The sequence below is a fragment of the Mustela putorius genome, unplaced genomic scaffold (genome assembly GCF_011764305.1).
Source record: "Mustela putorius furo isolate JIRA1106 unplaced genomic scaffold, ASM1176430v1.1 tig00003907_pilon_pilon_pilon:0A:0A:0A:0A, whole genome shotgun sequence".
NCBI classification, from domain to species: domain Eukaryota; kingdom Metazoa; phylum Chordata; class Mammalia; order Carnivora; family Mustelidae; genus Mustela; species Mustela putorius.
Window position 1 is genome coordinate 616,180 of NW_025422055.1, and position 72,089 is coordinate 688,268.

The following is a 72,089-nucleotide window of genomic DNA, read 5'->3' on the forward strand; positions in this document are numbered from 1 at the left end:
ACTGAGACTTGTAAATTTTACTATAAGGTGATGGGGTGTGGGCCTGTTCTTATTTATTTTTAGGGGTGTTCTCTGAACCTCCTGAATTTTGATGCTCGTTCCCTTTGCCATATTTGGGAAATTCTCCCCAATAATTCTCTCCAGTATACCTTCTGCTCCCCTCTCTCTTTCTTCTTCTTTTGGAATCCCAATTATTCTAATGTTGTTTCATCTTATGGTGTCACTTATCTCTCGAAATCTCCCCTCGTTGTCCAGTAGCTGTTTGTCCCTCTTTTGCTCAGCTTCTTTATTCTCTGTCATTTGGTCTTCTATATCACTAATTCTTTCTTCTGCCTCATTTATCCTAGCAGTGAGAGCCTCCATTTTTGATTGCACCTCATTAATAGCTTTTTTGATTTCACCTTGGTTAGATTTTAGTTCTTTTATTTCTCCAGAAAGGGCTTTTATATCTCTCGAGAGGGTTTCTCTAATATCTTCCATGCCTTTTTCGAGCCCGGCTAGAACCTTGAGAATTGTCATTCTGAACTCTCGATCTGACATATTACCAATGTCTGTATTGATTAGGTCCCTAGCCTTCGGTACTGCCTCTTCTTCTTTTTTTTGTGTTGAATTTTTCCGTCTTGTCATTTTTTCCAGATAAGAGTATATGAAGGAGCAAGTAAAATACTAAAAGGGTGGCAACAACCCCAGGAAAATATGCTTTAACCAAATTAGAAGAGATCCTAAATCGTGAGGGGGGAGAAAGGGGATAAAAAGAGGTTCAAAAAGGAAGAAAGATAAAAAAAAGAAAAAAGAAAAAAAAAGAAAAGAAAAGAATTAAAAAAAAGAAAACAAATAAGAAAAATATAAAAAAGAAAAAATATATATTGGATAACCTATTTAAAAAACATTAAAAAAGAAAAAGGTAAAAGTTAAAAAAAAATTTACCAGAAGGCGAGAAAAAAAACAAAAAATGAAAAAGAAAAAAATCAAATTAACTGCAAAACTAAAAAAAATCACAGGGAGAAAGCCATGAGTTCCGTGCTTTGCTTTCTCCTCCTCTGGAATTCTGCTGCTCTCCTTGGTATTGAAACCGCACTCCTTGGTAGGTGCACTTGGTCTAGGCTGGATTTCTTGTTGATCTTCTGGGGGAGGGGCCTGTTGTAGTGATTCTCAAGTGTCTTTGCCCCAGGTGGAATTGCATCGCCCTTAGCAGGGGCGGGGTGAGTAATCTGCTGGGGTTTGCTTTCAGGAGCTTTTGTTCCCTGAGCGCTTTCCATAGATTTCCGGAGGATGGGAATAAAAATGGCGGCCTCCTGGTCTCCGGCCTGGAGGAGCCGAAAGCCCAGGGCCCCACTCCTCAGTGTGCCCTCAGAGTACAGCGCCCAGTTACTCCCGTCTGCCTGACCTCCGGCCGCGCTCCGAGCTCACCGAGCCTGCAACTGGTTCAAGGTAACACCGAGCTGTGAGCTTACTGTCGGCTCTGTCTCTGTAGCCGGCTTTCCCATTCCAAAACCCAAAAGCTCTGCGACACTCAGACACCCCTGGTCCTTCTGTGACCCTGCATGACCTGAGGCCACGCTGACCCCGCATGGGCTTCGCCCCGGTTTAGCCTCTGGAGCGATGTCCCTCAGCGGAACAGACTTTAAAAGTCCTGATTTTGTGGGCTGTTGCTCTGCCACTTGCCAGGAGCCAGCCCCTCCCCCCCGGGGTCTATCTTCCCGTCGCTTTGGATTCACTTCTCCGCCGGTCCTACCTTTCAGAAAGTGGTTGTTTTTCTGTTTCCAGAATTGCTGTTCTTCTCTTCGATCTGCCGATGGATTTTCAGATGTTTGCAATCTTTAGATAAGCTATCTAGTTGATCTCCGGCTAGTTGAAGTAGTCTCAGCCTGCTACTTCTCCACCATATTGACTCCGCCCCCAGATGACTGTAAAATTTAACATAATATAAATATCTAATATAATCACAAAGGAAGAAAAAATTGAATAAAACATAAACACAATATAACTGTAAAGGTAGATAAACTCATTAAGAAATTGTAATAAATAAAACTGTAATATTAGCAAAAACATAGGCATATAGGTCAATAGAACAAAACAGAATGGCCAAAATAACATTACATATTGAAAGCTAAACATTTTTGTTAAAAGTTACAAGACCATTAAACAACAATAAAAATGAAAATCAAACACAACAACAGCAAAAATCTGTTGGAGAAAAAGGATGAGTATGTGAAACATATACCATACTTTCTACATTTTGTTATATACAAAATTGATTCAAGATGGATCATCAAATTAATAATACAACCAAAACTATAAAGATTCTAGAACAAGACTTAAAAAATACTCGTCTGGGTGCCTGGGTGGCTCAGTCATTTTATCATCTGCCTTTGATCAGGTCATGATCCCAGAGTCCCAAGATAGAGTTCAAGGATTGAATCCCAGCATCGAGTCCAGCACCGGTGTCCCCAACCTGCATCAAATCTGCTTCTCCCTCTGACCCTCCCCGTTCTTGAGCTCTCTCTCTCTCAGTCTCTCAAATAAATAAAATCTTTTAAAAAATAAAAGAAAATACTTTTCCAACTTTGGAGTAAGGTTAAAAATTTTTTAGATTTTTTTAGGGAGAACATGAAAAGCACTACCATAAAATAAAGAATATAACAAAATTTATTTTAACTAAAAACTTCTTGTCATCAAAAGACATTAAGTAAAAATATATATAATTTATATTTATATTATAAGAAATATGTATTTGGTCTGTCTCTATTCCTGGCAAAGAGCTGCTAAAATCTTGGAATTTCCTCTGATTAGAGCAATAAAGTTTACTTTTGCTATGTTAATGAGATGACTCCTGGCAATGACTTATGGAGAGGGGAACCAACTGAATAATTAGAATAATTAGATGGGGAACCTGGGTGGTTCAGTTGGTTAAGCATCTGCCTTGGGCTTAGGTCATGATCTTAAAGTCCTAGGATTGAGTCCCACCTCAGGCTCCCTCCTCATTGGGGAGTCGGCTTCTCCCTATCTCTCTGCCCCTCCCTTCTTCTTGTGTGCACTTGTTCTGTCTCAAATAAATAAACAAAATCTTAAAAAATATAGAATAATTACGATATTGGAACTTTAAGGGGCACCTGGGTGGCTCAGTCAGATAGGTGTACAACTCTTGACTTTGGCTCAGATCATGATCAGGGTCCTGGGTCAAGCCATGCATCCACCTCCCCACTCAACAGGGAGTGTGCTTGAGATTCTCCCTCTTCCTCTGCAATAAATAAATAATAAATAATATTTTTATTATTATTTATAATAAATAAATAAATATTTTTATAAACAATTTTTTTTTTCAAAAAGAATATTGAAACCTCCAATCACACATCCAACCTCCTGGGAGGGGAAAGGAGCTAGAATTGAGCACAATTACCAATGGCCAGTGATTTAACCAATCATGCCTATGTAATGAAGTTTCCATCAAAACCTAAGAGGATGATGTCTAGAGGGCTTCCAGGTTAGTGAACATGTGAAAGTTTAGGGTAAGTGGCACAGGCTCAGAGAGCATGGAAGCTCTGCACTCTGTCCCTATATCTTACCCTATGCATCTCTTCCATCTTGCTGTTCCTAAGATTTATCCTTTTGTGATAAACCAGTAATATAGTAAGTAAAGCGTCTCTCTGTATTCTGTGAGCCACTGTCACAAATTAATGGAACACAAGAAGGGGGTCACTGGAACCTCTAATCTATAGTCAGTTGGCCAGAAGCACAGGTGACAACCTGGACTTGCAATTGGGATCTGAAGTTTCAAGGTGGGTTAGTCTTATAGGATTGAAGACTTAACCTATGGGATCTAACACTATATATACACAGGTAGATAATATCAGAATTGAGTTGAATTGTAGGACACCTATCTGGTATCAGAAGACTTATGAATGTGGTAGTAGTGTGAGAGAGTAAAGAAACACATATAGGAGGAGGATCAAGTTTTTCAAAATAATATATAATCAAAATATACAAAAGTTTTACATATTATTTGTATAATAAAAATAGAAGATAATATTTTAAAATGGAAAAAAGTAGATAATTTATGAAAGACTTGATAAATACATATTGAAAGTGATAAATATCATTGATCATTGGGCAAAGGACTACTAAAATTTTAAGTACAAAATCACTCCAACTAGTATGGCTAAAATTAAAAATACTGACATCAGGAGTTGGTGGTAGGCATGTAGAGAAACTGAACTCTTATACACTATATAGAAATATCAAATGGTCCAATCATTTTGGAAAACTGTTAGGTACATTCTCATACAATAAAACTTGAACCTTCCTTATACTCTAGCAATTCTACTCCTATGTTTTTACTCCAGAGAAATGAAAATATATGTCCACAAAAGACTCATAGAAAAATGTTTACAGCAGCTTAATTCCTAACATCCCCAATCTGAAAACAACTCTAATGCTTTTCAACAGGAAAATGGAGAAGTAAATTCTAGTATATTCATATAATGAAATTCTACACAGAATCAAAAGGAATGAACTAATAAATAAAACACAGGGGCAAGTATCAAAAATATTATATTAAATGAAAGAAACTAGACCTAAAGAATACATATTGTAGGGGTGCCTGGGTGACTCAATGGGTTAGGCCTCTGCCTTCAGCTTGGGTCATGATCTCAGGGTCCTGGGATCGAGTCCCGCATCGGGCTCTCTGCTAGGCAGGGAGCCTACTTCCTCCTTCCCCCCCCTCTCTCTCTCCTTCTGCCTGCCTCTCTGCCTACTTATGATCTCTATCTGTCAAATAAAATCTTAAAAAAAAAAAGAATGCATATTGTATTATTTCTATTTATAAAGAATAACAGGTAAAATTATTTGCAGCAATAGAAATCAGACTAATGATTTTCCATGGAAGATGGGGATTGATTAGAAGGGGGTGCAAGCGAGTGATGTAAGTCGATAGACATGTTATACATGTTGACTGGAGTATTGTTTATTCATAGACCCAAACTTACTGAATTATTCACTTAGTATCTGTGCCTTTCATTATATGCAAATTATACCTCAAAAAAACAGGAAAGGGGGGGGAGGAGTCAAGATGGCGGAGAAGTAGCAAGCTGAGACTGCTTCAGCTAGCCGGAGATCAGCTAGATACCTTATCTAAAGATTGCAAACACCTGAAAATCCATCGGCAGATCGAAGAGAAGAAAAACAGCAATTCTGGAAACAGAAAAACAACCACTTTCTGAAAGGTAGGACCGGCGGAGAAGTGAATCCAAAGCGACGGGAAGATAGACCCCGGGGGGAGGGGCCGGCTCCTGGCAAGCGGCGGAGCAACCGTGCAAAAAATCAGGACTTTTAAAAGTCTGTTCCGCTGAGGGACATCGCTCCAGAGGCTAAACCGGGGCAAAGCCCACGCGGGGTCAGCGTGGCCTCAGGTCCCGCAGGGTCACAGAAGGATCGGGGGTGTCTGAGTGTCGCAGAGCTTGCGGGTATTGGAACGGGAAAGCCGGCTACAGAGACAGAGCCGACAGTAAGCTCACAGCTCCGTGTTACCTTGAACCGGTCGCAGGCTCGGTGAGCTCGGAGCGCGGCCGGAGGTCAGGCAGCCGGGAGTAACTGGGCGCGGTTCTCTGAGCGCGCACTGAGGAGTGCGGCCCTGGGCTCTCGGCTCCTCCGGGCCGGACCAGGAGGCCGCCATTTGTATTCCCGTCCTCTGGAACTCTACGGAAAGCGCTCAGGGAACAAAAGCTCCTGAAAGCAAACCCGAGCGGATTACTCACCCCGGCCCCGGGTAAGGGCGGTGTAATTCCGCCTGGGGCAAAGACACTTGAGAATCACTACAACAGGCCCCTCCCCCAGAAGATCAACAAGAAATCCAGCCAAGACCAAGTTCACCTACCAAGGAGTGCGGTTTCAATACCAAGGAGAGCAGCAGAATTCCAGAGGAGGACAAAGCCAAGCACAGAACTCATGGCTTTTTTCCTGTGATTTTTTTTAGTCTTGCAGTTAATTTAATTTTTTCTTTTTCATTTTTTTTTTTTCTTGCCTTCGGGTAAAATTTTTTTTTAACTGTTACCTTTTTCTGGGCGCCTGGGTGGCTCAGTGGGTTAAGCCGCTGCCTTCAGCTCAGGTCATGATCTCAGAGTCCTGGGATCGAGTCCCGCATCGGGCTCTCTGCTCAGCGGAGAGCCTGCTTCCCTCTCTCTCTCTCTCTGCCTGCCTCTCCATCTACTTGTGATTTCTCTCTGTCAAATAAATAAATAAAATCTTTAAAAAAAAAAAAAAAAAACTGTTACCTTTTTCTTTTTTAACGATTTTATACTAGTTTATCTAATATATATATTTTTTCTTTTTTACATTTTTCTTAGGTGTATTCTTTTTTTAAAAAATTCTTTTCTTTTCTTTTCTTTTTTTTTTTTCTTTTCTTTTTGTTTTTTTTTTTTTTCTTTCTTCCTTTTTGAACCTCTTTTTATCCCCTTTCTCCCCACTCACGATTTTGGATCTCTTCTAATTTGGTTAAAGCATATTTTCCTGGGGTTGTTGCCACCCTTTTAGTATTTTACTTGCCCCTTCATTTAGTCTTATCTGGACAAAATGACAAGACGTAAAAATTCAACACAAAAAAAAGAACAAGAGGCAGTACCGAAGGCTAGGGACCTAATCAATACAGACATCAGTAATATGTCAGATCTAGAGTTCAGAATGACAATTCTCAAGGTTCTAGCCGGGCTCGAAAAAGGCATGGAAGATATTAGAGAAACCCTCTCGAGAGATATAAAAGCCCTTTCTGGAGAAATAAAAGAACTAAAATCTAACCAAGGTGAAATCAAAAAAGCTATTAATGAGGTGCAATCAAAAATGGAGGCTCTCACTGCTAGGATAAATGAGGCAGAAGAAAGAATTAGTGATATAGAAGACCAAATGACAGAGAATAAAGAAGCTGAGCAAAAGAGGGACAAACAGCTACTGGACCACGAGGGGAGAATTCGAGAGATAAGTGACACCATAAGACGAAACAACATTAGAATAATTGGGATTCCAGAAGAAGAAGAAAGTGAGAGGGGAGCAGAAGGTATCCTGGAGAGAATTATTGGGGAGAATTTCCCCAATATGGCAAAGGGAACGAGCATCAAAATTCAGGAGGTTCAGAGAATGCCCCTCAAAATCAATAAGAATAGGCCCACACACCCCGTCACCTAATAGTAAAATTTACAAGTCTCAATGACAAAGAGAAAATCCTGAAAGCAGCCCGGGAAAAGAAGTCTGTAACATACAATGGTAAAAATATTAGATTGGCAGCTGACTTATCCACAGAGACCTGGCAGGCCAGAAAGAGCTGGCATGATATTTTCAGAGCACTAAACGAGAAAAACATGCAGCCAAGAATACTATATCCAGCTAGGCTATCATTGAAAATAGAAGGAGAGATTAAAAGCTTCCAGGACAAACAACAACTGAAAGAATTTGCAAATACCAAACCAGCTCTACAGGAAATATTGAAAGGGGTCCTCTAAGCAAAGAGAGAGCCTACAAGTGGTAGATCAGAAAGGAACAGAGACCATATACAGTAACAGTCACCTTACAGGCAATACAATGGCATTAAATTCATATCTCTCAATAGTTACCCTGAATGTGAATGGGCTAAATGCCCCTGTCAAAAGACACAGGGTATCAGAATGGATAAAAAAAACAAAACCCATCTATATGTTGCCTCCAAGAAACACATTTTAAGCCCGAAGACACCTCCAGATTTAAAGTGAGGGGGTGGAAAAGAATTTACCATGCTAATGGACATCAGAAGAAAGCAGGAGTGGCAATCCTTATATCAGATCAATTAGATTTTAAGCCAAAGACTATAATAAGAGATGAGGAAGGACACTATATCATACTCAAAGGGTCTGTCCAACAAGAAGATTTAACAATTTTAAATATCTATGCCCCCAATGTGGGAGCAGCCAACTATATAAACCAATTAATAACAAAATCAAAGAAACACATCAACAATAATACAATGATAGTAGGGGACTTTAACACTCCCCTCACTGAAATGGACAGGTCATCCAAGCAAAAGATCAGCAAGGATATAAAGGCCTTAAATGACACACTGGACCAGATGGACATCACAGATATATTCAGAATATTTCATCCCAAAGCAACAGAATACACATTCTTCTCTAGTGCACATGGAACATTCTCCAGAATAGATCACATCCTCGGTCCTAAATCAGGACTCAACCGGTATCAAAAGATTGGGATCATTCCCTGCATATTTTCAGACCACAATGCTCTAAAGCTAGAACTCAACCACAAAAGGAAGTTTGGAAAGAACCCAAATACATGGAGACTAAACAGTATCCTTCTAAAGAATGAATGGGTCAACCGGGAAATTAAAGAAGAATTGAAAAAAATCATGGAAACAAATGATAATGAAAATACAACGGTTCAAAAACTGTGGGACACAACAAAGGCAGTCCTCAGAGGAAAATATATAGCGCTACAAGCCTTTCTCAAGAAACAAGAAAGGTCTCAGGTACACAACCTAACCCTACACCTAAAGGAGCTGGAGAAAGAACAAGAAAGAAACCCTAAGCCCAGCAGGAGAAGAGAAATCATAAAGATCAGAGCAGAAATCAATGAAATAGAATCCAAAAAAACAATAGAACAAATCAACGAAACTAGGAGCTGGTTCTTTGAAAGAATTAATAAAATTGATAAACCCCTGGCCCGACTTATCAAAAAGAAAAGAGAAAGGACCCAAATAAATAAAATCATGAATGAAAGAGGAGAGATCACAACTAACACCAAAGAAATACAAACTATTATAAGAACATACTATGAGCAACTCTACGGCAATAAATTTGACAATCTGGAAGAAATGGATGTTTTCCTAGAAACATATAAACTACCACAACTGAGCCAGGAAGAAATAGAAAGCCTGAACAGACCCATAACCAGTAAGGAGATTGAAACAGTCATTAAAAATCTCCAAACAAACAAAAGCCCAGGGCCAGACGGCTTCCCGGGGGAATTCTACCAAACATTTAAAGAAGAACTAATTCCTATTCTCCTGAAACTGTTCCAAAAAATAGAAATGGAAGGAAAACTTCCAAACTCATTTTATGAGGCCAGCATCACCTTGATCCCAAAACCAAACAAGGATCCCACCAAAAAAGAGAGCTATAGACCGATATCCTTGATGAACACAGATGCGAAAATACTCAACAAAATACTAGCCAATAGGATTCAACAGTACATTAAAAGGATTATTCACCACGACCAAGTGGGATTTATTCCAGGGCTGCAAGGTTGGTTCAACATCCGCAAATCAGTCAATGTGATACAACACATCAATAAAAGAAAGAACAAGAACCATATGATACTCTCAATAGATGCTGAAAAAGCATTTGACAAAGTACAACATCCCTTCCTGATCAAAACTCTTCAAAGTGTAGGGATAGAGGGCACATACCTCAATATCATCAAAGCCATCTATGAAAAAACCCACCGCAAATATCATTCTCAATGGAGAAAAACTGAAAGCTTTTCCGCTAAGGTCAGGAACACGGCAGGGATGTCCATTATCACCACTGCTATTCAACATCGTACTAGAGGTCCTAACCTCAGCAATCAGACAACAAAAGGAAATTAAAGGCATCCAAATCGGCAAAGAAGAAGTCAAATTATCACTCTTCGCAGATGATATGATACTATATGTGGAAAACCCAAAAGACTCCACTCCAAAACTGCTAGAACTTATACAGGAATTTAGTAAAGTGTCAGGATATAAAATCAATGCACAGAAATCAGTTGCATTTCTCTACACCAACAGCAAGACAGAAGAAAGAGATATTAAGGAGTCAATCCCATTTACAATTGCATCCAAAACCATAAGATACCTAGGAATAAACCTAACCAAAGAGACACAGAATCTATACTCAGAAAACTATAAAGTACTCATGAAAGAAATTGAGGAAGACACAAAGAAATGGAAAAATGTTCCATGCTCCTGGATTGGAAGAATAAATATTGTGAAAATGTCTATGCTACCTAAAGCAATCTACACATTTAATGCAATTCCTATCAAAGTACCATCCATCTTTTTCAAAGAAATGGAACAAATAATGCTAAAATTTATATGGAACCAGAAAAGACCTCGAATAGCCAAAGGGATATTGAAAAAGAAAGCCAACGTTGGTGGCATCACAATTCCGGACTTCAGGCTCTATTACAAAGCTGTCATCATCAAGACAGCATGGTACTGGCACAAAAACAGACACATAGATCAATGGAACAGAATAGAGAGCCCAGAAATAGACCCTCAAATCTATGGTCAACTAATCTTCGACAAAGCAGGAAAGAATGTCCAATGGAAAAAAGACAGCCTTTTCAATAAATGGTGCTGGGAAAATTGGACAGCCACATGCAGAAAAATGAAATTGGACCATTCCCTTACACCACACACAAAAATAGACTCAAAATGGATGAAGGACCTCAATGTACGAAAGGAATCCATCAAAATCCTTGAGGAGAACACGGGCAGCAACCTCTTCGACCTCTGCCGCAGCAACATCTTCCTAGGAACAACGCCAAAGGCAAGGGAAGCAAGGGAAAAAATGAACTACTGGGATTTCATCAAGATCAAAAGCTTTTGCACAGCAAAGGAAACAGTTAACAAAATCAAAAGACAACTGACAGAATGGGAGAAGATATTTGCAAACGACATATCAGATAAAGGACTAGTGTCCAGAATCTATAAAGAACTTAGCAAACTCAACACCCAAAGAACAAATAATCCAATCACGAAATGGGCAGAGGACATGAACAGACATTTCTGCAAAGAAGACATCCAGATGGCGAACAGACACATGAAAAAGTGCTCCATATCACTCGGCATCAGGGAAATACAAATCAAAACCACAATGAGATATCACCTCACACCAGTCAGAATGGCTAAAATCAACAAGTCAGGAAATGACAGATGCTGGTGAGGATGCGGAGAAAGGGGAACCCTTCTACACTGTTGGTGGGAATGCAAGCTGGTGCAGCCACTCTGGAAAACAGCATGGAGGTTCCTCAAAATGTTGAAAATAGAACTGCCCTATGACCCAGCAATTGCACTATTGGGTATTTACCCTAAAGATACAAATGTAGTGATCCAAAGGGGCACATGCACCCGAATGTTTATAGCAGCAATGTCCACAATAGCCAAACTATGGAAAGAACCTAGATGTCCATCAACAGATGAATGGATCAAGAAGATGTGGTATATATACACAATGGAATACTATGCAGCCATCAAAAGAAATGAAATCTTGCCATTTGCAACAACGTGGATGGAACTAGAGCGTATCATGCTTAGCGAAATAAGTCAAGCAGAGAAAGACAACTATCATATGATCTCCCTGATATGAGGAAGTGGTGATACAACATGGAGGCTTAAGTGGGGTAGTAGAAGAAGAATAAATGAAACAAGATGGGATTGGGAGGAGGGAGACAAACCATAAGTGACTCTTAATCTCACAAAACAAACTGAGGGTTGCCGGGGGGAGGGGGTTTGGGAGAAGGGGGTGGGATTATAGACATTGGGGAGGATATGTGATTTGGTGAGTGCTGTGAAGTGTGTAAACCTGTTGATTCACAGACCTGTACCCCTGGGGATAAAAATATATGTTTATCAAAAATAAAAAATTAAAAAAAAAAAAGAAAAAAAAAAAAACAGGAAAGGGGGCAAATACTTGGAGAAAAAGATAGTCAAAATAGATCTCCATGGCTATACATGCTACACTATTATGTAAATTTAATAATTTTATCCTACTACATTGATAAATTGCAATTGATATCCCTTCCTAAGTTTTTAGATAAAAATAGTCCCTTGCATAGACTAAATAGAGAAGATTATTCTATTTAGGTGACATAACTAATTCTAAGGTGCACTTTGACCCTGCTAGTATTTCCTCAAACAGATGATTTTATGCAGAAAATGATCTGTACAATTTTATGCTGTAGCCCTGGACCAAGAAAAAGTCAAGTTCTCATTAGAGATGAGTTTAGGGCCAAGAAAGATTATTGAGCAGAGGTGTAGCCTAACAATATTGTAGAGGAGATGGGCAGCTTGGAATAAGGGAGGTAATTTGGGGACTAAACTAGGGTGTTGGCAGTGGGAAGGGAAAATGAGATACAAATGCATTTGAAAAGTGCTAGAACTTACAGACTGGTGCTACATGGTCAGGGTGGGGATGGGGACAGCATGAACAAACACGACAGGTTAAGGCTTACTCTAGGGCTGTCAGGAAGAGTAGCACTTCTAAGGCATTAGTGAATGTTTAAGCATCACAGGAAATCTGTTCTCTGTCATGATGAGTATCTTCTCTCTGTTGGATGTTCTTTGAAAGTTGGGAAATAAAGAAGATAGCTGGTGCCTGCCTTGAAGTATCAATAGTCTAGTAAAGTGATAATTATATAACTCTCCAAATAAATGTTATTATATAATACAACTTTATAGGAAATTATCTTAGGAGCCCAGATAAAGAGCTGGTTAACATGACTACTAGGAGACAATCATTGACTTCAGTCTTAATACATTAAAGGGAATTCTGCCAGGAAGAATACATTGTAGACCAAAAAAATAAAATAAAATAAAAAATAAAAAAAATAAACACATATAAAATCATGTATACACAAATAAGTATGAGAACAGGAAAGGATCCGGTTTAATTTTAGTGTTGAATATACATGTTAGGGAATGATGCAAGAGGTTTTATAAGTGTAGATCGAAGTTGCAAGAATAAGGCCACTTTATTCTGCATGCTGGATTTTGACAACTGGTTACTTTTGGGCTGAATTTTAACTGCAGATATTTTAATGTATTACAAATTGTGTTTAACAATTTCTGATTTAGTTATCAACAGACATTGAGGAATTTCTCACAAAAACCAAAACACCAATCTTATCTTGAAAAGTCAAAAGATCTAGCAACACTATTATTTTCACAGTTTTGCATCAGGAGCTGAATAATGCTTACTCTTTTAAGGTAAAGTGTGCATCCCTTGCTCTCTATTACATTTATGGCACTAGCTGGGCATTTATCTGTATTTATGTCAGTTTTCCTCTCTGTACCTGATAGGTAGTTAAGCAAGTTAGATAGATTGCTTAGTAAACAGATGCATTAAAGTAGATTAGTGACAATATCATGAGTGCAATAACCTAGTTAAGATCTTATACAGTCTTGTGATAAGGCAATGACAAATGGGATGGATGGAGCAAGGGAACCCCAGAGATATATGTGATGCAGAATAAATAAAACATGGTATCTGATGAGTAAAGAGAGATTGCTGAGCAAGGACTCTTTCACAGTATCTAGAGTAGAAAGCATAACTTTGGTTAGGTTGATGCTACAAATAAACATACCTTCCATGTAAATTAGACATTCTGCCATTAAATATATGCTATAAGTCTTAACAATCCTGGGAGAAGAGAATAGATAGCTTCAGAAAGTAAAGAGGAAACAAAAGTATCACAAAAATGAAAGATGTGAGGTTCTTACCACCAAAAACCTACCTCTTAGGTTCTGTTTTAGGGCACAAACTTGGAAATGGTGATTTTAGAAATGGAAAAATATTTGGGGACTACAAGTCTGCTTCCTCCCCATAGCTAGAAGAGATTACAAAGCCTATGGAGGAGCACTAGTGCTGGCCGTGCTAAAAATTCTGTATTAGATAAACATAAGTATAATATTGATTAAGGTTTTCCATGACCTGTCTGTGATGTGCAGGGTATCTGTAAGATCCAGGTTGCCTTTCTGTGAGGATGTAAAGATGGTGTCTTGTAAATGTCTTGGTGGCCTTGTAAATGTCTGGGACAGAAAGAAGAAGCTTCAATGTGGGGGGCTACTTTGACTAAGGAAGGCATAATTGTCTTCTACCATGGGTGTAACATAGAACCCCAAAGCTACATGGAACAATTTGTATCTAGCAGCTCTTAGTTCAAAGATGGTCACAGACAAAACACCTCTTAAAAGATGACAACACAAATTCCTCTACAATCAGCACAGATGTCTTCCTCTTTCCCTTGTGGTGAGAATAAATACCTCCTATACTCTTTTGACATTTTGGGAATAGGAGAGATGGAAGGGAGATAGTGAGCAAACTGACATTTAAAAGACCCTGAGCTACTTCAGTGAAGTCTATTTATTTATTTTTTAATTTAAAAAATTTTTTAAGATTTTAGTTATTTATTTGAGAAAGCATGTGGTAGGGGGAAAGCAGAGGGAAAGGGAGAAGCAGACTCCCTGCTGAGCAGGGAGTCCATTGTAGGGCTCTATTCCAGGCCCTGGGACCATAATGACCTGAGCCAAAGGCAGACACTAAACCACCTGAGCCACCCAGGTGCCTGTAAGTCAGTCTACTTAAAATAAGAAATGCAAAAGAAAGAATTGACACTTAAAGTTAATTAAAAAGCAACAAATATTTATGTATTATTTTTGTTTTTTCTACAATTACCTAGGTGGGGGATTGGAAGGGTGAAAACATAAGAGAACATAAGAGAAAACATTAGTTGCAGAAGTAAACAAAGCTGTAATTTTTCATACATCTCTGAGATAGAATGTACATCTTTAATCCACAGGCAAATAGGTTGATAATAATGCTACATATTTACGGGATGCTAACTATATTCCAGAAACAGCCTAAGTACATTATATTTATAATCTAATTTACTCCTTTTAGGAGGAAAAAACATTTGAAATACATCTTGTCATTAATGTTGTTTATGAATAAAACAACAAAGCAAAAAGAAAGTGAGTAACTTGTTAACAGAGAGCTATTAAATAGCAGAGCTAAGGTCTTAACTATTAGCAGCTGAAATTGAATGCCTTCCTTATTATTCACTAGTAGTTTATCCCTCTAAGACAGTGAACATAATAGGAATACCAATTTATAAGGTACAAGAAATGGGTCTGGTTTTTACTGATTGTACAAAAGGGAATGTATATCAAACCCTGAAGAAAAAACCATAGAAAATGGATTTGAAAAATATTTTCTTCATTAGACTATAAATGTATCTGAGCAATAAAGATATAAATATAGGAAAGCAGAAGGATTTCCCTTCCTTGCCTCTGTTTTGGATGACAAACAATCCCCTATTAAGAGTTATCAGATCATGTAGAATAATATTCATGAATAACTAACAACAACATTCATGTAAAGCAGTAATATGTTTGCAGGTTTGTTCTGAAAGAAATTACATAAATAAATAATATCCCCTCAAAAAATTAATGAGCAACATTAATGGGCAACAAGTTTTATAGGAAAACACTGATTTAGACATTGGGAAAATATGATATCTTTTATAGTCATATGTATTGTTTTGTTACCCAATAAATAAAGTAATATAAAAACTTGGAATCATGAAATGTTAGTACTAGAATAGATTTTAGAGAGCATGGAGTCCCATTTTACTATTCATTCTAAGACAAGATAAGTTTAGGTCTTAAAAATGAACAAAGTAAACCTGACTCAGAATACTCAGAGGGAATTTGGCCAAGTAATTAAAAACTAAACAAGGAACTGCGAGACATCCAAATGTAGTAAGAAAAATGCATTCTCACTCAGTATGGAGGAAGAGGTAGGTTTTGTTTTGGTTGCTTGGTTTGTTTGTTTTAGGAATGAAATATGAGATCTATTTGCCTTATCTTTTAAGGCAAAACAATGGCCTGATACACTCCCCAATTAGTCAGCATTCTCAATTCACATAACCCAGCATAACCTCAAACATCCCAGACAAAAATATGAGTGAGTTAAAACCTGAAAGTTTCTTTCCTGGTTGTGTATGTGCATGTGTGTGTTCCTATAAAACTGTTAAGTTTTAAATAGGTTTCCAAGACACACAGCACTAAACTGAGAAACCCTTAAGGACCACAAAAAAATATTTCAAAGAGGATTTCGGGACAAAGTACTAAGCATTGTACTCTAATTATTTTTACTTTGACTTTCATAATTCTGCTTTCTTTCCTTTTTTTTTTTTTAAAGATTTTATTTATTTATTGACAGAGAGAGAGCAGCAGAGGGAGAGGGGAAGCAGGCTCCCAGCCTGAGTAGAGAGCTCAATGTGGGACTTGACCCCAGGACCCAGGGATCATGACCCAACCCGAAGGCAGACACTCAACTGAATGAACGACCCAGGCATCCCTCATTCTGCTTTCTTAACTCAGCTTCCTGTCAGTTAAGCATCATGTTTTCTGTTTGCACATGCTTTTTATTGGGGAAAGAGCAGAAAGTGTGAGTAGATGACAGAAAGTTTTGTATCCTCACTGCCATCCCTACCTGAAATCACAGCAGTCTCAAGTTTGTGTAATTTTACGTTTATGCTTTTCTATAATATTTAATTTTAAAAAAAAGATTTCACAGAGTTAAAAATTTCAGAAAAAAATCTAATTGAGATAGTGGCACTTAAACAGCAACTTGGATTTTCATCACTATTTACCCAATGCTTTACATCTGCCTATTTTGTTTTTATAGAACCAAATCTGTCTTACATCTCAAGTAAGTGTCTTAAAAATAAGACACATGGGTGCCTGGTGGCTCAGTTGGTTGAGCGACTGCCTTCAGCTCAGGTCATGATCTTGGAGTCCTAGGGTCAAGTCCCGCATCTGGCTCCTTGCTCAGAGGGGAGCCTGCTTCTCCCTCTGACCCTTCCCCTTCTCATGCGCGCTCTCTCTCTCTCTCATTCTCTCTCTCAAATACATAAATAAAATCTTTTTAAAAAAAAGAAAAGAAAAGACACATATGCTCTGTCTCTCTCTGTCTCTGTCTCTCTCTCTCTCTCTCTCTCTCACACACACACACACACACACACACACACACACATACACAAACACCAGGCACATTTTATCATTCAGGGATGTCTGAAGATTTCCAATTTCTACTTTTATGAAATATAAAGGAAATGCTTTTCTTTCATTATTCTACTTTGTAGTTTTTTCCTACTTCGTACTTCAAATTTAAGATTACGTTTCAGTATGGGAAGTCTTTTAAAAATTAGTGATGGCCATTCTGACTGGTGTGAGGTGATATCTCATTGTGGTTTTGATTTGTATTTCCCTGATGCCGATGATATGAGGAAGTGGTGATGCAACATGGGGGCTTAAGTGGGTAGGAGAAGAATAAATGAAACAAGATGGGATTGGGAGGGAGACAAACCATAAGTGACTCTTAATCTCACAAAACAAACTGAGGGTTGCTGGGGGGAGGGGGTTTGGGAGAAGGGGGTGGGATTATGGACATTGGGGAGGGTATGTGCTTTGGTGAGTGCTGTGAAGTGTGTAAACCTGGTGATTCACAGACCTGTACCCCTGGGGATAAAAATACATGTTTATAAAAAATAAAAAATTTAAAAAAAAAAACTAGTGATGGCACACCTGGCTGGCTCAATCATTAGAGCATGCCACTCTTGATCTCGAGGTTTTGAGTTTAAACCCTACACTGGGTATAGAGATTACTTAAAAAAAAATACAGTGTTTTTTTTTTGTTTGTTTGTTTGTTTGTTTTGCTAGCACTTTAAAGTTAGGTAAGTAATTCTTAGGATAATTATTTACAAAAATATATGGGAAACTTAAGCTCATGTGTGAGCTCCAGTGGATTCAAAGGCATAGAACATGTCAGTCCAAGTGGTTGCCTGGAAAATTATTGATACACTGTGAAATAAGCTGTTTTTTTCCTAGCTGACAAATCACTTCAGAGTTGCAACAAGTGTTGCATGGCATTGTGTTGTCTTTTACAAACATTATACAGTTAAAGAAAAACAGAAAAATCTTAGAAGGTAGGTGCATCTATATCATACCCATTCTACATTTGAGAAAACTGAAGCCCAGGAAAGTTAAATAAATTGTCTAAGGTCCTCTAGTTAGGGAACGCAGGGCCAGAATTCCAAATGGATCTAATTCCAGTATAGTAGAATGTAAAATACCTTATGCCCTCTCTGCCACCCAATCAGTTTTCAAAAGAAATGCACACTTCCAAAAACCAAAAGAAGTTAGTAAGAAAGAAAATCTTTCTGCTCATGATATGAATTATGGAAGATTTCCCAGGCATATCGGTCAGAGGGGAAAATAAATTTAGAAAATGCCAAAAATAATATTGATTAGAAAAAAGTGTTATGGCAGAGGAGGAGAATGTGAAAAGAAGATAGTGACCCCAAAGTAAATGAATTAGTATTACCCTTCTTCCTTGCAACTTTGGAGAAAGGTGTGAGGGCATGTATGTTTATGGAAGAACAAAGTCTATGTTGATAAAACTTGAGCTATAAAAAAACAAAGCAGTGAGGATGATTTTGATAAAGCTAAAATTTATTGAGCTTTTAGTGTATGCCAAGATCTAGATCAGGCTCCTTATTTGGCTCTTTATTGATTAAGAGGACTAGAGTTCAAAATAAATGAAAGACACTGTTTAGGGGATCAGAACTGTTATCATTTGAATTCAAGAGAAAAATCAATTGTTAAAAAGTATTATATTTATATTATGTTAATATCTAAAAATAATACATTTAATCTATACTTAATATCTAATATTTCATGTGAGAAATATATTTGTCTATTACATGTAACATTATATAAGTATAATTTATAAAATATCCTAATAATAGCAAACTACCTGTGCAGGAGTTTTGTGTGCTTATTCTACACCAGGCATGGAATTTAAAGCCTCAGAATTTTAAATACATTATTTAACACCTAACAATTACTCCATGAAAATGGGTTTTCCTTATTTCTCTGTTACCTATGAGTCAAATAAAACTTATTAGAAAACTTAAGTAATTCACCCAGCTCATTGCCATGTCTCCAACTAAACTGTAAACATAGCTAAGTGAATGATCACCTATTTTACTTTGGGACCATTCCGGCAATGTACTTTTTTTTCTTCAAAGAATTTCATGTTCTTCAGTTCTCAGTCACCTGAATAGATTTTTAAAGAACCTAACAGTTTTAAAGCAACAGTAATTAAGTTTCAATTTTTAATTAGAAAATAACCAATGCCTATTACACAGAGTAATATTTATCTAATAATCACTATCACATTACAACAAAGCAGTACCTCTGTATGCAAGTTATAGTCTTCCCATGACAGAAATGAGTGTAACTCTGGTAGATTAGGAACAAGAAATGTTTGGAAAGTGGGAGGGAGGGGGATTATCAATGACAGTGAAAAATGGGGTGTAGGTTTGATTTAATGTTCTATTCTTACATGAGATTCTAATTTTAAGCTAAGGAGCTAATTATTTGTACAGCACAGTAAAATGAAACAATTTTTCTTTTAACAATTTTTAAAACCAATAACAAAAGGTAGTAATTGGAATTATTTTAAAGATTTTCTTTTTAATTTATTCACTTTAGAGATAGAAGGAGAGAGGGCAAGAGAGCACACGAGAGAGCACAGAGAGCACAAGGAAAAGCAGAAAGAGAGGGACAAGCAGACTCTGTGCTGAGCACAGAGCCTGATACAGGGCTCAGTCCCATGACCCTGAGATCAGGACCTGAGTCAAAACCAAGTGTTAGATGCTTTACTGACTGAGCTGCCCAGGTGCCCCAGTAATTAGAATCTTGATAAATAAAGGGGTCATTTAAAAAGCCTCACTTTTTATGCCACCTAGGTATTCAATGCAATGAATGATAATGTGACATTTCTAACCTTAACTAATTAATTATATTTTATACATAGCTAATATATAATTTGTAGAAAAATATTCCAAATAATGGTACATGTTATAGAATGCTGCATATATCTTCCAGGGTTTTATAGTTATCATTTAAAGGGTTAACTTATAGTTTTTCAATTTTCTAAAAGAAAAGTTTTAGTCATTACTAGGAGAACTGTAAAGCAAAACATGCTCACAAGACATGAAGGGAAATTGAATTTCAATCATTATTGCATAAAGTACAAACCCCTATAGTATACTGGACTAGAAAAATAAAGCTGAATGAATTCTCCCTACAGTACAACTTCTCTAAAATATAATCTATCAAGGTATATCAACAACAAATCTTTTGTCCTCTGGCATCTTAGTCTGGAGTTGATGTTGTATTATTCCTGAAGTTGCCAAATACTCTAAAGTAAATGAGGCTTAAGGGAAATTAATTTTTCTTCTTCCATCCTGTCTCCAATTTCTCAGACCTTTTTTCTTATTGACATAATCATCACTTGTTACAGAAACAACTAAAATGCAAACAGAATGATACCAAGATTAGCCTACATTTTCAGTTGATGAAAATGAAAAATTGCTCGTTTTAAGGTTTTCCAGAGAGCAAAGATAAGAAAGATTGAAGATGATGATGATATAGAGAGAGACCTATTGATAGATAACTGGGTACAGCGCCAACGCATAAATGGCAGGTGTAATCAACTCTCCCCCCGTGACATAGTCCATTCATTGTGTTGGAAAATGAACATGATGACTGAAGTCAGCAGATCTATCTAGAAAGAAAAAAAGAAGAAACAACACAGATCACTGCCATATTTTTCATGGCATTTTCTTTCATTTTTCTAAATCTACTCTCTGGGAAATTTTTTCTTATACACAATACTTCACGACCAGGTAGAAGCTGGAAATAGATGACTCTTGGAGAATCTGCATTTTGTGCTCTACTCTCTTTACGTCGGGTTATGGATGTCTGGACTTGTCTTAGGACTTGCAAATTTACGGAGCATTACTGACAGGCCATTATTTTTTAAGTAAAAATGTATACACGCACATACACACACAATCAGAGAGAATCTTAATGAAGGGTACAATAAGTAGCCAATAGATTATGAATAGATTTAGCCAACAGATTATATCTAAATTTCATCTTTAAATCTGCTATGGCTCTGATCTTGGTAGACACCCTTTTTGACTTCCACGTTATATTAAAGTTTAACATCCATTTGTATCTTAGAATAAGGATTTCTAATTCTCAGAAACGTTCTCCACCATATCTCTCACTCAGCCAATGCCACAGATGGGGAGATGGTGTGGGGGTTGCGGGATACTCTCACTTGCAACACCCTATATCATGGTAGTGATTTGTTTCAGTTAGAACGTCTAAGATTGCAAGATTCAAAACAAACAAACCACAAAGCTTGCGTCATGTTTTAGATGAAATAAATATTTTCACTAAAGATTTAAAAAAAATAACAACTTCTGTTTTGAGGCAAATTGCCCCAGATGTAGTCCCCAAAACTAGGATTGAAAAGTAAGTTTATTTGGCCGGTAATCCCGGGAAGTATCAGTAGTGCAGAGTGGAAATATAGCTGCAATAGGAAGGAAGCCAGTGGAGGGAGAGCAAATGACAAGCTTATACAATGACACCAATAGGAGATAATCTGCAAGCCTCAGAGCTGTATTGCAAAAAGGGAGAGTATATTCTTTCCTTTGCTGCCATAATTAATTACTATACATGTAGCAACTTTAAACAACACAAAACTATTATTTTACAGTCCTGAAAGTCAGTTGTCCAAAATGGATTTTGCAGGACTATAATCAAGGTATTGGCTCTGTTTCCAAGTCTGGCAGCTGAGGGGAGACTTTTTTCTTTGCTTTTTCCAACTTCTGAAGTTGTCTCCATTCCTTTGCTGTGCCCTCCCATCCTCAAAGGCAGCAATGGCTGGTCTTTCTTGTATCACATCATTTTAACACTTTTTCCTCTCTCTTACACATTTAAAGGATTCTTGTCATTAAAATGGTCCTTCCTGGATAATCCAGGATAACCTCTGAGGTCAGCTGATTAGCAACCTTCATTTCAATGGCAAAGTTAATTTCTCCCTGCCATGTACCAAGACATTCATCATATCCAGGGACTAGGGTAGGTATATCTTGGGATGGGAGCAAGGGATTAATCTTCCTACCACAGTAAGGAAGTTGGGGTATTTATATACCAATTCTTATCTACCATTATCTGGGGGCTTCTTTTAAGCACAATAAGTCTTTAGCATTTTTTTAAAAGATTTTATTTATTTATTGAACAGACAGAGATCACAAGTAGGCAGAGAGGCAGGCAGAGAGAGAGAGAGGAGGAAGCAGGCTCCCTGCAGAGCAGAAAGCCCAATATGGGGCTCGATCCCAGGACCCTGGGATCATCACCTGAGCTGAAGGCAGAGGCTTTAACCCACTGAGCCACCCAGGCGCCCCAGTCTTTAACAATTATATCCTGGCCCATCTGTGGATGAGCATGATCCTATAGCGAGGTGAAGATTTAAGTCCATATAAAGTCTCAGATGATTATATTAAGAAGCATGTATGTGACTATTTAGTTCTGATAATGCTTTTACATTCCATTCTTTGCACGTCTGAGATCCACTCATGTTCCCATAATACATTTATTCCATTCTATCGTTTATTTATCAAGGTAGCAGCCAGTAAGAAATTTTTAATTAAAAAAAAAAACTTACAAAGGAATTAGAGATAGAAGCTATACCTATAGATATCATTGCTTTGGTTGGTTCCAGATTTGGAATTTATAAACATCATCTCCCTCTTCTACTACACATTCTGTATTTCCCCTCACAGTCTGCCAGTGCTTAGTCTGGTTGTTCTTCTCATGTAGTAATCTTGACTTTCATTCCTTAAGAGTTTAGTCTCTGGCTGTTGTGTCCCTGTCAGGACATGGTTCCTGCATTTGTCTGTTAATGATTAATTCTGGACGTGAAACAATAAGAGGCATCTGCTCAGTGGGTGCCCTGATTTTTAGACATAATTCTTCCTGCCCCCTACTCTAAAGATTCAAACCTTATCTCCTTATAAAACCCACAATGAACTATTATTGTCTGAACAGAAACTTGCTTTTTTGCTTGTTGGTCCAGAGGCATGAGGACTGGAAAATGATCAGGTGGCAGTCTCCACTTCAGGTTTAGCGGAAACTTCACTGTGGACCAATGGTGTGCCAAGGAGAAAGGTTTTGGAAGTGTCCTTTCCTAGGTTCAGATAGTAAGAGGGTGCATTGTATAGAACTCAAAAACAGTAATTAGTTATTTTTTTTATTTCTTATTATTAACAATCACCAGCAATTCTAAACAATTTCAGTGATAAAAAATACATACCTGTCAGGAATGAACCATTCATGTGTTCCCCTCACTTTCTACCCTTGCTATGCCACTGCTACTGCCTGGTTGCAGCATCTACCCTCTGGAACCTCTTATTCTGGAAACCTGATTCCTATATATATTTTCTAAAATGGTATCACTGGGATCAATGGTTAGAGGAGGCAGACATAACACTATCTTCTATTTTTTTTTTTTTAATGGATCAGTATAATTTAGTTGTTGAAATCATAGCAACATAAAATGGCTATTGGCTCAGAATATATACGACTTGCTCAGTTGTGCAAAGTGTCACCCCTTAAGTAACGCTCCTTTGAGAATAAATTAGAATATTCTTTCAGGCTGTCATATTCCATATAAAGTTATAAAGAAAATATTCTAATGTTTAAATGGAAAAAATGAATACCAAAAACAATAAGCCAACTGCTGCTGTATCTTCTTTCTTACAAAGTAGTCTCTTTGTCCAAGGTGTTCTTATGTAACACTCTATGTCAATAAGTCAGATACTTTTAGAGTTTCACAAAGCTCTGCTGTCATGTCAGGTAAGAAGGCAAAGCTAAAACCAGAATGTCTATCAAGCCCAGTAAAGGTGAATTACTTCTCTCTCTAAGATAATAGACGGCTAATAAAATCAACCTGATATCAAGAGCTGGTTGGTCTCCTAGGGAACAGAATCATATCAAAGGCTCAACAGTAGATTCTGTTCTTCACATACATGGTGGGCCTACCATGTCTCTCTCTAGCATAGAAGTCCATTTAGCTGCTACTACAACTGAAAGGCTCCTGGCTGATGAGCCCTGATAAGAGACCCTATGATCTTTACATTGTGTACTAAATTCCATGGGTCTATTACCATACCTTCCAGACTTCTGCACTTTCAGGACTCTAAAAATCCAATCAGGCAATTTCCTGGTATTTGAGAGTCAATGTATATACTTATCTTTGGCCACTTCTTTCTCTTTATTGAGTTGGTGACCAGTTGAAACATTTGGAATTCCTTTCATATTGCATTTTGAGGCCACCACTATGTGGAGCTGTGTTGGAATCACAGTCTGTTTTCAGTTCACTTTAGTACACAGAGAAGCAGTTTTGGGTTTTTCCTCCTCTGTTTGTAGGAAATCCTACCTGATGTCTATAGGTATTAGCTAGAATAGAGGCATTAGGTAACAGGGATAGATGTCAGGATGGCCAGCTCTTCTTATTTCTGAAAATGAGTTATTCTGAATCTGCTTGCACCTTATTCTGGTCCAGAATCTTGTAAAATTCCATTTTATAAGAGACTGCTGCTTTTCCTACTCAAACTTATGAAATGATGGAACTTACAATGTGCAGCTCATGGTGCCCAGCTCTGGACACAATCAAATCACGTGCGAAGGTCATACAGAGTGTCTACCAGGGCCAAATAGCTTATCAGGAGCTGATTTTCAAATGATGAACAGTTTTTTGCTGCAGCAGCATGACTTTGAATCACACCCCGGGGTATATTCATACCTGTGCAACTCTCCTATTTAGGCTGGCCAGAGAGTGCACACATTGCCCTTATATTATTCCTTTTCTACTTCTGGCATCTGCTGGGTCATACGGACTAAACTGCAGTCATTTGATCATCATCCTGAATGTGCAGCAGAACACTCTCTTGCTAGTCCCCATTCAAAATTTGTAGCTTTATGATTCACCTAATAAATGGGCTGAAGTGCTATGACTAAGTGAGTTATATATTACCTTCAAAATGCCAAGAGGCTCAGAGAGCTTTGTGTTCTTTTTAATGGACTTGCAAGATGAAATAATTTCTCATTACCTTAGAAAGGATGTTCCAGCATATACTAGAAAAGAGGAAACAAACTGTCTTTGAAAAAGGCCAGACAGTATACTTTGGAGAGTTACCATAACCTAGGGAAAAATAGTAAATGTATATATTTTAAACTATTTTTATTGGGGTATAATTAGCATACAACATTATATTAGAGTCAGGTGTAAAATATAATGATTCCACCATTCCATACATTACTCAGTGCTCATCACAGTAAGTGTACTCTTAACCCCCTTTATCTATTTCAGCCATTTTCCACCCACGGCCCATCTGGCAGCCACCAGGTGGTTCTCTATATTTAAGAGTTTATTTTTTTGTTTGCTTGTTTTTCTATATATCTCAGGTGAGAACTCTTTCTGATTCTCTTTTTCTTATGGAAATTATAAAGAGAACCTTTGCTAGATTAATAGCAAATTCCAGAGTCTGAGTTGATTTTATTTACTTATTTATTTAAAAAGTAAAATGGTGTGGGGCGCCTGGGTGACTCAGTGGGTTAAGCCTCTGCCTTTGGCTCAGGTCATGATCTCAGGGTCCTGGGATTGAGCCTCGAATCAGGTTCTCTGCTTAGCAGGGAGCCTGCTTCTCCCTCTCTTTGTGCCTGCCTCTCTTCCTACTTGTGATCTCTTTCTCTGTCAAATAAATGATATCTTTAAAGAACAAAAAACTTTAAAAAAGGTGTGGAATGCCTGTGTGGCTCAGTTAAACATCTGACTTTTGATTTCAGCTCAGGTCATGAACTCAAGATTCTGAATTCAGGCTGCATGTCGGGCTTCTGCTGACTTTGGAACCTACTTAAGATTCTCCCTCTTCCCTTCCCCCAGTGTCACTCCCACCCACTCATCTACCCTTTCTCTCTCTCTAAAAAAAGACTAATCAATAAATTAATTAATTAATAATAAATGCTAACTTTGGACAGCAGCTTCCATCAGAATTATCACTTAGTTAAAATTAAATATAGGTCCACTTTATCTGCATACAATTCTTTCAGTTTCCATAGATATTAAAACTATAGATTAGTTTTATAAATTAGATGACATGAGGTGACTACCACCCTTATATCTTTTAATTCTCTGAACATGGTAGTGATCCTTGCTATTCAAACCAAATGAAGATTTGCTTCTGATTTATCATTTTGTACCAGTCTAGGGTGAAGGAAAGGACACAGTTTCAGGAATTTCTCATTTGCCTTTTTTATTATAATGGGTTTTACTTCATGAGTCAGAGAACCGATGTGAAGATTCTGTGGTTGAGTAAAATCAAGTCTGAGGAAAAAAGGGATCAAATTCTTCAGTAGACCCACTGGACCTATGATAAGATGGTTTTAGCCCTTTTATTCTATCACCTGGGCTTTTTTGGGAAAGAGCATAGTTTTATTTTGGTTTCCCTGATATTAATGTCAACTCATTTCTTTCATACAACAGTATATGAAAGTTCGATGTTTTCTTTTCCTAATGGATAGGTACTCTCACAGATGGGCGTAGGTCCCTTGAGAGAAGAGTTAGAGCAGTGATTGTATATCCTTGTTATGACCTTTTGATACTTCGTCAGTAGTACCTGGCCTCCAGTTCAATCAATGGATTCTAGGCTGAGAAATAAAGTCTAGAATACTTTCAAATGACAGTGCTTATGCATTGTCACATTTAGCATCTCCTTCACATTCATTCATTCTTAGTCTTTTTTGGTTATTTACATTAAGCAACAATGTAATTGACCATCTATTTTGTCTCTAGTAAGCAACAATATGGTCACCCATCACTGTCAGTAATGCCTATAGTTAAAGTCCACATCGATTATTGTTCTGGTCTTTCTTCTTATTATTTTATTAAGGTCATCTTGTATCTAACAGTTATATGCTGACACCTGGCTTCTGCTGTTCCAGAATCCTAGTGTTCCTACCTAGTGTTCCTAGTGTTTTGCAGACAAATTCAAAGCTGTTATCTTATAATCACTACTTGCCCACAGAGAACAGTCACCACTAAATTTTTCAGATAACGTTAATGCCTTCCTCCCTAGTACATTTCTTATCTTTTTGTGCAGGAGTGCTTTCTGAATGATCTTGGGAATTCTTCTCAGCCACCAGGTTTCTGGGTCTTAGATAGCAAATTCATCTCAAAGCCACATGAACTGATAATCTCTACTCTGCTGAGGATGGCAGCTCCAACTCATTTACTGTAAACATCAAATAGTTGTTCTAGATGCATATTATAACTTCAGGAATCCTTGCCAATATGTTCAACTTTGAGTCATGAGAGAATGCCCCCTTATTGATAAACTTCCCCTTCCATTCTTGTATTTTTCCCTCACTAGTCCAGCCTCATGAAGATCTACTCCCAGGCATTATCTTGCAGTTCCCGCCAGTATATTAACCACAAGCATTATTTCCGTGGTGAGTAGTTCTCCTCTCATAGCAGGGGCAGTGTGTTATGGCCAGTTGATGCTGAGGCTTCACTCTTGCTATTAATGTAGAAACAACAAAGACAGCAAGAAATCATGAAGGGAATAAGCATAATCATGCAAGGTGTCTTTCTCAGATGAGAGCTTTGCAAAGTTCCAGGCAATGAAACACCTTTCCTTTAAAAAAGGGGAAGGGGCCATTTCTGCCAATCCAGAACATTTTGAAGATTTGTGAATTCAAGGTTCTCAAGCATTTCCTTCAATACCAATCCCAGGTTTCTAAGTTCTCTTTTCCATAAGGTTTTAGTACAGGAGTGGGAGACTTAAATTTAGCTTCCTTCATAATTCCACCACATTTACTTTCAAATCCTGAATCTGTTTTCTTTATTTATTTATTTATTTATTTTTTTTTTAAATTTTTTATTTTTATAAACATATATTTTTATCCCCAGGGGTACAGGTCTGTGAATCACCAGGTTTACACACTTCACAGCACTCACCAAATCACATACCCTCCCCAATGTCCATAATCCCACCCCCTTCTCCCAAACCCCCTCCCCCCGGCATATCATGCTTAGCGAAATAAGTCAAGCAGAGAAAGACAACTATCATATGATCTCCCTGAATCTGTTTTCTATCATAGTGTGCCACCTGCCTGTAGGAGAAGAGTGTCTCTTTCAACAGAGCGATGAGAGCCTTTCAGCTTTCACACTGTGCCCTGGATTGATAGTCTACTGATGTCTGAACTGTTATTTTCTTCATTCAAAATATTTATTGCCATTAACAACTGGCCAACAACCTCTCAATCCTTATAATTGCCCCTCCTCCCTTTACTTTCAAGTTCCCCATCTACTACATGAAAATGCATCCCCTTCCATCTTTATATCTCATGCTCCGGTAAAAAGCTTTATAATTGGTGATGCCATATTTATTACACATAGTCATCACCCCAGTTACAACAGACTAATTCCTTGTTACTAACTGACCAGTGAGTAATCTTGTTCTAGAATTCTATTACAAGACTCTCTCTCCTAAGGTCATGTATGTTGCTAATTGTTTCAGGTAAGCCTTTCATCCCAGCAAAGGGGGAAAAAAAGATTTTAGACATAGATTTGAGAACACTGAGAAAATGAATGGGTGTAATTGAAGTTCAGTCCTACTTGTAACCTGTGATGATAATGAAGACCAGATCTTCAAGTTGTACTATCCAAGGAGAAGGGAAGCTGGAATACATCTTTCTTCTAGGCAGAGTAATACTCCTTTCAAAAAGTCCATATTTTAATCCTCAAATCTGTAGGTAACATGGCAAAGAGAATTAACATTGCAGGTGGAGTTGAAGTTGCTAATCAACTGGTCTTAAAATAAGATTACCCTCCATTGTACATCTGGGTCCAAAGTAATGACAAGAGACTTAAAGTCAGTCGAGGGAGGCAGAAGAAGTCAGGTCAGTCAGATCTGAAGTGAGAAGGGCAAGACCAACTTTTGCTAACTTTAGAGCAAAGAAGACATGTGCCCAAGTTGTAGGCAGCCTCTACAAGCTGGAAATGCAAGGAAATCCTTCATGCCCCAGAGACTCTGGAGATGAGCACAATCTTGCCAATACATTGCTTTCAAACCCAGTGTGTCTCTTTCAGATTTTGACCTAGATAACTATAAGATAATACATTTGTATTGGTGAAGCCGCTAAGTTTGGGGTAATTTGTTATAGCAGCAAGAGGAAAGTAATAATAGTCCTCAACATTTATGCCAGGCCCTGTGTAATGATGGCAGTCTTCCTACAGCTGTCAAAGCTCTCAGGCTGCGAGTTTTGGGAGTTAGCTATAAAAGTCTGACATAGAGAGCGTTCAAAAGAGCATCTAGTATAAGAATGTCTGCAAATACTTTTATAAGGTAAAATTATTTTGTAATAATAGTTAAAAATGTCGAACAAGACAAAAAAATCTTAAATGGAAAAGAAAAGGCAAATTTACTCTTATTTGCAGATACTATGCTTGTTTTTCGAAAAACTAAAGAACAAAAACTGATTTTTCCCCCTTTAGTTAATTATGAGGTGATTAAATGAAGTGATCTGGCAGAAAAATAAAGAAAATAAGTAACAAATAACAGCCCGTTAGAAGATAAAATGGATATACATGCCTGTATTAGCTTTCTATTGAAGTATAACAAATTAACACAAATTTATTGGCTTATAAAGCAGTACTTATTAGCACATAGTTCTTTTTGTCAGTATGGCACAGCACAGCTGGATTCTCTGCTCAGACTGAAATCAGGATGTCAACTTGCTGAATTCTCATTTGAATCTCAGGATACTTGTCTGAGCTCATATGTTATTCATATAGTTCTGTTCCTTGTGGTTATTTTATTGAAGTCCCTGTTTTCTTGCTGGCGGTAGTCCAGGGACCACTCTCAGTCCCTTAAGGTGACCCATGAGTCATTACTGCTGACCCTGTTCATCCTCAAGCCAGCAACAGAGTGTCAAATCCTTCTGGTGCTGCAAATATCTGACTTTCTCTTCTATGACCAGCTAGAGGAAGTTCCATTTCTAAAGGGCTCGTCTGATAAATCAAGTCCACCCAAGGATAATCTCCCTTCTGCCATATAATGTAATATACTCATGGTATTGATAGTGCAACATACTCACAGGTTCAATGCAAGGGTCATCTTAGAATTCTACTTACAACATTGCTTTTTTAAAAACAGAATAATATCCAAGTATAAACATATCACATATGTGACAGAGGTATAAAGAAACTTAAAATGGGGATGTGTGAAACAGAAAGAATATTTAAACAAAAGGGGTTTAAATTGTTGGAAAAAATAAAGACCTACAATAAATATAATTAAATTAATATTTAAATTAACAATTATAAATTAAATTAGTATATACATTAAGAGATCCCAATAAAAACACCTACGCTTTCTCTTACCTAGAGAACAAATTAGTTGATTTCAAACTTTATAAATAATACAAACTAGAAAATATAAATTATGACAATAGTAAATGACAAATAGTAATAGTAGATGATGTAGGTTGACACTTGCTAGATAATAAATATCATATAATACTATTCAAATAATTAAAGCATCATGGTGGTATCATAACATGAAAAAGAAGCAAGAAATGGATGAGAAAATGTAGAATATATCAAAGTGTGATTTCATAGCCATGGGGTACAAGCAGAAAATTTTTTAAATAATGTTCATTACTCAATAGTCTTCTGGGAAAATAAATTTATCTATATCTCCTACCTTTTATCAAATTTATTATCAGGTATATCAAAGATAAACTTTAAAAAAGGAAACAAGAATTAATTTCATTTATTTTAGTAATTTAGAATGGAAAAGGCTTTCAAAATATACTATAAATTACAACACACACAAAAGACAAAACAAATGAAAATTTAAACTTAGTTTCAAATGAATCCAAATTTTAAAATCTTTATGGAGAAAAACTTCATATACAAAATGAAGAAACAAACAAAACACTGGTGTAAATTTGCAACTTACAACAAAAGGGTGATTTCCATAATCTGTTCTTAAAAATGTAAAAAAAACTAAGAAAGATTAACTATCTAATAAAATTTGGCAAATAATATATAGTTAGTTTATAAACCAAGAAATTCAAATGACCTGAAGATAGGAAAATTCTATGTTATTCAAAATAAAAAAAAATTCAATTAGTGGTTTAATTTCTCAGATGATCAAAGTTTCAAAAGGTTGGTAAAACACTGTGTTGGGAGAGGAAAACTAGTATTTTCATAAATCGTTCGTAAAGAACAAATTAGTATAATTACTATGGAAGACAGTTTTTATGTGTGTGTGTATGTATATAAATGGTAGGTATGTGTAAAAATGACACAAAGTAATACACATACATACACACATATCTATGAATATTTTCAACTGCACAAAACAATGTATATATAAGGCTATTCACTGAATCATTATATATAGTAGCAAAAGATTAGATCAGTTAACCAGACTTTTCTAAAGAATTAGTTATATAAGTCACAAAGTCATTAAACAAATGAGACAATCTTTTTTTTATAATATGGATGAATTTCCAAGATACTTTTTTTTGGTGAAAGAATTTGAAAGAAAAAGAGTGTAGAACATGTTACTATTTGTGTAGTAAATAAAATATAAACATACTTGTCTGTATATACATAGAATATTTTTGAATGCATACACAATGTCTTAAAATTTTTTGCCCCTGCGTTAGAGGACTGAATTAAAAAAAAAAACAAAACAGGGTTAGAAAACTATTTACTTTGTATTCTGATTGCATTTTTACCCTGTGTATATACTGCTTTGTAAGTATTAAACTTTTTTTCTTTTTTTTAAATTAAATTTCTTTATTTTCAGCATAACAGTGTTCATTATTTTTTCACCACACCTAGTGCTCCATGCAATCCATGCCCTCTATAATACCCACCACCTGGTACCCCAACCTCCCACCCCCCCACCACTTCAAACCCCTCAGATTGTTTTTCAGAGTTCATAGTCTCTCATGATTCACCTCCCCTTCCAATTTCCCCCCAACTCCCTTCTCCTCTCTAACTCCCCATGTCCTCCATGCTATTTGTTATGCTCCACAAATAAGTGAAACCATATGATAATTGACTCTCTCTGCTTGACTTATTTCACTCAGCATAATCTCTTCCAGTCCCATCCATGTTGCTACAAAAGTTGGGTATTCATAGGGTATTCATCCTTTCTGATGGAGGCATAATACTCCATAGTGTATAGGGACCACATTTTCCTTATCCATTCGTCCGTTGAAGGGCATCTTGGTTCTTTCCATAGTTTGGCGACCATGGCCATTGCAGCTATAAACATTGGGATACAGATGGCCCTTCTTTTCACAACATCTGTATCTTTGGGGTAAATACCCAGGAGTGCAATTGCAGAGTCATATGGAAGTTCTATTTTTAATTTCTTGAGGAATCTCAAGGCTGAACCAACCTGCATTTCCACCAACAGTGTAAGAGGGTTCCCCTTTCTCCACATCCCCTCCAACACATGTTGTTTCCTGTCTTGTTAATTTTGGCCGTTGTAACTGGTATAAGGTGATATCTCAATGTGGTTTTAATTTGAATCTCCCTGAGGGCTAGTGATGATGAACATTTTTTGTATGTCTTCATTGGAGAAGTCTCGGTTCATATCTTCTGCCCATTTTTTTTATATGATTGCCTGTTTTGTGTGTGTTGAGTTTGAGGAGTTCATTATAGATCCTGGATACCAACCTTTTGTCTGTACTGTCATTTGCAAATATCTTCTCCCATTCTGTGGGTTGCCTCTTTGTTTTTTTTGTTTTTGTTTTTTGTTTTTTGTTTTTTTTTTTTTTTTTTGGCTGTTTCCTTTGCTGTGCAGAAGCTTTTGATTTTGATGAAGTCCCAAAAGTTTATTTTCACTTTTGTTTCCTTTGCCTTTGGAGACATATCTTGAAAGAAGTTGCTGTGGCTGATATCGAAGAGATTACTGCCTATGTTCTCCTCTAGGATTCTGATGGATTCCTGTCTCACGTTGAGGTCTTTTATCCATTTTGAGTTTATCTTTGTGTACGGTGTGAGAGAATGGTCCAGTTTTATTCTTCTACATATAGCTGCACAGTTTTCCCAGCACCATTTATGGAAGAGACTGTCTTTTTTCCACTGTATATTTTTTCCTGTTTTGTCGAAGATTAATTGACCGTAGAGTTGAGGGTCCATATCTGGGCTCTCTACTCTGTTCCACTGGTCTATGTGTCTGTTTTTATGCCAGTACCATGCTTTCTTGGTGACCACAGCTTTGTAATAAAGCTTGAAATCAGGTAACGTGATGCCCCCAGTTTTATTTTTGTTTTTCAACATTTCCTTAGCGATTCGGGGTCTCTTCCAATTGCATGCAAATTTCTGGATTATTTGCTCCAGCTCTTTGAAGAATACCCGTGGAATTTTGATCAGAATGTCATTAAAAGTATAGATTGCTCTAGGCAGTATAGACATTTTAACAATGTTTATTCTTCCGATCCAAGAGCATGGAATGGTCTTCCATCTTTTTGTGTCTTCTTCAATTTCCTTAATGAGGGTTCTGTAGTTCCTCAAGTATGGATCCTTTACCTCTTTGGTTAGGTTTATTCCCAGGTATCTTATGGTTCTTGGTGCTATAGTAAATGGAATCGATTTTCTAATTTCCCTTTCTGTATTTTCATTGTTAGTGTATAAGAAAGCCACTGATTTCTGCACATTGACTTTGTATCCTGCCACTTTGCTGAATTGCTGTATAAGTTCTAGTAGTTTGGGGGTGGAGTCTTTTGGGTTTTCCATATAAAGAATCATGTCATCTGCGAAGAGAGAGAGTTTGACTTCTTCATTGCCAATTTGGATAACTTTTATTTCTCTTTGTTGTCTGATTGCTGTTGCTAGGACTTCTAATACTATGTTGAACAAGAGTGGTGAAAGTGGGCATCCTTGTCTTGTTCCTGATCTCAATGGGAAGGCTGCAAGCTTTTTCTTTGCTGTGGGTCTTTCATAGATAGATTTTATGAAGTTCAGGAATGTTCCCTCTATCCCTATTCTTTGAAGCGTTTTAATCAGGAATGGATGCTGGATTTTGTCAAATGGTTTTTCTGCATCAATTGAGAGGACCATGTGGTTCTTCTCTCTTCTCATATTAATTTGTTCTATCACATTCTCAGTTACCCTAGCTTTGAGAGAGTTTAGATTAGATTGGAACTCATTGAGAGCATTGTGATCTTCCTCCCTGGTAGCTTTAAGCTCTGCCCTAACATTGTGAACATCCTGTCTGGTTGCTTTCAGTTCAGCCTTAATCAATTCTGTTTGGTCATCCATGGCTTTCTCCAACCTAGCTATTCCCTGGATAATTGTTAGTCTGAATTCTCTTTCCGACATATTGTCTATGTTGATATCTGTTAGCTCTGTTGCAGAATGTCCACCCTCTGTATTTTTCTTCTGTTGGGCATTCCTCCTCCTAGTCATTTTGGTGGGAGGTGACTGAACAGATGTAGCTGGATGTATTAACCGTGGTGTAGTCAAGGTACACCCTGGAACACTTCTGAGCAATCAGGATTCCCCACCCAAACAAGAGACAAAAGAAAAGAAAAAGATAAAGAAAAAGAAAAGAGATAGAGAGAGAGACAGGAAAGAAAGGGAAGATGAAAGAGAAGGTTCAGCCCAAATGGGCCCCAAGGTAAGATTTATGAAGTAGACAAACAAAAAGACTGATGAAAGTATATGACAAGAGAAAAATCTATATATATGCAAATAAAGGAAGAACCTCATCAAAAAGAACCCCAAGTGTAAGATTTATATACTATCAGGACTAGCACAAAAAACACAGAAACACTTGTGGAAGAAAAAGATGGGAGAGTGGTTATAAATTCTCAGTGTGTGCGAGGAAGGTTTTTTTTTATTCTTCCTGGATCTATCTAGATATCTTTGTTAAAGGACTCAACTTTCCTAAGATAAAGGGGATTAAAAATTAGTTTACCTATAGGGGTAATATTGATTGGGGAAAGAGGATTACTTTGAAGTTTAACTCTATATGTGTATTAGAAGATAAAAATAAAAAGGAATGAACTAGACTAAACTAAACTAAAATTTTTAAAAAAAGAAGGAATTCAAAAAATAGAAATGAAAAAGAAAAACATAGGTGTATGTATCAAAAAGTTCAGGTTAGAAGGTTATTATGGAATTTGATGTACTGGACAGCTCGCTGTGATGGTTATTAGGTTTAAAAAATTACATATATATATATATATATATATATATATATATATATATAAAAGAACCAGAATAGTGGGAATGAATGAAAAATAAAAGTTTTCCTATGAAGTAGTGGTTGTTCTCTTGTAGTCCTTTTTTTTTCCTCTTTTTTTTTTTTTTCTTTCTTGATTTGTTTTCTGGGGGAGGGGCCTGCCACGTGGGTTTTCAGTCAATGATGTTCCCTGACTTAAGTCCTCCCGCCCCCCCTCAAGGGGGTGGGCTCTGAGGAAACTGTTTTTTTTTTTTGTTGTTGTTGTTGTTCTCTGGTGGGTTTTATGTTTGTTCACTTTTTTTTTTCTCACTTTGACCACTTTTGATAGTTTTTGTAGTTTTAGAAGAAAACAAACCGCATCCTGATCTCCCTCTCAGAGAGAAGCCTCAGTCTGGCTGCAGAACCTAAATAAGTTCCCCCTTGGCCGCTGGCAGAACAGGTTCCAAGTCGTGGTCCCTGGGGATGCAGGATCTTTGCTTGTACCCAAAGCCAAGGCAGTGGCGGCTGTCTGGGCAGCTCCAGACCACCAGAGAGGTTCCAAGCAGCAATTGCACACTGAAGTTTTCCCGCTGGCCCGGGCTGGGAGTGCCTGGTCTTTCTGGGTCTAAGAGCGCCCGGCTTGCACGCACCAGTTTCAGGGGAGGCTGAGGTTAGCACGCGCATCTCAGGCTCTGAAAACTGGGCGCAGGTCTGAGAGCACCAGGCTGGGCCTTCACGCACCTCTCTGGGGGGAGGTCTGAAACAATGGTGCATATCAAAGGGCACTGGCTGGGCCTTTATACCTCTCTCGGGGGAGTATTTAGGCTCTGTAGCAGGGCTCTTGCGTTCTACCACCCAGCGTGTCTCCCATCCTATCCCAGGCGTTCTGGGGGGGGGGGGGGCGCTGGTGGCTTAGGGACCAAGAGCTGGTTTCTCCGCTGTGCTCTCTCTGCCTCAGCGCCAGGGGAGGCTGTCCTGGTGCTGAGGGAGCAGGAGGCTGGCTAAGGAGGGAGCAGGGGCTGGTGCCTTGCACCCCCTCTCTACCCACTCCCCTTGGTAATATGTGTGACATTCCTTAGGCACCCCTGACTGCCCTAAAAGAAGAACAAATGGTTATTTTGCAGAGATCATAGTCCTATAAGGCAGAAGTCTCCCTTGGTTTGCAAATGTCCTTGAGATTTACAACAAAGAAGTTACCTTATCAATAGCCCAATTTCCAAGGACACATAACTCCGTTCCTCAAGCCCTAATGTCACCCTCCCCTCCATAAAAAAACCAAAGGAGGCAGAGGTAAAAAGAAAAGTAAATAAAGTTAAATTTCTTCTAAAGCTAAATCTCACTCACAAGGATGCTTGATAGCAGGAATGTAACATTCCACCAGGAGACTCCCAATTGTCTTTATGTTAATGCCTCATTAGAGGGAAAGTGGCCTTGGCTTGATAGTAACCAGGCCTTCAATATCCTGATAGTCTTCTTTACCCCAATAGCCCTCTGAACACCCCTTTGTCCTCACCTACCCAACTCCTGTGTATATAACCAGCCACTCCTCACAGGTCTTGGGCAGCCACATCTCTGCCTGCCCACGGGTCCTTGTCCCCGTGCTTTAATAAACCACCATTTTGCACCAAAGATGTCTCAAGAATTCTTTCTTGGTCATCAGCTCCAGATCTCAGCCCACCAAACCTCACTTAGGTTCTAGAACTTCATCACTGGGACCGGGGACTTAAGCCCCTGTCCCTAGCCATCCTGATTGCCACAATTTCCCCTCAAGATCCTTTGCTCTTTTTGGAGTGCTTTCAACCAGTCTCCAAGTTAATGCTGGTCCCCAGACGCAGGGCACTCTCACTCCTATTGGGGTATTACTTTCCAACCAGTTGCCTCTGGTGGCTCCCTCCCCCTTTTGTTTATCTTCCGATATCAGTCCACCATTCCCACTCTGCTTTACCTGCCCACTGGCGTCTTCTCCCCCTGTAGAGATCCAGACGTGTATAATTCTGATCTCAGGCTGATTTCATGGGTGATTGGAGTTCTTTGGTAGGTAATCAGCTCACTTTGGCGTATAAGTTGAAAAGGCACCTCCTCCTACTTCCCCGCCATCTTCACCATCCAGTATTAAACTTTTAAACATAAATTATAGGAAAAAAAAAAAAAACTAACTGATGACATAAGGGAATGTACTGACTTATATAACTTACCAGTAGTCCGTTCCATGTTTCTAGTAGATTACCAAACATGACATTAGAGCCCATGGTGCCTTTGTCCTACATTAGGAGGGAGTCATTTTCAGATGCCATATGGTGGTGATGAAAATTAGTGGCAATATGTCAAAAAGATACACATCTAAGTTTGTTTTTAAAAGGAAAACATATAACTCTGTCACAAAATCTTAGCAAGCATCATAATTTCTGACAGGCTTTTCTCAGGAAGCATGCCTCTTCTTGAATCTCTCTTTTTAGCTAATAGTATGTAAGAGTTATCTGCTTTGGACCAATCGCTGCCCTCCAGAGTATTGTCAGGATGGGAAATATTATCCAAATAACATGAGTGTTTTCTGAAAGGCAATTTGGGGTACTATTTAACTAAAATCAGTTCAGAAAATTAATAAATTATTGTGAATAAATTTATTTATAATATAAAATATTTGAGAAATAATAGTATGTATGAAGAAATGAGAGAAAGAGGGGTGCCTGGGTAGTTCAGTCTGCTAAACATCTGCCTTTGGCTCAGGTCATGATCCCAGGGTCCTGGGATGTAGCCCTGCATCAGGCTTTCTGCTCAGTGGGGAGTCTGCTTCTCCCACTCAGTATCCCTCTGGGCTCTCTCTTTCTTTCTCTCTCTCTCTCAAATAAATAAATAATCTTAAAAAGAAATGAAATGATAGAAAGATATTCTGTAAGCTTCTACAAAAAATTTTAACCCAGACAGCAGAGAGCTTGATCTTGGGTTAATGTTTTTGTTGAATGTAATGGGAATTTCATTAACATTTTTTGAGGGAAGTTAGAAGACAAATTTTAATGTTAATTATAATCCTGCTGTTAAAGGTATTGCTAATTACAGTGATATTCTTTTTACAGGTAACTTCAAGAAAAAAAAAATAATTTTCACCTTAAGATGAACAATTGATTTTTTATATTTTTCTGTCATTGTGCATTACCAATCTGTTCAATTTCTCATTTCATTTTAATTTCCAAAAGTTAGAGCCAAATTTAAGGTCTATTCTTTGTTTATATTGGATTTACATTATGCACCTTTATTGTCCTAACTGATGCCCCATTTTAAACCCCTGCTACTCTTTTTATGGTTACCTTGCCTTACTTTTATTTTCCATACATTTTATGATCAACTTTATAGGGAAATGCAAAATGTAAAGTGCACAGTTAAAGTATAGGCTGTTTAAAATCTAAAATATTTTGTTGAATTAGGGATCAGTTATATGGTGTATTTTAATAAATATATTTTCCTGGGTCACTTGCATCTTCCATCATAACTCAAAAGGCTGGATTATTACTCACAGTCTCTGTGACTAACCCAAGATAATGCAACTCCAATAGAACGATGTTTTCTCACAAGTATTCTAAAAGCCCTACAGCACATTCTTTCCATAAGAATTACACAAAACACAAAGGCTAAGAATAATTAAAAAGCTAGGGCCTTCAAATTTGTTTTCAAACTAACATTATTTGCTCCCCACAGATTTGTTGCTATGTGGGATATATAAGGTATACTTTCAAACAGGCAATAAGTACACAGATAATATATATGCATACACATACACACACACAATAGAAATTTCAATTTGAATGTTTCAGTATGCATCCTAAAATCAGATTTGTAAGTAACTGAATTTAAAGTATTTCTGTACAAATTATACAAATTCTATCTTATTTCTACAAATAGTAGTAGTAAACTGACATATAAATGCACAAATTCACATTTAATTAGCTGTCAAAACACCTATGGCTGCCTTTATCCAATTTGCAAGTGTAAAGGGAAAGCAAAGCATATGAGAAAGGTTACACACTGCACTTGTAGAATACATGCTGTGTCTGCTTTTGCCATTTCATATTCAGGTTCTTAACAATAAAGCTAAGATATATGATGCTTATTATTGGGTCATTCTGAAATGTAAATAATTTGCTATATGTAATTGTTAGAGACTGTGAGGAGAATAACATTCAAAATGGAGCAATAATAGATGCATTGTTGTTTTTATTTTTAAATGGAGTTGCTTATGTATTCCATAACAAGACCACAAAGAAAAAAGAGAGACAGAGAGACAAAGAGAAAATAAGGAAAATAAAATGAAGAGGAGGTAGGATAAAGAACACAGTGAGTAATGGTTAGATCCTTAAACAGAACTATTTCAGTCTTGGAATTAATGTAGTTTGGTCTTTCCTTACTGCTTAACTATTTCCTAAATGGCAGCTTCTAAAAATTTAAATAAATGCAAAGGCACATATGTAGTAAAGCAAGTGAAAAAAGAAGTGTTCTCATATGATAATGTGTAAGCATTGTAAAATGAAGTATTTTTTATTAAAATATTTCTTATTAAAATTCAACTGAATGAATGACTTCATCGTATGCATATTAAAGTTGTTTTTTATAATCTAAGTGTATATAAGTGAGGTATTACTTTGTATGGATCATAATTTATATGATTATTTAATTACTTATGCAACTTTCTCAGTTCATTGTCTCCTTGACAGTTTCTAATGAAATGTCCTATTTTAAATTATTTTATTATGTTTTTATTTTTTGATTATTTCATTACTGTAGAAAAAGCCCTCAAATATAGGGTTTATATTTTCTCATGTTTAAGAAGAAGGGTAAAAAAAAGAAGAAGAAAAAGTATATAATTTTGAAGAAATATTTGACAGTGAACTAGAACATTATATTTGTAAAAAAATTTCTCAAACTACTCTACTGTAATTTTTAAATTTTCATATAGTGTGTGTGTGTGTATAAAGCAAAAAGCATGAAGTTTTAGAATGTTTTGAACCAGAAGAGACTTTAGAGATCATATAATGATTTTCCAAGTGATTACTAGATCCTCTTTAGAACAACTCTCCAAGTCAGTCATGCTGCAAAATGATGTATTTGAATGAAATAAGCCAGAAACTGCAAACTTAGAAACATAATATCTCTCTTTTTTTCTCATTCATCTGTGTTCACACAGAGTGTGTGTTTATAAAATTCTTTGGTGCCAGTAGACTAGCTGGCCGGCCATTTGCCTTCTTCTCCTTCAGGCAGGGGGAAAAAAAAAAACTGGTTGCAGCTCCTTGACCTCCCTAGCAAAGACACAGCTGCTGTATGCACATCAGATTAGCAATTTATAGACTATAATCATATTGCCAAGAGGTTTTATTAACTTTTCTTTCTCTACGGATATTAATACCCTTAAATATTTCAACATTATGTAAAATATGACCTCTAATTTCTGCTTTCCCTACACAATAACTCTATGAAATGTCCCCCTTATGTTTATAGCAACTTCTATATCTAATTTCTTCTAATTGTATTGCTATCATGTGCAAAACTGCCCCAACCACCAGAGTGATTGGAGATAAATTGTATTTTAGTAGGAAACTAGAAATCAACTACAAAAAAAAATTGAAAAAAGAAACACAAACATATGAAGGCTAAACAACATGTTACCAAAAAACAATGGGTCAATGAAGAAATTAAAAAGTAAATCAAAAAATTCCTTGAGACAAATGAAAATGGCCATGCAGCATTTCAGAATTTATAGAATACAGCAAAAACAGTTCTAACAGTGTAGTTCATAACAACATAAGTTTACATCAAGAAGAAAGAAATAAGAAATAAAAAACATGACCAGATCTATTAAGAATAATAAAACTGAATTGGCAATCAAGTAACTCCCAACAAACAAAAGTCCAGGAACAGAGGGCTTCACAGGTTAAACCTACCAAACATTTAACGAAGAGTTAATATCTATTCTTCTCAAACTATTCCAAAAAATTGAAGAAAAAGGAATTATACCAAAATTAGACAAATGATATTGCAAACAAAGAAAATTACAAATCAGTAGCCCTGATGAACATAGAGGAAAAAAAAAAAAAGGTGATAAAATATTACCAAACAAAATTCAACAATACACTGAAAGGATCATAAACCACAGTCCAGTGGGATTTATGACAAGGAACAAGGAATGTTTAACATACATGAATCAGTATGATCCACCACATGAGCAAAATAAAGTATAAAAATCAATAATCATCTCAGTAGATTTAAAAAAAAAGAATTTAACAAAGTACAATAGCTACTCATGATAATAAATAAATAAATAAATAAATAAACAAACAAACAAACCAATCAATCTAACTTTCAAAAGGGATGCCTAGGTGCCTCAGTCAGTTAAGTGGCTTTCTTCAGCTGAGATCATGATCCCAGGGATCTGGGATCAAGTCCTGCATCGGGCTCCTTGACCAGAAGGAAGCCTGTTTCTCTCTGCTTGCTGCTCCCCCTGCTTGTGCATTCTCTCTCTCTCTCTCTCTCTAGCTCTCTCTCTTTCACAAATAAATAAAATATTTAAAAAGAACTGTCAACAAAATGGGTATAGAGGGATCATACCTCAACAAAATAAAAGCTACATATGTCAAAACAAAACTAATATCATACTCAATGGTGAAAAGCATCTCCTCTAAGATCCAAAACAAGAGAATGTCCACTCTCACCATTTTTAATCCGATCCACAGCAGTCAGACAAGAAAGAGAAATAGAAAGCATCCAAATTGGTAAAGAAAAAGTGAAAGTGTCATTTTGCAGATAACATAATAGTATATATAGAACACCTTAAAGAAGCCACCAAACTATTAGAACTAATATGAATTCAGCAAAGTTGCAGGATACAAAATTAATATATAAAAATCTGTTACATTTTTATATACTAATAATGAACTATGTTAAGTACCCATTTACAATTACATTAAAAAAAAAAAAAAAAAAAAACCTAGTAACAAACTTAACTACGGAGATGAAAAACCTCTACTCTGAAAACTCTGATGCATTGTGTTGAAAGAAACTGAAGACAATAGGGGTACCTGGGTGGTTCAGTCAGTTGAGTGTCTTACTCTTGGATTCAGCTCAGGTCATGATCTCATGGGTTGTGAGATTGAGCCCAATGTCCAACTCTGTGTTCAGTGGGGTATTTTCTTGAAGACTCTCTCCTTCTGCCCTTCACCTTACTCTTGTGAACATTCTTTCTTTCTCTAAAATAAAGAAATCTTTAAAAAAAAAAATTAAGGACAACAGAAATAAATAGAAAGGTATACCATATTCATGGATTGGAAGAATTAATATTGTTTAAATGACCATGCTACCCAAAGCAATCTACAGATTCAGTGCAACTCCTATCAAAATACCAATGGCATTTTTCACATAGTTAGAACAAAAAAATCCAGAAATTGGTATGGAACCAATGAAGACTCAGAACAGCCAATGTAATCTTGAGAAAGAAGGACAAAACTGAAGGTATCATGATCCCAGATTTCAAACTATACTACAAAGCTGTAATAATTGAAACAGTAATGAAAAGAAAAAAAAAAACAGATATACAGATCAATAGAATGGAACAGAAAATCCAAGGAAAACACACATCCTTGTATGACTAATAATATATGACAAAATAGGCAAGAATATACAAAAAGGAAAAGAAAGTCTCTTCAATAAAAGGTGCAGATAAAATTAGATAGCTACATAAAAAAGAATATAACTAAACCACTTTTTATACATATATCCCATATACAAAAATTAACTAAAAAAAGATTAAAGACCTGAAATCATAAGGTTTCTAAGGAAAACTTAAGCAGTACTCTCCTGGACATTGGTCTTGGCAGGACTTTTTTTTTTTTTTTTTTTGTATCTATGCTCTCAGGGAAGGCCAAAAACATGAGTACATCAAACTAAAAATGTTTTGTACAGTGAAGAAAATTATTAACAAAATGAAAAAGTCATCTACTACATGAGAGAAAATACTGGCAAATGATATAACTGATATCAGGTTATTATCCAAAAAATATAAAGAACTCATATATCTGAACACCAAAAACAAATGTAAATAAGTAACTAAACAAATAAACAATCTGATTTTAAAATGGGCTGAAGACCTGAATGGACATTTTTCCAAAGCCATAAAGATGGTCAGCAGACACATGAAAAGATGCTCATCCCTAGTCATCAAGGAAATGCAAATCAAAACCACAATGAGATATTACCTCACACCTGTCAAAATGTCTACAATAAATAACAAATGTTGGCAAGAATTTGGAGAAAGGAGAACATTCATACACTTTTGGTGGGAATGTAAATTGGTGCAACCACTATGAAAAATGTTATGGAGATTCTTCAAAATATTTAGAATAAAAATACCATATGAGCTAGCAATTCTGCTTCTAGGTATTTATCCAGAGGAGATACAAACTCCCCTATTTATACAAAGCAAATATATGTACCCTTATGTTTATTGAAGGACTATTTACATTAGCTAAGATACAGAACTGACCTAAGATGTCCATCAAGAGGTAAATGGACAAACAAGATGTGGTGCACATGTGCATGCACACACACACACACATAGAGGAATATTACTCAGAAATAAAAAAGAATGAAATCTTGCCATTTGCAACAACCTGGATGGACTAAGTCAGAGAGAAATACTGTACAATTTAATTTATATGCAGAATTAAAAAACAAAAAAATGGACACATGAAACAAAACAGAAACAGACTCAGAAATACAGAGATAAATTTCAAAATGGGTGGTTGCCAGAGGATTGGGATTTAGGAAGTGGAAGAAATAAGTCAATGGGATTCAGAAGTACAATTTCTAGTTATAACATAAATAAGTTTTAAGAATATAAAGTACAGCATAGGGAATAATAGTAATATTACAATAGCTATGTATGATGACAGATGATAACTTTGTTTACTCTATGGATCATTTTGTAATGTACGTAAATGTTGAGTCAGTATGCTGTATAACTAAAAAAATATTTTATGTCAACTCTACTTCAATTTTTAAAAATTGTTTTATATGGTGTCAACATATACTTAAAATTATGTGGCCAATATATATCTTTATAAAACTGAATGGAGTTTTTGCTGAACTGACTTAATATAAATAAACTTATTGTATATGAATATATGTAAAATAGAGAGCTGAAAAGAACATAGAGAGCAGTTTGCATTTGAGGCGAACTTACAGATTGAATCAGAGGAAGAGGTTAGTAAAAAGTAAGCAAAAGTTACTGTTTTAAAGAACAAGTATATCAAATAAGCAAACATGGAAAATAAAGTATATGAAGGATCTTATGTAAATTGTGCTTCACATTTAACTGGGGAAAATTCCCCTCTGTTTATCTAGCTGACAGGATGTGTGATTGCTTTTATGTACCACCCTAGAACAGTTTCATCCCATAAAAGAGATTTTATTATGCTCCAGATTTTACAGCAAATTGGTATGTAATAAATGAAAGCCCTATGTTCAAAATAATGAAAGATATATGGTAAGTGGTTAAAATACTCTTGATTTCTTTTTGTATCGAGTACTATAAAACTCATTTCACAATCTTCATGAAAAATATTTAATATTGCTTAAATTACTGTTTTTATTTATATATTTTATGTAAATCCTACATAGAACTGCACATAGTAATAATTTTGTGGCACTGAAAATAACACTTTTTCTGTTTTAAAGAGAAAATACTGAACACAGAAAATGAATGAACTTTGCTTTGCATTCTGCAAGTCTTCATTCAAAAAATTAAGGTAATATAAAAAATATTTTATGTCAACTCTACTTCAATTTTTAAAAATTAGTAAACAATGCTATATGTAAATTAAGATAATTGTTCCCAAATTATTTACCACCATAATTTCATTCCATTCTTCTCATAGAAGACATTAGGTACTTAAAAGTAACTTTGATTAAACAGTAGTATGTGTCAAGTAGTAATTTACTAACTTTTCTATTAGTCAAAACATGTATCATTAGTAATGCTAAACACTAGAGAAACACTGTCACAAGAGGGAGTTAACATAATTGCATCTAAAAGTACATAAACATATAAAATGTAAAAGTCCTTATAAAAGAATTGTGATTTATAATATCCTTACTGTAATAGCAAAAGTTGGAATGGCTGGGTGACTCAATCGGTTAAGCAACTGACTTTGACTTTGGTTATGATCCTAGGGTCCTGGGATCAAGCCCTATATCAGGCTCCCTGCTCACTGGGGATCCTGCTTCTCCCAGTCCCTCTGCCCCCCAACTTGTGTTTTCTCCCTGTCTCTCTCAAATAAATAAATAAAATCTTAAAAAAAAAAAAGAAAAAATAGCAAAAGTTGTTTGAGATTACCTATTACTCTTTTAAATGAATTATAGGAACCTGAGGTCCAGGCTGGTACAGACAGATTAAAGTATTTAAGCTCTGTTATTAATTCCCTGTTGCTCTTCTGTAATTCCCCAATCTGTTCTGCAATTACACCATACATATAAAAATGGGATATGTGTTTTTAATAATTAAAAAGAAAACCCATAAGTATATCCAGGATAAAAATAAATATTCTGGATTTATAGATCCTTTTTTTCTCCAATGCCATCACTCTCATTTATATTCTCAAGGGCCACCACTCTTTCACTTAATTTCTTCCTTCACTATTCTTCACAGTATCTTTTTTTCTTTTTATTTAATAGAACTTTATTGAGGTATAAAATACATACCGTAACATTTACTTCTATAGATTTGCAATTCAGTAATTATTAGTAAATTTAGAAGTTATAGAAATTATAAATAGTAAATTATAGAAATTAGTAAATTTGCAGAGTTGTACAGTCATCAGAATAATTCAATTTGAAAACTTTCCATCATCTCAAAGATATCCTTTCTGCTCATTTGCAGACAATCTTGCCTCTCACCCATATCTCCAGAAAACTGTTTATCTACTTTCTTCTTTTATAGGCAGACATTTAATATAACTGAAATCATGCAGTATGTGATATTTTAGTTTGATTTCTTTCTATTAGCATAGTATTTTGAAATTTATCCATGCTTTATTATATGTCAGTAGTGTATTCCGTTTTATGCCTGGAGGTGTTTCACTGTAGCACATTCTATTAGTTTTTTAGGGCTATAGTAACAAAGTACCATAGACTTGGTGGCTTAAAACAGCAGACATTAACTCTCTCACAGTTCTGGAAGTTATAGGCCTAAAAGAGAGGTGGCAGAGCCATGCTCTGTCTTTAAGGTTCTAGAAGATCCTTCCTTGCCTCTTTCTAGCTTCTGGTGGTTGCCAGTAATCACTGCTATTCAGTGGCTTGCAAGGCATCCACCCAATCTCTCCCTTGATTGTCACATGAACAACTTTCACAGGTCTGGACAAGTTGTGACAGGTTTATATGTATAATGCATTAGAAGAAGGAAACAAATACAGCTCTGATTCAAGCAAAGTGAATGTGTCATACTCTAAAAAGATCAACAGCCCAGTTCATTTTCAAATGACCTCCCATGAGAAGCTAGCTGCTGATTAAGATAGGCTTGAGAAGTAAGAGGAGGTTCTTATATTATTTGTCATATTTCCTAGTGATAAGCAAGAAAATTAATAGTAATAGAAACTTGGCCATGTATAGGTATAGTCTAGGAACACAGGAAGTAGTGTAGGTAACTGATTCACAATACCTTTTCTTCTAACACCTTATGTCTATCCTCTTGCTATGCAAAATAATCAATATTGTATCAGATGGTAGACTTTTGTGTTGAAGTTCTAAGATTTCCATTCTCCACCTACCATTTCAGCATCCTGATTTCTTATCTACATACATATATTACCTTCAAGCTGAAAATTATTGTTAGGAGACAAATGCAAATAAAGAATTTAAGTCTATATATTGAAAATCACAAACTCACTGTGGTTTAGATTTCTCTTATACAAATAAATTATTTTATTCTCAAGGTCAATATGCTACACAGTTTAATTAACATTACACTTTGCATGGTAAGAGAGATTCCTCCTTATTAAGGGAAAAGAGGTAAACAGCAATATGCATTTTTAAAAATTAAAAAATTACAGTAGTGTCCAGTAATAACATTTTTTCTTTTCTTTTCTGTTCTTTTCTTAAGCCTCTATTTATTTATTTGAGAGAGAGAATGAGTTCATGAGCTGGGGGGGGGGGAGAAGGAGAGGGAGAGGGACAGCCGACTCCATGCCAGGTGTGTAGCCTTACACTGGGCTCCATCTCAGGACCCTGAGATCATTATCTGAGTTTGAGCTGAAACCAAGAGTCCAAGGCTTAACTGACTGAGCACCCAGGCACCCCAATAACCTCTCTTCTTTCTAAGTTTTCACAGCTTCCCTAGAGTCATAAAACTAGGTTATTTTGATTAATCTGATAGAGAAAGTTAAGTAATGTTTTACTTTAAAATACTGATTTCAAGTTAACTAGTGTTAAAAATAAAACAAAACAAAACAAAAATTCATGTCTGGCTGGGCTTCTTATTCCAATAGCTACAACTTATAGATCTCTCTTTTTTTTTTTTTTTCTAGGTGTGTGATTCTGACCTACACCATGATCTATATCTAACCTCTGAGCTCCAATAACCCCAGCCTTAACTCTGCCGCCTTTCTCCAATAGGACTGCACCCAAGGACCCAGTGGTTTTTTTGGTTGTATTTGACTAAGCTTCATTTCTACTCTCAAATTATGAATTGGTTTCATATTATAAAATCCCTTTTTTCATTCTCTGTACTTATGGATAGCTTTTACATGAAGACCTTTTAAATTATTCCACAGAATTCTCCCCCAACTTACATATACTTCTTAAGCCAATATGCTACCTGTTAACTGTTAGTGCAAATAATGCTAAAATTAAACTAAACATAGGCACTTTCTTACAGACCAAAGTCAATTAATGTTCAATTGTAGACATATATAAGGGCTAATATATGGTCTTTATCTCCTGGAAAATTATATATAAAAGAACTCCACAAATCAAAATAATCAATTTTTTCATTGGTTGTAAAAATAAATAGAATAGTAATGGTGTTTTCCATCAGGCAGAAAATCTACTGAATGAAGCCAATGACATTTGGTTCCACTTCAACACATTCTGGAAAATTACATTACAGAGCTGTCAAACACAAATTCCAACCAAAATGTCATGTTTGTACAAAAGCAACAATCTGAAGGACAAAGTGAATCTTGTCTTACCCTAGAACCTCCAAGGCCGTTTCATATTATTTAATTGTAGTCTTTTATGCATGAATTAGCTTTCATAGTAATTTTGGCCTGCTTTGACATAAGGCAGAAATAAATGCTAATTCCAGATCTTTGATAACAGAAAAACAAAGGTGGCATATTTTATATCTTTCTATAATGATAATTAAAATAAAATAAAGAATTTATTATCTTAAATAAGAAAGTAAATGATCCAGAACAATCAATTTTTAGAACATAGGTTGAAGGAAGAAAGTATATATATATATTTTTTCCCCACTTTTAAGCATGCCATGTTGATTCTGTCTTCTTGCCATACAGCTGCTTCAGTCATGGAGGAAGCTTAGTGATAATCTTTGCTTCACTGTGAATTTTCATTCACTGACAGGAATAAGACTGAAACATAAGCAATCTAGCACTTGTTATTTTCCACCAGTTAATTACTCCTTATTTGTGCAGCATTCATTTTTCTTTGATCCTGCTCCACTATTTTTAGCCTTTGGAAGTTGACCTTGTATATTTGCCTGAGTTGGACTTCTGTCTTTCCCTTCCTGAATGAATCTAGTTCCATAAGATTGGTTTAAATCACCTACAACCTGCTGAAGGTTCTATCTCCAACATTCTTATTTCCTATTACTTACCAGCCTGGATTCACAAAAATAAAATATCCTTAAGGGAGGGAATCGTGTGTGTGTGTGTGTGTGTGTGTGTGTATTTCATTCACTGTTTTTATCTCCAGCATATAGAGAATTGCCTGACACATGGACACCTGTCTATAAATATATGTTTAATAAATGTATTAATTCTTTTCCAGATTTAATTATTGTCTATACTTAAACACATTCTTGACAAATATGATTATCTAACATGTATCCCATAATATGCAATTCTTGCCTCTGTTACACTTGTCTTATTCTACCTACTAGACCAACATCATCGGACATATTATGTTATGGACATAGTAGAAGAAAATTATTTTCTATAGGTAAAATATTAGCTTAAAATGGATGAAAGAAACTAAAATTCCAAAACTTCGACCCTAAAACTTATAAATGCAGAAAATTAAATAAATTACACAAGAGCAATTATTGGCTAAAACTTAAGGTATGTACTTCTAGCAAACAGTATATATTTCCCTATTAGCATTTTATCAGAAGGCTTACATTGAGTCATTTTATTTTTAAGATTTTATTTATTTATTTATTTGACAGAGAGAGAGAGAACAAGCAAAGGGAGCAGGAGAGGGAAAGGGAGAAGCAGGCTCTCCACTGTACAGGGAGTCTGATGCAGTACTCAACCCCAGGACCCTGGGATCATGACCTGAGCATAAAGCAGATGCTTAACCAACTGAGCCACCTAGGTGCCCCTGAAACATTACTTTGAAAATAAATGTAATCCAATTTAATATAGTAAAAACTGAAATAAATGTGAAGTGTTTTTACCAAGAAATAAAATTATGACTAATAAAATATGACTAGATTTGAACTATCCATTCTTTCTTTATCACCTATGATCATGTGTTTCCAAAGAGAAGGGAGGGTATTTTTTCAGGGAAGAATAGCTAAAAACAGTCTCTTAATATATAATATATAATTAACAGTCTCTTAAATATAATTAACTTTTATATTTAAGGTAATGAATGTTAAGTAGTTTGAAAGGTTTTTTTTTTGTTTTGTTTTGTTTTTAAGAATTTTATTTATTTGACAGAGAGAGATCACAAGTAGGCAGAGAGGCAGGCAGAGAGAGAGGAAGGGAAGCAGGCCCCTGCTGAGTAGAGAGCCAGATGTGGGACTTGATCCCAGGACCCTGAGATCATGACCTGAGCCGAAGGCAGTGGCTTAACCCACTGAGCCACCCAGGCGCCGCAGTTTGAAAGTTTTAATAGATAAACCCTGGTTTAACTTAAGTAATATTTTGTTAGCTCAACTTAATAAAGCCTTCATTTTATGTATCCAGGGAATTTTTGTGATTCCTCTCTTCAATGCTTACAAGTTTACCTCTAAATATAATTAGTTATATCATATCTGAGAAATTACACAAAACTAAACTAACAAAATGCTTACCAAGGCAACTTAAACCGACTCCCCCAAACTCTTTCAGAAATTTCAAGAATGTATTTTTAAAGGCCAAGTGGTGTTCTAATTCTTCATATTTACTCAGTCTCCTAATTCTGCATTTATTTTGAAATTGTCCTTACTTGTCTCTCATTTATTGTTTTTTTTCTCTTTACCTATATGATCATCATTTTAAAAACTCAGCGTGCTAAGAAAAATAGGTATTGCCATCAATTATTTATATTAATAATTGTGAGTTGCCCATTCTCATACTAACTCATTTACTTTTCAACAGATCTATGTATACTTTCTATCTTAGGAAAAAAAAACCATTGAAGATTAGATTTTTTTTTTTCAGATAATTCATTTAGTAAGTGAAACTGGACTTGAAACCACCCAGGTTTTGAATTTTTTTTATTTCTTTACATATCGCCAATGTTTAGCACAGAGCCCTGTAAACAAGAAGAGATTAAATATATTGTTGAGCAAATGTTTATATGGATGTATAGCTAAGTAAATATTTCTGAAGTTAGTACTTTTCCCACTAAAACACGCTGTATATCTTTGTACTGTTAATATTTGCAGATATTCGTTATGTGTGTTAGTGGCCAATTTAGTCAGTAGTACAGTGCAACAGGAATTGTAAGTCAACAGAAACTCTGAAAAGCACTTTCAGCTCAAAAAACTTTGTCATTTTTACCACTATTCATCCACTTACCTGTATCTAATGCTGACATTCTCTAGATTACCCTTTAGTATGCTTGAGAAAAACTGTTCTATGTAATGAAACATATGCTTACCATAATTCTATTTTGTTTGTTATCCTGTAAGCTAGTTGTACATATAATTGTATCATATTGTTTAAATAAATAATGCTTAAATCAATGGAAGGAAGTTAAAAAAAAAGAAAATTACAACTTTCTTGAAGTCCTCTACATTCTATAAATATTACTGGCTTTGTATTTATAGTATAAAGGCAAGTTACTAAAAATATAACTAAATTTAACAGAAAAAAATTATAAAATACTACAGAAAAATAATAGAAATTAAGAATGACTCTGAATTCAGATTACTTTATTTTTATCTTTAGAATTATTCTGTTCTTTAAACAACCCAAGTTGATATTTTAGATGACACCCTATGGATGTACTTTGGAAATAGTAAAGCATATTAGGCAATACTAGGAGAGATTATTGAAAGGATATACTTTTTTATTTTTTAAACTTTAAAACAATGTTTATAACTTTGTTAAGTATCTCCTGCTAGAGGCAATGTTTTCCCTTAACCAGTCAAATATTGATCCCAATTAACAGAGGTAATGTTGTCTAATAACATACATAAATTGGAATATGAAAGTTTAGGTTTAAAATAAAAGAAAGTAATGGAAATAGGAAGCCCATTTAGGAACTTGATAAAGAACTAGTGTTGTGCTTGAAAATTTTAATGGAATCAGGTATATAATATAGGGCCATGAGATTACATTAAATGCTCTCTTGAGGACAGGATTCTGTAGCTATAGGAAAGCAAACAACTTCTCTACTTTAATATGTAAAATAATGTGTAACAGAATTTGTCTTTTTTCTCCATGAAAAGTAATATTAAAAACTAGAAATATAAGGCTCCCTATAAGAATGAAATCAGCTATACCTAAGAAAAACTAGAAAGCATTTGTACATAAATTTGAAAATCAGATGCTGTGTTGTCAAATGTCCATCTGTTCTGTTTATGAAAATACAATAAATAAAGGATTAAAACAAGCTGTTCATAAATTAAGATAAAATTCCCATGTAAAATGAAATTGGACTGTGTATTGTTTATTCACAATTGGTATACTGCTCTATTGTCTTTATCTGCTGTCCAAAGTAATGAAGTAAGGATATTCTTACCATCAGATATTATTCCACATGATCCTGTTACTACCTATCCCTATAAAGCTATTCATATCTTCCTCAGATTTCTCTTTATCCAAGGAGCCATTTTACTAACTAATAATAGTCCAATTCCTTGTTAATAGTTAATTAATCTGTAATTTTTAAAATCAGCTAGTGATTTGTTTCTGGAATGTACTCTGATTGTTACAAAAATTGACCTTTTTTATTAAAAGTGAAGTCAATACACAACCCTAGTCTCAAAATTGTAGCAGGCAAGATTTTATCTCACAAGAACTTATTGGACTATTACTAGTCAAAATTTCTTTCAAATACTAGAACAGAATGAACCTCAAAAACAGTTTTCTATATTGCATCCACTTATGTTATGAACATCTTCCCAAATTAAGTTTACTTGAAAATAATGTATCTTTTCATGTAACTTCCATTTTATTAACTTTATTAATATATAAACTATATATAGCAAACTACATCCATTTAAAATTAAAAATGTGGTGAGTGTTAAAAATTGAATACTACTATAAAACCACCACTAGATTTAAGATACAAACCATTCCCATTACCTTTAAAAGATCCCTTATGCCTCTTCACTCTCTACTCTTTCCTCCATCCCCAGCCATAAGGAACTACTAGTTGTCTTTTAGTCACTGTAAATTAGATTGAACTTTCTAAAATTTTATATATATCTGAATTCTTTTCAATAGCATAGCAATTTTTAAAATTTTATTTATTTTTATTATTTCAAGTTTTTATTTAAATTCTAGTTAGTTACAATAAAGTGTAATATTGGTCTCAGGAGTAGAATTAGTGATTCACCACTCACTCATGTAACATCTACTAGGCAGCATGATGATTTTGACATTTCATCTCTGCCTTTGCTTGTTTCAGAGACTGGTCACTTTTGATCGCTATTGTTCCATTACATGGGTATCCCATAGTCATTCCATCCATTCATCACTTGAAACATCAGGATTTTTTCAGGTTTGGCTATTATGGATAAATCTCCTATCAATAATCATTTACAAGTCTTTGTGTAGACAAAACTTTTTATGTCTCTTGTATAAATTACTAGTGGTAAAATTGCTGGCTTATTTGGTAGGTATTTCCTTAGCATTTTAAGAAATTACTAAACCATTTTAAGAAATTACCAAACCATTTCCCAAACTGGTATGTAATTTACATTTTCATCATCAATATCTGAATCCAGGGTGCTTCACCACTTCATTAAATCATTGTACTGCCAGTTTTTCTTAAAATTTTACTTAAAATAAAATTTTTTAACAAATACTTCAGGGCACCTATGGGGCTCAGTCAGTTAAGCGTCTTCCTTCAGCTCAGGTCATGATCCCAGGATTCTGGGATTGAGCTCCACAATGGGATCCTTGCTCAGGAGGAAAATAAACAACAATAATAAAAAGGCACAAACCATAATAGACCCTTAACTATAGAGAACAGACGGATAGTTATCAGCAAATAGGTGGTAGGGAAAGGAGTGAAATAGATGAAGGGGATTAAGAGTACACTTATCGAGTGAGGAGTCAAGATGGCAGAGAAGTAGCAGGCTGAGACAACATCAGGTAGCAGGAGATCAGCTAGATAGCTTATTTAACCATTGCAAACACCTACAAATCCAATGGGAAATCAAAGAGAAGAAGAGCAACAATTCTAGAAACAGAAAATTGACCACTTTCTGAAAGGTAGGACCTGCGGAGAAGTGAATCCAAAGTGACAGGAAGATAGACCACGGGGCAGGGGCTGGCTTCCAGCAAGCAGTGGAGCAATGGAGCACAATATCAGGATTTTAAGTCTGCTCCACAGAGGGACATCGCTCCAGAGGCTAAACCAGGGGGAAGTCCACGTGGGGTCGGCATAACCCCAGGTACCACAGGGTCACAGAGGGACCGGGGGTGTCTGAGGGTCACAGACTCACAAGTATTAGAACATGGAAGCTGGCTACAGTGACAAAACTGAGGAGTGAGCTCTCAGCTTGGGATTACCTTAAACTGGTCACAGGCTGGGTGAGCTCAGAGCACGGCCAGAGGCCACGAAGAAGGAAGCGACCGGGTGCTTTTCTCCAAGTGTGAGTGATTGAGCGCTTTCCTCTTTGCACAACCAGAGGCCAGGGAGATGGTGGCCATTGGGTGCTTTTCTCTGAGGGCGCACTGAGTAGTGGGACCCCGGCTCTCAGCTCCTCCTGGCCAGAGATTGGGAGGCCGCCATCTTCATTCCTGTCCTCCAGAACTCTACAGAAAGCACTCAGGGAATAAAAGCTCCTGAAAGCAAACCCGAGTGGATTACTTAGCCCAGCCCCTGGTAAGGGCAGTGCAAAGACACTTGAGAATCACTACAACAAGTCCCTCCCCCAGAAGATCAACAAGAAACCCAGCCAAGACCAACTTCACTTACCAAGGAGAACAGAGGAATTCCAGAGGAGGAGAAAGCACATCTTATTTGGACAAAAAGAAAAGGCAGAAAAACTCACTACAAAAAAAAGAGCAAGAGGCAGTACCAAAGGCTGGGGACCTAATACATACAGACATTGGTAATATGACAGATCTAGAGTTCAGAATGACGATTCTCAAGGTTCTAGCCAGGCTCAAAAAAGGCATAGAAGATATTAGAGAAACCCTCTCCAGAGAGATAAAAGCCCTTTCTGGAAAAATAAAAGAACTAAAATCTAACCAAGTTGAAATTAAAAAAGCTATTAATGACATGCAATCAAAAATGGAAGCTCTTACTGCTAGGATAAATGAGACAGAAGAAAGAATTAGTGACATAGAAGACCAAATGACAGAGAATAAAGAAGCTGAGAAAAAGAAAGACAAACAAATACTGGACCACGAGGAGAAAATTTGAGAGATAAGTTACACCATAAGGTGACACGACATTAGAATAACTGGGATTCCAGAAGAAGAAGAAAGAGAGAGGGGAGCAGAAGGTATACTGGAGAGAATTATTATAGAGAATTTCCCAAATATGGCAAAGGGAACAAACATCAAAGTCCAGAAGATGCTAAGAACGCCCCTCAAAATCAATAAAAATAGATCCACACCTTGTCATCTGATAGTAAAATTTACAAGTCTTAGCGACAAAGAGAAAATCCTGAAAGCAGCCAGGGGAAAGAAGTCTGTAACATACAAGTGTAAAAACATTAGATTGGCAATGGACCTATCCACAGAGACCCGGCAGGCCAGAAAGAACTGACATGATATATTCAGAGCAATAAATGAGAAAAATATGCAGCCAAGAATACTATATCCAGCTAGGCTATCATTGAAAATAGAAAGAGAGGTAAAAAGCTTCCAGGACAAACAAAAGCTGAAAGACTTTGCAAACACCAAACCAGCTTTTCAGGAAATATTGAAAGGAGTCCTCTAAGCAAAGAGAGACCCTATAAGTAGTAGATCAGAAAGAAACAGAGACAATATACAGTAACAGTCACCTTACAGACAATACAATGGCACTAAAATCATCTCTCTCAATAGTACCCTGAATGTTAATAGGTTAAATGCCCCAATCAAAAGACACAAGGTTTCAGAATGGATAAGAAAAACAAAACCCATCTGCCTACAAGAAACTCATTTTAGACCCAAAGATACCTCCAGACTTAAACTGAGGAGGTTGAAAACAATGTGCCATGCTAATGGACATCAGAAGAAAGCTGGAGTGACAATCCCTATATCAGATCAATTAGATTTTAAGCCAAAGACTATAATAAGAGATGAGGAAGGACACTATAGCATACTCAAAGGGTCTGTCCAACAAGAAGATCTAACAATTTTAAATATCTATGCCCCTAATATGGGAGCAGCCAACTATATAAACCAATTAATAACAAAAATCAAAGAAATACATCGACAATAATACAATAATAGTAGGGGACTTTAACACTTCCGTCACTGAAATGGACAGATCATCTAAGCAAAAGATCAACAAGGAAATAAAGGCCTTAAATGATACACTGGACCAGACAGACATCACAGATATATTCAGAACATTCTATCCCAAAGCAACAGAATACACATTCTTCTCTAATGCACATGGAACATTCTCCAGAATAGACCAAATCCTGGGTCCTAAATCAGGTCTCAACTGGTGTCAAAAGATTGGGATCATTCCTTGCATATTTTCAGACCACAATGCTCTGAAACTAGAACTCAATCACAAGAGGAAATTTGGAAAGAACACAAATACATGGAGACTAAACAGCATCCTTCTAAAAAATGAATGGGTCAACCAGGAAATTAAGGAAGAATTGAAAAAATTCATGGAAACAAATGATAATGAAAATACAGTTGTTCAAAATCTGTGGAACACAATAAAGGCAGTCCTGACAGGAAAATATATAACGATACAAGCCTTTCTCAAGAAACAAGAAAGGTCTCAAATACACAACCTAACCCTACCCCTAGAGGAACTGGAGAAAGAACAACAAAGAAAGTCTAAACCCAGCAGGAGAAGAGAAATCATAAAGATCAGAGCAGAAATCAATGAAATAGAAACCAAAAAAACAATAGGACATATCAATGAAACTAGGAGCTGGTTCTTCAAAAGAATTAATATGATTGACCTTGCCAGACTTATCAAAAAGAAAAAAGAAAGGACCCAAATAAATAAAATCATGAATGAAAGAGGAGAGATCACAACTAACACCAAAGAAATACAAACTAGTATAAGAACATACTATGAGCAACTCTATGCCAACAAATTCGACAATCTGGAAGAAATGGACACATTTCTAGAGATATATAAACTACCACAACTGAACCAGGAAGAAATAGAAAATGTGAACAGACCCATAACCAGTAAGGAGATTGAAACAGTCATCAAAAAATTCCAAACAAAAGTCCAGGGCCAGATGGCTTCCCAGGGGAATTCTACCAAACGTTTTTTTTTTTTTTTAAAGATTTTTATTTATTTATTTGATAGACAGAAAGAGATCACAAGTAGGCAGAAGGCAGGCAGAGAGAGTGGGAAACAAGTTCCCCGCTGAGGAGAGAGCCCGATGTGGGGCTCAATCCCAGGACCCTGAGATCATGACCTGAGCTGAAGGCAGAGGCTTAAACCACTGGGCCACCCAGGCACCCCATCTACCAAACATTTAAAGAAGAATTCATTTTTATTCTCCTGAAACTGTTCCAAAAAATAGAAATGTAAAGAAAACTTCCAAACTCATTTTATGAGGCCAGCATCACCTTGATCCCAAAACCAGACAAGGATCCCATCAAAAAAGAGAATTACAGACCAATATACTTGATGAACACAGATGCGAAAATTCTCACCAAAATACTGGCCAATAGGATCCAATAGTACATTAAGAGGATTATTCACCTGGTGTTTATTCCAGGGCTGCAATATTGGTTCTACATCTGCTAATCAATCAATGTGATACAATACATTAATAAAAGGAAGAATAAGAACCATATGATACTCTCAAAAGATGCTGAAAAAGCATTTGGCAAAGTCCAGCATCCCTTCCTGATTAAAACTCTTCGAAGTGTGGGGATAGAGGGCACATACCTCAATATTATCAAAGCCATCTATGAAAAACCCACTGCAAATATCATTCTCAATGGAGAAAAACTGAAAACTTTTCCGCTAAGGTCAGGAACACGGTACGGATGTCCGATATCACCACTGCTATTCAACATAGTACTAGAAGTCCTAGCCTCAGCAATCAGACAACAAAAAGAAATTAAAGGCATCCAAATCTGGAAAGAAGAAGTCAAACTATCACTCTTTGCAGATGATATGATAGTATATATGGAAAACCCAAAAGGCTCCACTCCAAACCTGCTAGAACTTGTATAGGAATTCAGTAAAGTGTCAGGATATAAAGTCAAAGCACAGAAATCAGTTGCATTTCTTTACACTAACAACAAGACAGAAGAAGAGAAATTAAGGAATCAGTCCCATTTATAATTGCATCCAAAACCATAAGATACCTAGGAATAAACCTAACCGAAGAGGTTAAGAATCTCTACTCAGAAAACTATAAAGTACTCATGAAAGAAATTGAGGAAGACACAAAGAAATGGAAAAATGTTCCATGCTCCTGGATTGGAAGAATAAATATTGTGAAAATGTCTATGTTACCTAAAGCAATCTACACATTTAATGCAATTCTTATCAAAATACCATCCATTTTTATAAAGAAATGGAACAAATCATCCTAAAATTTATATGGAACCAGAAAAGACCTCAAATAGCCAAAGGAATATTGAAAAAGAAAGCCAAAGTTGGTGGTATCACAATTCCAGACTTCAAGCTCTATTACAAAGCTGTCATCATCAGAAAAGTATGGTACTAGCACAAAAACAGACATATAGATCAACAGAACAGAATAGAGAGCCCAGAAATAGACCCTCAACTCTATGGTCAACGAATTTTCAACAAAGCAGGAAGGAATGTCCAATGGAAAAAAGACAGCCTCTTCAACAAGTGGTGCTGGGAAAATTGGACAGCCACATGCAGAAAAATGAAATTGGACTATTTCCTAACAGCACACACAAAAATAAACTCAAAATGGATGAAGGACCTCAATGTGAGAAAGGAATCCATCAAAATCCTTGAGGAGAACACAGGCAGCAACCTCTTTGACCTCAACCGCAGTAACTTCTTCCTAGGAACATCGCCAAAGACAACAGAAGCAAGGGCAAAAATGAACTATTGGGATTTCATCAAGATCAAAAGCTTTTGCACAGCAAAGGAAACAGTTAACAAAATCAAATGATAACTGACAGAATGGGAGAAGATATTTGCAAACGACATATCAGATAAAGGGCTAGTGTCCATAATCTATAAAGAGCTTAGCAAACTCAACACCCAAAGAACAAATAATCCAATCAAGAAATGAACAGACATTTCTGCAAAGAAGACATCCACATGGTTAATAGACACATGAAAAAATGCTCCACATCACTCGGCATTAGGGAAATACAAATCAAAACCACAATGAGATACCACTTCACTCCAGTCAGAATGGCTAAAATTAACAAGTCAAGAAATGACAGATGCTGGCAAGGATGCAGAGAGAGGGGAGTCCTCCTACACTGTTGGTGGGAATGCAAGCTGGTGCAACCACTTTGGAAAACAGTGTGGAGGTTCCTCAAAATACTGAAAATAGAGCTACCCTATGACTCAGCGATTGCACTACTGGGTATATATCCTAAAGATACAAACGTGGTGCTCCTAAGGGGCACATGCACCCAAATGTTTATAGTAGCAATGTCCACAATAGCAAAACTTTGGAAAGAACCTAGATGTCCATCAACAGATGAATGGATAAAGAAGATGTGGTATTGGGGCACCTGGGTGGCTCAATGGGTTAAAGACTGCTTTTGGCTCAGGTCATGATCCCAGGATCCTAGGACCGAGCCCTGCGTTGGGCTCTCTGCTCAGCAGGGAGCCTGCTTCCCCCTCTCTGTCTGCCTGCCTCTCTGCCTACTTCTGTTCTCTCTCTGTCAAATAAGTAAATAAAATCTTAAAAAAAAAAAAAAAGAAGAAGAAGAAGATGTGGTCTATCATATGATCTCCCTGATATGCTGATATGAGGAAGTGGAGATGCAATGTGGGGGGGCTGGGGGGTAGGAAATCAAAAATGAAAGAATATGGGATAGGGAGGGAGACAAACCATAAAAGACTCAATCTCAAAAAACAGACTGAGGGATGCTGGGGGGAGGGGGGACGGGAGAGGATGGTGGGGATATGGACATTGGGGAGGGTATGTGCTATGATCAGTGCTGTGAAATGTGTAAACCTGGCGATTCACAGACCTGTACCCCTGGGGATAAAAATACGTTATATGTTTATTAAAAAAAAAAAAAACCTACACTTATCATGACTTATCATGATGAGCACTGAATAATGAAAGTAATTGTTGAATCACTGCATGGTACATCTGAAACTACTACAATACTGTATGCTAGCTATACTGGAAATAAATACTTTAAAAAATCGATCTGTTACTCTTTTTTAAAAGTGTGCTTTTATTTTCATTGGTATAGTTTCATATATACATTTGTTTATATATGTTTATATTTATATTCACATAGATATTTACCATTTATTATTTTCATTATTCATTCCTGAAGATTAGAATTTACCTCTGGAATCATTACTTCAGCTTTAAGAAATGTATTAAACATTTCTTTTCTGTAGGGTGGATCTTGCATCAACAGTTTCTCTTAGATTTACTCTGTTTAAATTTATTTCTCTTTTGTTTTTTAATTTTAGCATTACAATTTTTTTTTACTCATTTCTGCCTCCATGGTTTTCGTACTGAAGTCAGAGATCATTAGAATCATTGTTCCTACACACACACACACGGAATTATCGTTCCTTCATATTTAATGTGTAATTCTTTTTCTAATTGATTTCAAGAAATTTTCTTAATGTTGGTATTTAGTAGTCTAACTGTAACAAACTTGGGGTTTGTGTGTGTGTGTGTGTGTGTGTGTGTGTGTGTAATTCATTCTGCTTGGATTTTGCAAAGTTTCTTGAATCTATAAATTTATGTTTTCTCCATATTTAGGGATATTCAGCAGTTATTCATACAAACATTTTATCTGCTCAATTCTCTCATTTTTTTTTCTTTTGGCACTTCAATTACCCATATACAGATAAATAAATGATTAAAATGGTCAAAGCCTCTGGGGAAAAGGTACCCCACCTGTGCCAGGGGCTCTGATCATCTTATTCAATAATTTTTCTCTCTCTTTTTCAGATTGGCTGTTATTTCCACTACCAGTCTTTCTTCAAACTTGTAGAACCTTTCCTCTGACATTTTCTTCCTGCTATTAAGCTCTGTCTCTAAATACATTGAAACTGCATTTTTCCATTCTAAATTTTCCATTTAAAAGAATATTTTCTATTTCTTTGATGAAATGTTCTAAATTTAGTTTACTTACCTCAGTAACAAATATTGAGAGCTGCTTTAAAGTTTTTTTTTTCTAATAATGTCAACATCTGAGTCATTTTCAGTGTATGTTCCTTTTCTTTCCTTGAGAAAATTATTCCATTAACCTGGCTTTTTATATGTCAAGTAATTTGGGATTGTATTTGAACATTGGGAACATTGTATTGTGGGTATTTATAATTATTTTATTTTGTTCTGAAGAGAGTTAATGTTTTTGTCCAGCAAAATCTAAGCTGGACCAAAAATCTGTGGAACCTTTGGTATAGAGGAGCTCAGATCTCAAATAAGACTACTTGCATTTTTCTCTGCAAATATATATAATGTTGGCAAAATCCTACACAGAATTTACAGTTTCTTTCCTTCCCAGATCTCCTGGTCACTCTTTAGCAACCCTGATTCCCAGACTCCTGTGTGTGTGTGTGTGTGTGTGTGTGTGTGTGTGCCTGTTGCAGGGAGAGGGGTATCCGGGTTCTTCCATCAAAAAATGCAGCTTTACTTTCTATTGGTGTTTCAGCTACCTGCTCTGTAAAATAGGAAACATAGTAATGTGGTCACTTCCTTTAAAACTGAACTCCTTTCCAAATTCTCCTTATATTTATTTACTCAGCAGAGTCCTCAGGTAGTCTTATTTTATATTTTGTCCAAATTTTATAATTATTCTTTTATTCTCCAAAATCACTGTGACATTTTAAATATCAGAAAAATACATGAAAATTCTTTATAGCAACACAGCTGAAGTTTAAAATAGGTAATAATCACTGACTTTTAAAATATCAATAAGGGATATTAACATCTAAATTAGTAGTCTTTTTTAATATTAGTAACCTAAGGAATGTTCACAATGACAAAATATTAGATATAAAATGTCTATTTTGGAGCCATGGGAGACTTTGGACTCTGGAGAAACAAACTGAGGGTTTTAGAGAGGAGGAGAGTGGGGGAAGGGATGAGCCTGGTAGTGGGTATTAAGGAAGGCACGTATTATACATAAACAATGAATCTTGGAACACTGCCTCAAAAATTAATGAGGTATTTTATGGTGAATAACATAATGCAATAAAAAAAAACAGAGAAATAAAGAAGAACTATTTTGGTGTATTCCTATTAAAATCATGTGTGAACTTACTGCAAGTCGGAATCTTGAATGTTTAATATTCATTCAAAGTTTCCATATTTTTAGGTCTAAATTTTATTTTTCTTGCTATGATTAAAGTTATTTATTAATAGTCTTTATAATTTAATACAGTTGACCTTTGAACAACACAAGACTGAATTTCATGAGTCTACTTTTATGTGGATTTTTGTTGATACTGTACAGTATTACAAAATGTACTTTATCTTCCTTATCATTTTCTTAATAATATTATATTTTCTCTAGCTTCTTTTATTATAAGAATACAGTACATAGGGGTGCCTGGGCGACTCAGTGGGTTAAAGCCTCTGCCTTCGGCTCAGGTCATGATCTCAGGGTCCTGAGATTGAGCCCCGAATCGGGCTCTCTGCTCAGCAGGGAGCCTGCTCCCCTTCCTCTCTCTCTGCCTATCTCTCTGCTTGCTTGTGATCTCTGTCTGTCAGATGAATAAATAAAATCTTAAAAAAAAGAATACAGTACATAATACACATACAAAATATATGCTAATTGACTTCATGTTATCAGTATGGCTGCCAGTAAGCTATTAGTAGTTAAGTTTTTAGGGAGTTGAAAATTACATGTATGACATATATGTATATGTTATATGTATGACAGTAGGTCAGTGCCCCTAACCCCCATATTGTTCAGGGTCAACTGAACATTACATTTCAGTAATTTGAAATTTGAAATTACATTTCAGTAATTTACATTTCAACATTAAGTTATGAAAATAAATGTTACTGAAAGTAATTCAGTTACAAATTAAATGTGTACCTACCTTTATTTTGAGAATTCCAACTTGGTATTAAACTACTGCCATATTATAACATATATTGAATGGTATAAAGAACATATATTTTCACTTCAAGATTTTCCCTGAAAGAACATAAAAATAGGAATTTGCCCCATTTATTGCATGTTACCTTTTTTTTTTTACCTTTTTTTTTTTAAGGGAAAGACCTTTAAGACTTGTTCTTGATACTGCTTCTAAATAGTACACTCATTTCCATAGTCTTTGATATTTTATTGTAGCTCTCAAATTATAACCTTTGCCAAATACCAAGCTCTGTTCAACATCTCTCAGTGGCTAATACTAAACTCTCTTCCTAATTCTTTAAACTGTCACCTAATATCCATATTGTCTTGCTTCCTTGCACCTGTTGGTAATTCCCAAACATTCAAATGTCAGGTAATTGGGTTTGCTAGCTGTGAGAGCTTTCATCTTACTGTGGGTAGTGTTTTACCCATTACTAGGTATGCCTCTTTTTATGAGCAGGATAATGATATTCATGGGAAACTGCCTGCTAGAGAACTAGGCTGAACACTGCAGCAAATCTGCATCACAATGTACTGCCCTCTTTTTACCACTGTGAGATAGGAATAGAACTTTAAGGACATTTTCTATGACCTTCACTGTGTAGTTCATGTAGAAAATTGGTTTGGGATCTGATTATTTAGGAGAATATCTCACAAGAATATTAATCAAGTAATAACATGCACAATTTGTAACTTGCTTTTTTATTCCTTCTGAACTCTTAAGCTTCTTTTTCTTCTTTTTTTAAACAAAATATTTCCATTTTGAAAATTAAATAGAAGAAACATATCAAATGCAGAGTGATAACTTTTACAGGACATATGGTTCTATGCTGACATAAAGAGGATAAAGCAGTGATTTCAGGAAAAAGCAATATGAAAGAAAAGAGAAAACCACTTGATTATATTCTGAACGGTACAATCACAGGTGAGCAATCTAATAATATTAATTCTGTAGGTTGCTGGGATCCACAGACCCAATCTCAGAACCACAGTCATTAATATTTTGGATATCATGGTGTGTGGGTAGCTGTGAATGGGTATTAAAGCAATAAAAGTTCAAGATTATTGTTCTGGCAAAACATTTATCAGTCAACTTATATTTTTTGATTTCAGGCAATCATTTGTGGCCAAAAATTCAATCATGGAATAAAAGACTCTAGGTCATAAAAAAAGACTCTAGGTCAAATAAATATGACTCTAGGTCATATAAACCGTAGTAGTGTAGAAAACAGAGAGTATTTACATAATGACAAACTTTAAATTGTAAATTATGGTAAGTGCTATGAAAGAAAATTGCAAGGAACTATATGGCCATATAACCAGGAGATAAAGTTTAGTCTTAGGCTTAATGAAGTCTCTTTTGAGAAAGTAACATTGAGCCATAAACTAAAGATCACGTAGGAATTAACCAAGAGGAAAGAGCAAAAGTAGCCATGTAGGGGGAGAATAGAGCAGTATTTCAAGGACTTGAAGTGGCACTGGTTTCAACATTTTTGAGAAACTGCTAAGAGGTTGTTGAGGTTAAAACAAAAAGATCACATGGAAGATAAATTGGCTCAATGAAACAGGATTTTGAAACCATATAAAGTTTGAATTTTTATACTCTGAACTATAAGAAAGCTCTGGGGTAGGAAGAAGAACACTGACATGTTCAGATTTGCAGTTTTGATGTAATCTCTTGGTATGAGTTCAGTAACCATATTGGATAAGACATGTAGACATGAGAAAACTAATTTGGAGACTTATCTTTAGGAAGAGATCTGCTCTGATGAAACATTGAACTAGTGTAGTGGTATCATAAGTGGTAAGAAGCTGATTACTTGAGAGATATTTGGAAAATCAAATAGAGTGGACTTGGTAACAGAATACTTGTTCTATTAGCAGACCATCATCAAGATTATAAGGCTTCTGACTTGAACAACAGTTGATTAATGATTCTTTCACTGAAATGAAAAATACTATCTCAATGTCTCTTATTCATGGGGAAAGTTTTATCTATAGTGAACGTGAGGTACTGTTGAGATATTCTAGAGATAAGTTGGAAGAATCTATTGGCTATATAAGTATGAGACTCAAAAAAGAAAACTGGAATGGAGATGTAAATTCTTCTTTCATGATTAGATGTTGAATGAAATAATGACCATGAATGTAATCTGCCCCAGTATCCTGTCTTAAATGAAAAAATAAACCAGACCTGAAAAATAATGTAAAGAAAGAAAATGACAAAGAAAAATGAGGCCCATAGTATACTATAAATCCCTTCATTTGTAGGACGCTGAAAGAGCTATTACTAGGAATATAAGACTCAATAATAATTCTTCCTTTCAAAACACTGAAGTCTAGTGTAAATGTAAGGTTTTCATCAAGTATTTTCTTCTGTTTCATTAAAAATGTTTTATTAAAAATTATTTTCTGTTTTATCAAAAACTATTTTCTTCTGTTTTAGTAAAAATTATTTTCTTTCAAAATGTTGACTACATATAAAAACTTTTGAGTTTCAATATATTGAATTTTGAAATCCTTTTCAAAGAACAAGTATATATAACAGCAAAAACTCTGAATCTTTTTTAGACCTATCTAAGTTTAATAAATTGCTTACAAATAACATTTTTAAAAATTTAGGTATAAAATCCAAGAGGCAAACATAGGCAGTAACCTCTTTGACATCAGCCACAGCAACTTCTTTCAAGGTATGTCTCCAAAGGCAAAGGAAACAAAGTGAAAATGATTTTTTGGGACTTCATCAAGATCAAAAGCTTCTGCACAGCAAAGGAAACAGCCAACAAAACAAAAAGGCAACCCACAGAATGGGAGAAGATATTCACAAGCGACACTACAGACAAAGGGCTGATATCCAAGATCTATAAAGAACTCCTCAAACTCAACACACACAAAACAGATAGTCACATCAAAAAATAGAAGAAGACAGGGGCTCCTGGGTGGCTCAGTGTGTTAAGCTTCTGCCTTCGGCTCAGGTCATGATCTCAGGGTCCTGGAATCGAGTCCCACATCAGGCTCTCTGCTCGGCGGGGAGCCTGCTTCCCCCTCTCTCTTTGCCTGTCTCTCTGCCTGTTTGGTCTCTTCTCTGTCAAAAATAGGAGAAGACATGAACAGACACTTCTCCAATGAAGGCATACAAATGGCTACAGACACATGAAAAAATGTTCATCATCATTAACCATCAGAGAGAGTCAAATCAAAACCACATTGAGATACTACCTTACACCAGTTAGAATGGCCAAAGTCAAAAAGACAGTAAACAAGTATTGGAGAGGATGTGGAGAAAGGGGAACCCTCTTACACTGTTGGTGGGAAGGCAAGTTGGTGCAGTCACTTTGGAAAACATTGGGAAGATTCTCCAAAAAATTAAAAATAGAACTACCTTATGACCCTGCAATTGCACTGCTGGGTATTTATCCCAAGATGCAGATGTAGTGAAAAGAAGGGCCATCTGTACACCCCAATGTTCAAAGCAGCAATGGCCACACTCGCCAAACTGTGGAAAGAACCAAGATGCCCTGCAACAGACAAATGGATAAAGAAGATATGGTCCATATATACATTGGAGTATTATGCCTCCATCAGAAAGGATGGATACTCAACTTTTGTATCAACATGGATGGGACAGGAAGAGATTGTGCTGAGTGAAATAAGTCAAGCAGAGAGAGTCAATTACCATATGGCTTCATTTACTTGTGGAGCATAAGGACTAAGACTAACATGGAAGACATTGGAAGATGGACAGGAGAAGTGAATTGGGAGAAGTTGGAGGGGGAGATGAACCATGAGGGACTGTGGACTCTGAGAAACAAACTGAGGGTTTTGGAGGGGAGGGGGGAGGGGGGCTGGGTGAGGCTGATGGTGGGTACGATGGAGGGCACATATTACATGGAGCACTGGATGTGGTGCATAAACAATGAATTTTGGAACACTGAAAAAAATTAAATAAAATTTTTTAAAAAAGATGTGTTGTTCAAATAAATTTTGCATGCAACCACAAATTCCCCAAGGGCATACAGCTATGATATTATCAAAAGAATCCCAAGAAACAGCTACAGTCTAAGCAACAGTGTCTTTCCATGAGGGTTAGGGTTCACAAGTAGAGAAGTTGAGATTGATTTAAAAATGTTGTATCACACACATTGCATTTAGTATTTTATCTATCATTACCATACTTACAGGAATTGCATATCAGTTTATTTGCTGTCAGAAATATCTATATTTAGAGGCCACTATACAGGTTCAATAAACAATCAAAAAATAATGTTTTATGTGAATGCAACCCTGTGTCACAAAATGTAAGGCGAAAACAGCAATATTTAATTATAGATATGGGTCTCTGCCTAAACACAGACCTAGATTAAACCAATTACCACTTTATTAGAATATCAGAAAATCAATTTAAACCTAAAACTGTTCTAACTTTGATGGACATAACGTGCACAGAAATATATGATCCAATCTTAACAACTTTATATATGTCTCATTCAAATGCAGTTTCCTACTTTGCCACAAGATATACACTCCCGTGGAATTTGGATTTAATATATTAATTAACAATGAAAAGGAAAAAAATATTAAGATCTTACCTTCATTGTTATTATCAACATCAGCTGTAATGGGATATCATTAGCTGACCAATTTTAAGATCCAATCTTAACAACTTTATATATGTCTCATTCAAATGCAGTTTCCTACTTTGCCACAAGATATACACTCCCGTGGAATTTGGATTTAATATATTAATTAACAATGAAAAGGAAAAAAATATTAAGATCTTACCTTCATTGTTATTATCAACATCAGCTGTAATGGGATATCATTAGCTGACCAATTTTAAGATACAAGAACAAACTGGAAATTAAACTGTAGACTATAAACCATTAAAAAAGCTACACTTTACAAAAATAAAAATAATTGCCAGGTTTTTTTATTCCCTTTCTTTTAGGTATGTGCATAACACTATAAGAAGAACAAACAAGAACTGACATTCCTGAAAATACAGCAGACAAGATTTTAATCAGGTTAGCTTCCTCCTCAGGAAGGAGTAAAATATGCAGCTCAAATAGTCTTTTTATCTCACATCACAAAATAAAACCACCTAGAAAGTAAAAGATCAAATATCCCTGCAGGCATAAATATAAATAGATAGATATAGATGATGATGATAGATAGATAGATAGATGAATGAATAAATAAATAAATAAATGGATAGATAGCTAAAATGCTGACATTACTAACACCTCCAGAGTAATTTTAGGAATATTTATATTGAGGGGTTGGATTCCTGTTATGACTTGACACATTCAAGCCTGTTAAACTAACGTATGAGTACTTGTAGATTAAATGCTTATGCTGGTAATTGGTAAAAACAGTTTCTGCATTTTGTTCAAACTCTCCATAAGCCCACTACTTCATATTCTTTTTCTGCTTGGACATGGGTAATAGCCATTATAAAATGAGAATAAAATTTTATGATAAATGAATAAATCAATGATCAGAAATTCAATTCTCCTGATATTCACTGTATTTACCAAAGTGTTCCCATTATTCCCTCTGTATGTAAATTAAGTAGCATCAAATCTAATCCATATTATTAAAATTCAATGTAAGCTGGTATATTATCTATGTCGAAGTTTTTAAGCAGACCTGTGTTATGCCACATAAATCAAGTAAAAAGTACAATTTGATTATTTTTCTTTTTTTTTTAATATAATTTTTTATTTTTTATAAACATATATTTTTATCCCCAGGGGTACAGGTCTGTGAATCACCAGGTTTATACACTTCACAGCACTCACCAAAACACATACCCTCCCCAGTGTCCATAATACCACCCCCTTCTCCCAAACCCCCTCCCCCCAGCAACCCTCAGTTTGTTTTGTGAGATTAAGAGTCACTTATGGTTTGTCTCCCTCCCAATCCCATCTTCTTTCATTTATTCTTCTCGTACCCACTTAAGCCCCCATGTTGCATCACCAATTCCTCATATCAGGGAGATCATATGAGAGCTGTCTTTCTCTGCTTGACTTATTTCGCTAAGCATGATACGCTCTAGTTCCATCCATGTTGTCGCAAATGGCAAGATTTCATTTCTTTTGATGGCTGCATAGTATTCCATTGTGTATATATACCACATCTTCTTTATCCATTCATCTGTTGATGGACATCTAGGTTCTTTCCATAGTTTGGCTATTGTGGACATTGCTGCTATAAACATTCGAGTACACGTGCCCCTTTGGATCACTACGTTTGTATATTTAGGGTAAATACCCAATAGTGCTAGAAAAATGTTCCATGCTCCTGGATTGGAAGAATAAATATTGTGAAAATGTCTATGCTACCTAAAGCAGTCTACACATTTAATGCAATTCCTATCAAAGTACCATCCATCTTTTTTCAAAGAAATGGAACAAATAATTCTAAAATTTATATGGAACCAGAAAAGATCTCGAATAGCTAAAGGGATATTGAAAAAGAAAGCCAACGTTGGTGGCATCACAATCCCGGACTTCAAGCTCTATTACAAAGCTGTCATCATCAAGACAGCATGGTACTGGCACAAAAACAGACACATAGATCAATGGAACAGAATAGAGAGCCCAGAAATAGACTCTCAACTCTATGGTCAACTAATCTTCGACAAAGCAGGAAAGAATGTCCAATGGAAAAAAGACAGCCTCTTCAATAAATGGTCCACAATAGCCAAACTATGGAAAGAACCTAGATGTCCATCAACAGACGAATGGATAAAGAAGATGTGGTATACGGAATACTATGCAGTCATCAAAAGAAATGAAATCTTGCCATTTGCGACAACATGGATGGAACTAGAGCGTATCATGCTTAGCGAAATAAGTCAAGCAGAGAAAGACAGCTCTCATATGATCTCCCTAATATGAGGAAGTGGTGATGCAACATGGGGGCTTAAGTGGGTAGGAGAAGAATAAATGAAAGAAGATGGGATTGGGAGGGAGACAAACCATAAGTGACTCTTAATCTCACAAAACAAACTGAGGGTTGTTGGGGGGAGGGGGTTTAGGAGAAGGGGGTGGGATTATGGACATTGGGGAGGGTATGTGCTTTGGTGAGTGCTGTGAAGTGTGTAAACCTGGTGATTCACAGACCTGTACCCCTGGGGATAAAAATATATGTTTATAAAAAATAAAAAATTAAAAAAAAAACATTTAGCAAACATTGTCTTAAATAGTCGGAGAATTTTTAAAGGAGTGAAGTTCCCAGGAATCAAAAATAAAAAGTATGCTAAAAATTACAGAGCTAAGCCCCTGAAGATACTTCAGCTCCTCTTGGGGATTTTGCTGATAGTTTAACGGCCATGCAAGTGTGGAAGATAATGCTTTGGGGCCACCTGAGCCAAAGCAGGATACCCAGCATCTACAGGACAAATTAAAGGGGGATTACAAAATAAACCTGCATATAGGAAAAGGGAAGTGAGATTAAAGCAGGTCTATCTTGACCTGAGATCTTGATAAGGAAAAGAAAAAATAGTTCTCCTCTAAGAACTCAAAATCACAGGGCTGTCCTCAGATTCAGAGTTTCAAACTACCACTATGTGATGATTCAAATAAGAATCTAGATGGCAACAAAATGCACTATTGTACCACCTAATTCCTAAATCACTGGCTAGAAGAAGAAGGCATAACAATTGCAAGGATATACTTTTTTAAAGATGTTATTTATTTATTTAGTTAGTTATTCACTTATTCATTCATTCATTTTAGAGAGAGAGAAAGAGCAAGCCTGAGTGAGGGAAGGCATAGAGGGGGAGGGAGATGGAGATGGAGAGCATCTCAGGCAGACTCTGTGCTGAGCATGGAGCCCCCACCCGGGACTCCATCTCACAATCCTGAAATCATGACTCAAGCCAAAACCAACAATTCCAGGCTCCACCACGATAAACTCTTCAAACTGGATTTCACAGGATTTCCACTGATGGAAGCAACAAAATACAAAGTAACAATGCTAAATCACAAAATGCACAAAAAGACAAACCCCCATGAAAAAGAGTCAGGGGAAACAACAAATAGCTGAATTAGAACTTTGTCAAACTCTAGAAAATAAAAACATTGGCTATAGGTGAAAAATGTAGATTACACATTATAAAATATGGGAAATTGAAAACATGATAAAGTAATATACCATTAAGTGATAGAATTTAAAGAGAAATATAATTTCCAGGTCTGAAACATGCAATAATCAAATTAAAAAAATAAAAGGGGTTAAGCATCTGTTTAGATACAATTGATGTAGTAATACATGAGGAAATAGATCTGTACATTTCTTCACAATAGATTGCAGATAAATAGGAGTAAGAAAAATAAAAGAATTTAAAGGTAATGAAATGGAAGAAATGGAAAAAAATCAGAAGAAAGACTAACAAAACAAAACAAAAGCAAGGAGGATGTGGGGGATAGAAATATTTAAGAGAAAAATAGCATATATCAACAGATTCAGGAAGCTTCACAAATTCCAAGCATAATAAAGAATGAAATCACTCCTAAACACATTGAAATTAAGCTGGTAAACACCCAAAAGAAAGAAAAAAATAAATTAAAGGTGGGGAGCATACAAATAATTGCGATTACAGAGAGAAAAGTTTAAAAGAGGAAAAATTGAATCTACAGTTGAGTAAGGTTCTTCAAAGACCTGAGCAAATTTGCCAACTAGAATTTTGAATATAAGTATCATTCAAGAGCAAGAAATTAGATGAATTAGAAATTAGAAGAACTGTCACCAGTATCTTCACTGAAATAACTTCTAAAGAATCCTCTCCTCAAAGAAAAAATTGAACACAGATAAGATAAAAAATAATAATGACTAAGTCAGAAGAAAAACTTAAATATGGAATTAAGATCCTGGAAAATAATAGCAATACATAGTACCACAGTGATCTCATGTATTTGATTCTAATATCTATATGTTACTCAGGTGGAAGAAAAAAAGTAGTGATTAACTTTCACTTATGTAATCCATCTTTAAGTAATCCATCAAATAAACTGAAATGCAAATAATAAAAAAGTTCAAAAAATTAAACTAACCTGATCTCCCAAAAGT